This window comes from Rousettus aegyptiacus, unplaced genomic scaffold (assembly GCF_014176215.1).
Source record: "Rousettus aegyptiacus isolate mRouAeg1 unplaced genomic scaffold, mRouAeg1.p scaffold_m13_p_11, whole genome shotgun sequence".
Classification (NCBI taxonomy): domain Eukaryota; kingdom Metazoa; phylum Chordata; class Mammalia; order Chiroptera; family Pteropodidae; genus Rousettus; species Rousettus aegyptiacus.
Genome location: NW_023416286.1, coordinates 17923733 through 17995821, shown reverse-complemented (window position 1 = coordinate 17995821; position 72089 = coordinate 17923733). Strand labels below are relative to the sequence as shown.

The 72089-nt window shown below is 37.2% G+C and overlaps 1 protein-coding gene across 2 annotated transcripts; it reads left to right on the top strand.

Annotated features, from left to right (window-relative positions):
* Nucleotides 1-15604: 15604 nt before the first annotated feature.
* LOC118609352 lies at nt 15605-48563 on the top strand. Of its 2 annotated transcripts, none has more exons than XM_036228531.1 (2): nt 15605-15988; nt 46850-48563. In XM_036228531.1, the coding sequence occupies exon 2, from the start codon at nt 47037-47039 to the stop codon at nt 48105-48107; it is 1071 nt and encodes a 356-aa protein (XP_036084424.1). In that variant the 5' UTR covers nt 15605-15988; nt 46850-47036; the 3' UTR covers nt 48108-48563. The 2 variants fall into 2 exon arrangements, with proteins under 2 accessions (XP_036084424.1, XP_036084425.1); XM_036228532.1 differs by lacking the exon at nt 15605-15988 and adding an exon at nt 27886-28027.
* The last annotated feature ends 23526 nt before the right edge of the window (nt 48564-72089 follow it).

Genomic DNA, 72089 nt, shown 5'->3' with positions numbered 1-72089 from the left:
TTATGAATAAGTGTTTTCAACTTTTGGAGGTAGAAACCCAGAAGAGAGATTTCTGGGTGATTTCTTAATTTGTTGAGGAATCTCTATATTCTTCCCCATAGAGGCTGCACCAATTTACATTACCACCAGCAGTATATGAGGGTTTCCTTTTCTCCACATCCTCTCCAACACTTGTTATTTCCTGTCTTATCAATAGCAGCCATTTTAACAGGTGTGAGGTGATGTCTCATTGTGGTTTTGATTTGCATTTTCCTTATAGCTAGTGAGGTTGAGTATCTTTTCATGGGAAAAGTGTCCATTCAGGTCACCTGCCCATTTTTTGATCAGGTTGTTATTGTTGTTGGATTGTATGGTTTCATTGTGTATTTTGGATATTAGCATTTTATTAGAGATACTGTTTGCAAACAGATTCCCCTATTTGGTTGACTTTTTGTTTTGAAGATTTTTTTGTTTTGCTGTGCAGAGCTTTTTAGCCTTTTATTTCCTTTGCATTTGTGGTCAATTTCACAAAAGCTTCTCTGAGATCAAGGTCCATAAGTTTAGTGCCTATATTTTTCCTATGCTTCAGGTCTTATGTTCAATACTTTAATCTTTTAAACTTTGAGTTAATTTTTGTATATGGTGTCAGATAGAAGTCTAGTTTCATTCTTTTGCTCGTGGCTTTCCAGTTTTCCCAACACCATTTATTAAAGAGGCTTTCCTTTCTCCATTGTATATTTTTGGCTCCTTTGCTGAATTACTTGCCCATATAAGTGTGGGTTTATTTCTGAATCCCACTTGATCATGATTCATTATCTTTTTAATGTATTGTCATATCGAATGCTAGTATTTTGTTGAGGATTTTTGCATTTATGTTTATCAGAGATATTGGCCTGTAATTTTTTAATTTTGTGTTGTTCTTTGTTGTCTTTCCTTGGTTTTGGTATCGATGTAATATTAGCTTTGTAAAATAAGTTAGGAGGTATTGCCTTTTCTTCAATTTTTTGGAAGAGTGTTAGAAGGATAGGTATTAAGCCTTCTTTGAGTGTTTGGTAGAATTCACCAGTGAAACCATCTGGTCCTGGACTTTTGTTTTTTAGGTGATTTTTTGATAGCTATTTCAATGTCCTTACTGTTGATCAGCCTATTTAGGTTTTCCATTTCTTCCTGGTTCAGTCTAGGAAAGATATATTTCTAAGAATTTGCCCATTTCTCCCAGGTTCTTGTATAGTCCTTTGTACTTCTGTGGTACCTGTTATAACTTCTCCTCTTTCATCTCAGATTTTACTTACTTGAATCTTTTCTCTTTTATCCTTGGTGAGTTCAGCTAGAGATTTGTCAATTTTATTTATATTTTCAAAGAGCCAGTTCTTTTTTCATTAAATTTTTTATTGTCTTATTCTCTATTTTGTGTAATCTTCTCTAATATTTATTTCTTTTTCCTTCTATTGAGTGTGGGCTTCATTTTTTTCTTGTTTTACTAGTTCTTTAAGGTAAAGAAGTCTTAGATTGTTTGAGTTTTTTTTTGTTTGTTTCTTGTAATACTATAAACTTCCCTCTTAGTACTTCTTTTACTGTATCCCAAATATTTTAATATGTCATCTTATCATCCTCATTTGTCTCTGTGTGCCTTTTTATCTCTTCTTTTATTTCTCCTTTGACCCAATAGTCATTCAGTAGTCTCCACATATTTTTGGGGTTTTTTTTCCAGCTTTCGTTTTGCAGTCGATTTTCAGTTTCAAGCCATTGTGGTCAGAGGATATGCTTGGTATGATTTCAGTCTTCCTAAATTTATTGAGACTAGTTTCATCCCCCCAAATATAGTCTATCCTTGAGAATGTTCCTTGTGGACTTGAGAAAAATGTATACTCTGTTGTTTTTGGATGTAAAGCTCTGTAAATAGTGATTATGCTCAATTATGTATCAATTTGGTTTAATGTGTCATTTAAGGCTGATATTTTCTTATTGACTTTCTGTTTGGTTGATCTATAGGGAAAGATACCTTTAAGGTGATCAGCTTTCTTGCCCTATTAGATATTTGGATCAATTAAAAAAATTCTCTTTCATGCAAGGTGTTCTGGTGCTTTTTAGACATTTTCTATCATTACCTTATTATTTACTACTCTGAAATATCTGTTCAAATTATTGCCTCACCATAGGCCACCCTAGGAGAAACTGAGGTGTGGGTGGGGAATTGAGGCTCAGTACACCCCTGAAGGAGAACTGTTGTCTCCATGGCTACTGGTTGCCTCTAGAAAAAAAATCTAAAACTCCACTCCTGGATTTATGACATTTGCCAGTTGCCTGCATTTGCCTAGGCTACTGTCATGTATTCTGGTAAGATGATCTCTTCTGAACTCACAGACCTCTTTTTTCCATGTTTAATTTCTTGAACTTTGGAATTTTTCTACATGACAGCCATTTTTTCTTGCTGGAGATAGAGTGCACCATGTCTTACTGAGCCATGCTCCTCCATCCACTCTGGTCAAAGCCTACCTCTTCCTGATCAGCAGCATCATCCCTTCCTCCAGCAGCCTCCCCCGCCCCACTACCCTAAACCAGCTGTGACTGGCTTTGTACATGGCTATATATTTAAAACAATTTGTGTTCCTGTCTCTTTTCATCATGTGTATCCTTTCTTCTCTGCTGTATTACAAGTGTCCTGAGAAGAGGGGTTGGGTCTCCTATTTCCTGTAGGGCTTAGATTACTGGGAGCATAGTTGGCTGTTGGCTAGGCAGACTGGATCTCACTACTTCAAAGACAGATGGGAGAGCAGGAGTGTGGAGGACCCATGCCAGAACTACTGTAGACAAGAGCAATTGTCTGAGATAGGACAGTAGTCTGAGACACTGATTTGCTGTGTGACTTTAGACTAGGTTTTGGCTTCTTTGTTGTAAATGTGTGCAAGTACAGCACCTCAAATAAAAGAACAATGTCTTGAAAAAGTTTTAATATCTGAGATACATATATATATAATAGTTAATGCACACACTGTACAGACATACTTTGTTTTACTGAACTTTTCTTTATTTCACTTCACAGATGTTGCATTTTTTACAAATTAAAGGCAAGACCCTCCACCAATGAAAAGATAACCCTCAATATCTACGAGTTATGCCTCTGTGTGTGTGTGTGTGTGTGTGTGTGTGTGTATAAAAACACTGAGAAAAACAAAACTTGCTAGGATTTTATTATACTTATTTTATAGTGCTTTTTTTCTGTATTGGTGAAGATGCAGCTCAAGCCGAACCTCCAGGCCATTAGGACAGAATGAGGCTCTACATGCTGTTAGCACTCAAGAAAGGGTACAACCAGATTTAGCAGCCTTGGCAAGGGAATGCTCATCTATTGGGGTGGAGTGTTTCAAGTCATACCTAGTTTCCTGTTTGTTGACAGCAGAGTAAATTATCACCATCTTTATAGGCATTTAAAAGGCTAAAGGCAGAAATTCCACTTCTGGGTGTATACCCTCAAATAATTGAAAGTAGAGTCTCAAAGAGATATTTATACACTTGTGTTCATACCAGCATTATTTATAATAGCTAAGAGGTGAAAACAACCCACACGTCCATTGATGAGTGAATGAATAAGCAAAATGTGGTATATATACAATGGAATGTTATTCAGCTTATAACATGAATGAACCTTGAGGACATTATGCTGTGTGAAATAAGCCAGTCACAAGAGGACAAATACTTTATGATTCCTCTTATACAAGGTACATAGAGTAGCCAAAATCATAGAGACAGAAAGTGGTTGCCATTGCCAGGAGCTGGGGGAGGGGAGAATGAGAATTACTGTTCAATAGGTTGAGAATCTCAGGTTTGCAAGATAAAAAGAATTCTGGAGATTAGTTATACACAATGTAGATATACTTAACACTACTGAACTGTGCATTTAAAAATGGTTAAGATGGTAAATTTAATGTTATGTGTATGTTACCACAACTAAAAAAAAAAACACTCTAATTCCCAGGCTGTACCACAGACCAATTAAATTAGAATCTCTGGGGGTGAACCTCAAGTATCCATATTTTTAAAAACTCCTCAGATTAAACCAAGTTGGAGAAAGCATTGGACTCAAGGCAGGTAATCTAATTCTGAGATCACTGCTGTAATCCAAGGGTGCAATGAAAAGGAAAGGGGTCACAGAGAATAAAACAAATTGGATGGTTTGAAGAGAGAAATGTTGGTGTTCAGTGATTAGCTATAGGAAAGAAGACAAAAATGGAGTACAGAGGTTCCTAAATTCTTAGACTAAATTGTGAATTTGTGGAAAAACTAAATATTTATGGGGAGATGTTTGGAGAAATATTTGAGGGTGATAACTTATTTGATGATTTGGTAACATGCTTTGGTAGAGATTTCTTAGAGGCAGCTGAGAATTTTCACACTCAAAACAATTCACGTATTTCCCCCACAGAAGTCAGAGTTTCATTTTTACATTAAAAATTAATTTTATCTAAAAAAGACCAAAGGCAGAAAAATTGCCCAATGGATATTACATCTTTAGGAGTCACTAACATGCCCATTATTTCAGAGCTCCTTTTGGATTTGGAGAGCTTTATCCGAGGCAGCTCTTCCCTTGCTGTTCTCCTTTCTGCCTCTAAATGTTCTATGCAGCTCCTCTTTCTCAGGAATCCATTTAAGTGTGGTTGACCAGTTTCTCTTGCCTTTCTGGAAAGCTCATAGTAATCAAATTCACGTCCAGGCAATAAAAATTTCCCATAGCTGTTTTTCTGAAAGCATGCATTTTAAAAACAAACTGAAAGAAGGGAACAATTTTTAATACAAAAAAATGAACGAAACTCGAGTGATACTATTTCAAGAAGGAGAAATTTTTGTGTAAGAAATTTTGATATTCTCAGTTCTCCGGAAAGCACTTCTATAAACAGTCCTGGTTAGATGTTCTGACCTAGGCGAGTGAATGGGGGGATTCAGTGAATCACATACACCCAGAGAGGTGAAAGGGAAGTGGCAGGAGATTAACGAGTTACCTACATGATCTAGCCATATAGCTGATGGGGGGAAAAAATCAGTTGGACATTAAATAGATCATTTTCCTGTATCATGGAATCATATTTTCCAAGCAGAATAGTCACATCTCTGTGCTTTACCTGCAGTAGACTGAGGATTAAGGAAGGCCTCAGAAACTTTCCCCCTAAATAGACTTTGAGATGCTGTCATCCCAGTGCCTATATTGCATGTTATGATTTCAAGCTGTTGTCATGTATATTTTGGATACTTTAAGGAGGAAAGCCCAGGCTACTCCTGGAAATGAAAAGAAGAAAAGAAAGAAAATGAGTCAGACAAAACTCCTGGACGAGCATGCAGAATTGTTGAGCTTTTCTTTATCTTATTAGTTCAGTATCTAGCATGTATAGGTAGTGGATAGACATTTGCTGAATGAATGAAGATATTGTAAAAATAGCTCCTGTGTGATTAATTTTATGGTTGTAGTTTTGTTCTGCTGACTACATGTGGGTGGCATGCTAAAGAAAAATCCAGAGGACTTGGATTCCAGTCCTAGTTGCATCACTCATTAGTTCTACGACATTGGCCCAGACACTTGGACTTCTTTGAGCTTGTTTCCCACTTGTGAAGTGGCGACAGCGAAGCCGTTCTTTTAACTCCCATGGTTGTTGTTTGCATTAAATGAGATAAAAGGCATGAAAATGATTGAAAACTCTAAGGTGCTCTACAAATGTAGAGTACAATCATTTTGAAAGCACTTGGCCTAGAAGAGGATTGTGTGAATTAAATGTGTATTGATCAAGACATGCATCTCATTAGGTAAAAACTGAAAGTAAAACTCATATACTCGAGGATGTGAAAATAAACTCAGCAACCTGGGTAACACTAATTTCAAGAAGTAGTATATTAATGTCAAGTAAGAAAGTTGTAAAAAATAAATACAACCAAAACTAAGATGTGAAAAATGTTCAACACTGTTGCCTCTGACTTACCCCTGAAGTGCAACATTTTTACAATTCTCCTTAAGACATTTATATCAGGGATAAAACCCATCGGTCTTGGTGAACAAATAATAGGTTCCTGCCATGTGCCAGGCACTGTTAGGCGCCCGATATCAGAGTTATGTATCTACTGCCTTTCCTAGAACAATTACTGGTTTATTTGACCAATGACTACTAGTCTTTCCAGGTGTGTGTGTGTGTGTGTGTGTGTGTGTGTGTGTGTGTGTGTGTCTTATCACAACAGTTTTATTAGTTTGGCAAAGTGTTGTAGTCACACTTATTTATATGGCAAATACCTTCTTGATGTGTTAACAGTCTTAATGGGTATAGGGTCACCAGGAATTTTGTACATATTTTACTATTTCTAGTTCTAGTCTTAAGAATATTCTTGAATAGCCATTAAACATCAGTTTAACATTAGCTGCATGTATAAAATATTATTTACCATATCCCCTTTCAACATTAACAAGCCCTTTTTATATCATAGAAAGGTGAGCTGACCTCTTACCTGACTTTGGATAAAATGAATTATGTTTAAACATTTGGTAGTGGTTTATAAAATTTGACTTCTCTATAGGATATTAAAGGATTTGTTTAAATGTTGACTGTAAATTTGGTAAAAGTGACAAAGCATCTTGTACTTTTCGATTATATTTCCCCCCAAAATATAACTAAAGCTTTATCTACAATAATGAGAATTAGAAAGGGCAAATGACTACCTCTTTTTTAAACTAACGTGCCCTTGCACTGTAATTTTCTTTATAACATTTTACAAGTACCATAATCTTAAGCAAAGGGAGTGATAAAACTCAATACATTGCCAGAAAGAGTGAATAAACATACTAATAGTTATACTCATATGTTATATACATCTGCTGCTTATGTACTTAAAAAAACTAAATAGGAAAATCTTACTCATCTTGGTAGAAAAACAGGGTAAAGATTACAATTTGGGGACTTCGTGATATTTTGTCTGTGTGCAGTTTGTCAAAAGGCAATTTTTCTAAAGCTGGAAAAGGATATGGTTTGGCTGACTAAACTGTGAAGTGATACAAGTGATACGTAACGATAAAAATGCTTAGGGGAATTTTTGGGGCACTCAAGTCATGTGTACAGTACTATGTGGGTGTAAAAAGCAGACTTTTCTCTATGTCTCTCTTTTTGCACAGTTTTCAAAATTATGAAAGTTGCTGACATTTTATTACTACATGCTGGACCATTAAATCACAATTTACGTGGTCACTTGTAAATATGCAAGTGGTGGACTGAAAACTTCTTTGTGCATACTTTGACATGCTTCTTTCTCACGTGCCTCTCCTTTTTTTCAATCGTGTTGGGTACTTTTGTTTTGGAATCCAGGGCTCTCTAAGAGAGATTTGGGTGAGAACTCCGGAACTGACTTATTTTCATAAGTGCTCCCTGAAGGGAGATTTGAAGGATAATTTAGAAAAGCTAGTCTCCCAATCCTCAAACAAAAATACTATTTCTGACCTGCTTGCCACAATGCCTGAAATTCTGACCTGAAGGGATTTCTTCTCCCCAACACTGGGTTTTGGGAGTCCCTAAGATATTTTAGTGGGACAATTTATTTAAATTCATTTTCAGTATAATGGGTAAAATGGGGCTGCTGATACTTACTGATAACTGATCAGTAATTGGTAAAATAATACTTACTGATACTTAAAATGAGGTGTCTGATACTTACCAAAGGGGGTTTTTATGGAAATCAAATGAGACAATGCAAGTCAAATGTCTAACGTAATGCTCAGTAGGGACCGTTGTAGTTATTATTATTCTTTTTGTTAGGAGGAAGAGGAAGAATAGGCCACTAATATAGTGGGGGATTTTTTTTCCTTTCTAGCTACGCACTGGGAGATTACCGATATGCTAAAGGGAAGTCTTTGTTGTTCATTGCCTAAGAGGGCTTCTTGGAAGGGGCAGCAAGAGAAACCCCAAATGAGACTTAGAAAGGGGATGTGTTCATTTGCTTTAACTTTTCAAGCACTAAGTCATCTGCTGATTTGTTTTCATAATATATGGGTGAAGTTGGCAGGGTAGGTAGCCCTTTCCTACAGGAGAGGAAATGGGAGTTCAGATAGGTAAAGAAACCCACCTTCTGTCACACAAGTTAGTGGAACAGGGACTAAGACCCACATTTCAGACTCTGAGCTCAGCACCCTCTCTATTATGTGACTTTCTCAGAATCAAATGACCTTCACAGATTTGTGTTCAGACCTTGGGTCACTATTGATGAGCCTGTTATTAGCCTCCTGCAAAATAGAAGGAATAAGAGATATTATAGACTCATGATCCAAAAGTCTAGTTTTATGTGGAGATGTTTGAACATATAACACCTGAATCAAGTGAGTTTTCACTTCCTGGCCATGGATGAAGGTTTCACCCCAAACCTGAACCAGGCAGTATCACTGGCTCCGGAGGTGGGATTCCAGTCCAGGCTGCGTTCTAACACCACCTCTGTACTGCACTTCAGAGTCCAGTGTCTACACTGAAAGGAACGAAAAGGAGATGCCAGTAATGTTGAGAAATATCAGGAAAGTGTGGTGCCTTTTTACCATCTTCCCTCTTCCCCCTCTCTTTTTCATTTTATAGATTCAAAAACAATTCCGGAAAATCAGAGAGAGGTCCTATAGATATTAAGCTTTTGTGTTATGATTTTAACTACAAAGCCCTCAAGGGCATTTGATTTCTTAATTTTTTTTTCGTAGCTGCAAAATTTAATTTTAGGTAGAAAAGCGTCAACTTAGAGTCAATGTAATTCTTAAATCATCAGCATGAAAAATTTAATAACATGAAAGCTAATTAATTCTCTGTGAAAGTCAAAATAGCACACAGATCTTTGTCCAGAAATAAGGATTTGGGACATTACTTTATGCATAGAGAATTCTCTAGCAAGCAAATTTGGATTCATGTTACTCATCATAAGGTAATGTGGAATATTTATAGTTTTTTTTAATTATTAATTTAGCTCTATTTTTTTTTTTAAATAAAGAAGAGTGAAGATGGTTTAGGTAAGAACATAGATATACTAAGACCGAAACAGATGAACTCAAGACAAAAACTAGAAAGGAGAAAGGAAGAAGGAGAGATTGATACAACAGCAGTAAGAACTCCTGGCTGAAGAAAGCCTGACTCTGAATATAAGTACTTGAACTTTCTTGTGGCCTGGAGAAAGATGGTGCCAGAATGCATTGGATAGCTCTCATTGTTTTGTCTAGTATTAGAATGCCTATTTCATTTGTTCATTCATTTATTCACTCATTTAATCGTTAATTCACCCATTTCAATGAAATTTATTTGATCTATCTTATATAACCTTGGTGCTGTGCCAAGACTTAGACATATAACAATGAACACAATCCAGAAATCTTTACCTTCATGGAGCTTATAGTTTCTTTGGGAAGGCATGTAGGCAAATTATTACAGAGTGCTAAGGTCTACAAGATGTGCAGAGAAGTATGAGAACATCCAGAAGGTACATCTAACTTGGAGTGGAGGTTAGGGAGGTTCCTGCTACCCAGTAAAACATATTAAACAACCCTACCTTCACATTAACGGAAATAGCTTGTTATAGAATTTTGAGACTACTTTTCAAAAAGAGAGTCTGATTTATTTACACATGACTTTAAAACTAATTAAGTACTAATTAATGAATTAATTAAAACAAAGTTGGCAAGCACTTTCTGTGTGCCAAGCAGTCTAGTAGTTCTTATTTGGTGATTTAGGATTGAAACAGGATCTGCATTATAGGTTTTTTTCCGTGGTATGTGATTTCTATCTTGGTTCTGGGTCCCTTTGCTCTCTCTCCAGATACCTTTCATATGAGAGCTTGGCATAGTCATAAAACTCCACAGGTGTTGGTTTACCCCAGTCTTGAATGATAAAATAGGATAAATAATCCAAATATTAATACTCCCAAGACTCTTTATAGAACGAACTGAAGTTTTTAATGAATTTTGAAATGTAGGTGGGATGATTCAAAGCTGAAATGCTTTGTTTTGAAAAATATTATTATGTGGTGCATGTAAAATATTTCTGTTGAACCATCAAAAGAGTTTTGGGTCTTATAGTCTAGAGAGTTCCTCTAAGGTGGATGTGGGGGATAGTGTAGTTAAGAACGTAGAATAACGACGAGCTCTATTTTGCCACTCTCTAGTCACATGAACTTGGATAGGTTACTCAATCAATCTGTTCCTCCCTTTCTTTATCTGTAACATGGGGATGATAGTTATCTTACAGGTTGTTATGAGGTTGATATGAAGACAACTAAAGTACTCAATTTAGTACCTGGCACATAGCAAAGACTCAGTAGATGTTAACTGTTCTTAATATTAGGGTAGAAAATGTAGGATTTTAATAGTTAAGAAAAAGTATTTTAATTTGCTATAATATTTGAATTAGAATCTACAAAAAGACATGTTTTTTAAGGGGAAGTAGGACCAACTAGGACACATGGCCACAACTTTTTAATCTAAAGATCCCATGAGGTTAATATGAATGAAGAAGAATAGTTATGTAGCTAACATCTACCCAGTTGTTGTAATTCTCATCATGTCAGAGAAGATGGAGAAGCCCAGCATTCTGCAGAGAAGTTATTTTCAAGAGGGAGGACTTCCTGAGGTACAGAGAAGCAGTGTGCATGGGGGTTAAAAGCACAGACTCCAGAGCCACTCTGAATCCCATCTACATTTGATAGCTGTGTGACCTTGGGCAAGTTTCCTAACCTCCTGTATTGTTACAATTTCTCATCAGTAAAAAGAGGATAATAAGAGGACCCACTGCACTGGGTTATTGGATTAAAGGAAACAATCAAAGTAAAGTATCCAGAACAGTGATGGCCCATTGGCTCTCAGTAAAACAGCTGTTATTTATCTTACTAGGATGTAAGTTCCTTCACAGGAGGTATCTTTTTCCTGTTGTTTTATTTTTCACTCATATATCTCCAGTACTTGTAAAGTGCCTTACATGACAGTTTCTCAATAAATACTTGTCGAATGGAAAGATATGTGAAAACTCTGTTAGTCAAATGAGAGGTTGAAAAATCTGGGCTAAAATATTGAAAATTATTGAAACTAAGTAACAAGTACAAGCAAGTCTATTAGATAATTCTATTTTTGTGTATGACAGAAGTTTTATAATAAAAGTTAAAAAGACTACATTAATGTAACCATTAGCAATAACCAAGCAATAAAAAGTCTTTGTATCTATTTTTGTTACAGCTTAAGAAAGTAGAAAACATTTTATATTAACTAAACACTATACTGCTAGAAACTAGTGAAACTATGGTCCCCTGAAGACATTTGTTTCTTTTTGAAGGACTCAGATAGCAGGCAAGACGTTCAATAAAAATGAACAAAGCTGATCTGCTGACCTTAACTATTCTTCCTTAGCATCACCCTATCATCATATACCCAAAGGACTGGATGAAATCTTGGAGATAGTTTTGTTCACCACCTTCAGTGGTTACTCAGGTAGCCATCAGCATCATACATCCCCTGTCAGCACTTTAGCTGCTACCCTTCTTCCTTCCAGGCAAGAAGTCATGACTCCCACATCTAACTGCTCAGCAAACTCTTGGACCCTGAAACAGTCATCCCTCCAGACCCTGCCTTATTGTCTTCCCTTTGAACCTCTCTGCCCAGCTCACTTTGTAACCCTCTCGGCTCTCCTCTCACCTCTGCCTTCTCATCTTGCTCCATTCAGTAGCTGTAACCTGACCATGGAATGTACGCTTCAGTCCTGACATGGCTCTTTGTGGAATGCAGCATCTGTGAGCTGTGCTTGGCTTTTGGTAGGTTCTCTGTAAGGCACATTGCAGCCTTCTTGCACTTAGGAACACTAGACAGCACTATGTTTGGGGGTGCTTTTTTTAAACAGCCAAATTACCAATAAATAGCATAAAAATGCAAAAAACGTGGCACTAAAATGTCCATGAAAAAGTCCTTGCTTATACTTTAAGGGCTAAGCAAGAAGGCAGAGTATTGCCTTGTTTGACCCCAGCTGGGAACGTGTGCATCTGATGAGTCAAAATTTTCGCAGTTCTTCATGTTTGCAAATGACCACAGAAGTGCTATGAATATTGTTTTGGGGGTTACAAGTAAATTTAGCAAGCAGGGGAATTTGTGGTTATGGAATCTGTGAATAATGAGGATTGACTGTATATTCATTAAGCTTGCACAGTATATCATGTTTAATAAAACAAAACATGCAATTTACTACATGTGTGTTGCAAAATATTATATATAGCTATGTAAAATCGTGTTTCCTAATTCCATATCTTTGATTCACAAGATCTGAAATGAGACAATTAGGTTATAAGGTAAGTTACAAAAATTTAAATGTATTATCTCTTAAGCTTTAAACTGCTAGACTACAGATGTTGTTTATATATTTATATACTTTTTGTATACATCATATAATATCATATTTTATCATCTGTATAGCTCACAATCTAAAAATGTCCTTTATCGCAGTGGAAAAAGTTGAACTAAGACAAATTTCAGTGATTTCCTGAAATGTCATGTTTATTTTTAAAGAATATATTAACATCTAAACACTGTAAATCTAACCTAAAATTTTTGTTTTTACTTTCTTTTTCACTTTGATGAAGACGACCAGCAGGAGATATCTATTGTTATTATAATACCATAAAAATCATTTCCGAATTTATGTCTTTAATCTCTTCATAAAGCAAATAATTTTCACATTTAAAATATTATGAAAGCAAAGTTGCCTTAGCTTTTAAATGTAAAATTAACCATTCCAAGAGCAATGATCATATGGAATACATTATTAGGAGCTTTCACTGAGGAGCAAAGGGGAGTCTTATCTTTCTGGATTAACAAAATAATGGAGATTTCAGAATAGGAAGGCAACCTTTACTCTGCAGCTGGAAGTTTCCAGATGTATTTCTGCTGTTCCAGTCTTCGGATTCCGACTCTTGTAACTCAGTGCCATGGGATGCTTATATCATTGCCACCTCATCTTCATTGGCGCAGCAGAATGATGGAGTTGGGGAGATGCCTGGCCATTTTCAATGCATGTTGATCACAAGAAGAATCCACTGGTGCTTTATGCAGTGGTAGAAAAAGTTATCCAGGAAGATGAACTAGAGCAGTACGTAGTCTTTTCCTCAGGGATCAAAATACTCCTGAATGCCACACCAGACAACAAATAAAGGATTGAGTGTCCATCCTGACACCAAGGAAGAGTAGGGAGAGATGTCATAAAACATGCTGCAACCAGGCCAGATGTGTGGTGGGTAGACTTACTTCAGGTGCAGACTGCTTTTACTTGTTGACTTTAGCCTACTCTGGGAGTGTGTGAGAGAGTGTGGTCTAGTGGATACAATTGGAACTCTCTCATGAAATACAGTATTCTGCGTGAACATGCACAGTATTTACCAATGAAGAATGAGGAAGTGATTTGTGAAATAGTGAAATCAAGGTGTGTGGTTCTTAAAGTGTACGTAGTTACCACAGAATAAAGTAACACAGGGACTGCTGGGGCGAGGAGAAAAGCATGGAAACAAGACCAGGACTGGATCTGAGAGCCCGATGTGGAGTCATTTGACACAGTTGCAGTTATTAATGAGAGCACACGATTTCTCAGTTGGGTGCTGGGCATGAAAACGGCTGGCAGCTGGACCACAGTTCCCTCGGTGATACATCTTCTCTCAGCCCCAGTGTGTGGTCAGGCTCACTCTCACAAATTCCACGGAAAATAGGCTTTCTTTTTCATATTCAAAAATTCCTTCCAAACAAGTGTTTCCTTTTAACATTCCCCAAACAGATTGACTTTTTGAGCTTCATATTGCTTCCAACTCTGTCAATGTCAGAGGCCTCAAATTAACTCCAACATTTCGTTGCTGTTTTCCCTTGAGTCCTGATGGTATTGAACTCTCTTTGGTTCAATCTCTTTAGGTTCATTAGAAAGCCCATTAGACCCACATTTCCACTCTTGTGCCCCATTTGTCTTGTCCAGGAAGTGCCTATGATTAGCACGGGGGTCCTGATAGTCATCTCTCTCACTTTCTTCAATCCGTTGGTTATGAAACACTTATATCCAGTTAAAATAAGAAAGGAGTTGTGTGGAAAGAAGGGGGGAAATTGAATATTACTGGAGCCTTGAGGAATAAAGGCCACAAGGTGAAAACCATTGTATATTAAGTAGCTCAGCCTGATAGAAGCCAAAGGAAACAGCCCCAAACTGTTACAGAAAATTCTTTTGAACTGCTTTCAGCCCATTTCCTTCTGCTTCTGTTGGTGATACTTGGACAGACATGTGCCTCTACACACATGCTCACACATGCCCTGCCTAACTTCTGCCTTGGTTTTATCCCTGGACAGCAAGTTCTAGGCCTCTGAGGATTCATGCCTGATGTCCAATTGCATGTCGTTCTTATCAGCTAATAAAGAGACGAACTGGAGAAGGCCTTCCCTGATCACACAAGACAAGGCAGTGCCCATTCTTCCACCTTCCCTCTTGTCACACTCATTTTATTTTATTTCTCTGTCTAGTACTTACTACTCTCCTGAGCATTCATTAGTTATTTTGTTAATTATCTGTCTCCCCCAACTAGAATTTAATTCTATGTAAAAAGAGACTTTGTCTTATTCCATGTGATTTCTAGGGCCTGAAACTGTCTTTGGCACATACTACACCCCCAGGAAATATCTGCTTACCTACTAACTATGAAATGATGAGGAAATAACTGCATCATTGTGTTGTGAGTGTATGTACGGCACTAGCAAAGAGACTGGCATATAGCATGTGTTTGCAGTGACCCTCTTCTCTCCCTACACTCACTGTAAAATGCATGCTCAGTCACAGGCTAAGGGGTAAGAAGATCACTGTATTATCGACTTAACTTTTAACTGACTTCTTACTTAGCTCTGTTTCTGATTTAGTTTGGCCTTTAGGGTGGGACAGGAGGGTGCAGTGAAAACAAAAACACCAGACTACTTTAAGCTGTAATCTTGGGTTGCAGTCTTGGTTTCAGCTTTGACTCACTGTGTGAGATGTGGGCAACCTGCTTAACCTCTCGGATTCTGTTTCTTCATTTATAGAATGAAGAGGTTGGATAGATGATGCTCAAGATGCTTTGTAAATGTCACCTCTTTACCTCTCTTTAAATGTGTGCACAGACCACTCTCTTCATATGGGAGCAAACATATTTGCAAAGTGTCCTGCAAACCCTTAGAGAAATGTTGCTGAAACACTCAAAATGTAGTATCACTATGAATATGCACCACTCTTTTTATTTCGCGGAAGATTTTGGAACATATGCTTCTTTGCCAGGCGTTTTGGGAATCTTTGTACTTGAAATGAGTTTAATAAATTATCCTTTACATTTACATAGCATTTTTCATTTGAGGATATCAAGATTTGTCTATAAATTCTCATCAAGTACTATTGTTTTTGAAGAAGTGAAAGGATGACCTACTTGAAATGTAAGAATCATCTATATTTTAGATTCTGTCAGTGCTATACATTAGAAGTCCAGAGTTACAAAATATATTTGTATCATTATAAACACATTGTATCATTATAAGGATCCTATCATAAGCACCTGCTTATTACATGAGTTAAGAATATCACTTGCCTAAATGTTACTCCACAAGAGACTGAGTCTCCTGCGTGTGTTTTTTGAGACAATTCACTCTTCAGCTGACTGCAATTCGTGCCTTACTCCTTAGTTCTCTGAAAGTGCTCTTGCTTTATTGTGGGTGCTGCCATCTAAAATCCAAACCTATGATTACTTGTTACTCTTTATCTCATTTGATGGATCCGCAGCCGATTTTTTTGTGCCTTCTTACTCTGGATCATACATCTATGCTTTGTACATGCTCTCCACTGCCTGGAATGCCCCCAACCTCATCTGCTTGGCAAACTCATGCTCATTTTTGAAGATGTATCTCAATCAACTTATCTTCTTTGAAGCCTTTCTCTCCCTATTCTGGGAAGAACCAGCTTCTCTCTTCTTTGTACTAATGTTATGCCAATATACAACAAAGGTAAGTTATTTATTATATATCACATTTTTTTTTGCATATCTATCACCTACTGAGAATTTATTGTTGATAAGAATTTTGTCTTTCTAAATTTTTATATTCTTAGACATTGTCTAGTGCTCTCAATAAATGTCGAATGAATGAAAATATGGGATTTAATTTCTGGCCCCAACACCAAAGTTATAAAAAGCTTTTGACCTATGCATATGAAAGGCTCTTTGAAATGGCTTCCTGGGTAGTAATGGGATTGGAAGGTAAGTTCAGAGGATTCCATGAATCCTATGAAGGAAATTTGTGTAAATATGGTATGAATCAAGCTGTGTTTTGGTTTAAATTAATTCATCCAATTAAGAGATGTTAATTAGGTCAACCTGCCAGCAAGGGGTTTAGAACTGGTATTACAGTGACTGGTTTCTTCTTTATCATAAAATGTTTAGCTTGCATAGTCTCTAGACACACTAATGAATTGAAATTTGTACAGCAGCCCATGGATTGATTGAATTGCCAAAACTTCAAATACATTAAAAATATGGCTCATAACTTTTTGCTACCTTATAATTTTTTATTGAAAAAATGATTTAATAGCAAAATTAAAAAAGACAGTAGAGAAATAATATCACTGATAAGTCTGTCATCTTAAGCAAGAGACATTTTAATTGTACACATACATTATCCTTTCATGCATACATATTTTTATGTAGTTGCAATCATGGCATATTTTTCATTTTTTTATGGATTTTCTATATGTGATATCTATCTCTATCTCTATCTATCTATCTATCTATCTATCTATCTATCTATCAATCAATGTTTACCAAAATATATTTTACAGAATGCTAGTTTCTTGGGACTTTAACTGATGTTGTTGGGAGAAATTAACACATCTCTGAGGTCAGATAAGTTTGAGAGATTGTAAAAGTAAGCATATTCCTTTACTATAGGATTTCTCAAAGCCTATAATATTATATTTTAAGAAAAAGATGAGACTATGACATACTTTCTTTAAATTAATTTTAACATGAAACTTTTATAAAAATAAACAATGAAGTATTTGTTCCACAGGTGTTAGATAGAACATACTTTGGAAATCACTAATGGGTAGTATTCTGTGGTGTTGAGATAATACTAACCTATTCCTCTAATGTTGAACAATGGTATCCAGTTACATTTGGCACAAACCCAAGATCCTTCACATGACTTATGAGTCTGTATGATCTGGTCCCTCTTGGCTTATCTTCCACTATTTTTCAACCACTCTGGTTCTTGAACTTACTAAGCAATTTCTCATTTGCAGGTGGGGCTTCTGCATGTGATTTGTTTTGGCTTTTACAGATAAAAACACATGTATCATATTTCTTTTCATTGAGTTAGTTCCTAATTTACTACCCATCTTCAGGAAATATAATTAGTAACTTAAAGAAACATAGTACTATTGGTTTCATCTTCAGCCAGCACTATGTTGTGTAGTATTTCCCTGTCTTTTTAGTAACTGCCAATCATATTTTACTATTATGGATGTTAACCTAGGCTAACATGATAGATCATAATGCCAAATATCAGTGACTTTCAGACCAGTTATTCTATTCCCTTGGTTGATAAGACTGATTGAATGACAGTCAGCTTTCTCCTTTCAGGGATTTTCAGAATATGTTTTACTTTGTTACACATCGTAGCTCATGAGTGACAATTTTGTTTAGTGTGACAAGGAAGTGGCAATGTGCCCTCTTCCACACTCTTGAAGGCTGATGGTGCTCTAAAGGAAGTGAAGGATGACAGTTGACCTAGTTAAAGCATCCTCTCAAGAATGCAAAATGAGACCAGGGTATATACATGCTTCTCTGTGTTTTACTCCTACTCAGGAATTTTATCAGTAAATAGGATGAAATCATAGGACTATTTATCAAAAGTGTTTAAGTGACCCAAAATTATAAAAGTGGTTTTGGTCCAATCCATTGATTATATGTATATTTATTATGGTGACATTGGTTAACGAAATTCAGTAAGTCTTAAGTGTGTAATTCAATAGTAAATCATATATATTTTGCATCGTATGTTCACTGCAATAGTTAGTGAACATACACTAGTTCTAACAATAGAACTAACAAGTTAGATTTTTTTCTGTCACCCAGTAGAGAGATTGCTGGATAATATGGTAGATTAAGTCTTAGTTTTTAAAGGAAACTCCATACTGTTTTCCATAGTGGCTGTACCAATTTTCAGTCCCACCAGCAGTGTATGAGGGTTCTTTTTTCTCCACATCCTCTCCAACATTTGTTATTACTTGTCCTATTGATTATAGCTATTCTAACAGGTGTGAGATGGTATCTCATTGTGGTTTTGATTTGCATTTCCCTAATAGCTAGTGATGTTGAACATCTTTCCATATATTTGTTGTCTACTTGTATGTCCTCTAGGGAGAAGTGTCTTTTCTGGCCCATTTTTCGATCAGATCATTTTGTTGTTGTTGTTGTCACTGAGTTGTGTGAGTTCTTTGTATATTTTGGATATTAGGGCCTTATCAGAGGCGTCGCTTGCAAATATGTTTTCCCATTGGAATGGTTGTCTCTTTACCTTGTTGATGGTTTCTTTTGCTGAGCAGAAGCTTTTTAGTTTGATGTAGTCCTATTCATTTATTTTAGATTTTACTTCCCTTGCCCGGAAGGTCAAATTCATAAAATTCTCTTTAAGTCCAAGGTCTTTGAGTTTAGTTCCTATGTTTTCTTCTATGCATTTTATTGTTTCAGGTCTTATACTCAGGCCCTTAATCCATTTTGAGTTAATTTTGGTGTGTGGTAATAGACAACAGTCTAGTTTCATTCTTTTGCAGGCAGCTTTCCAGTTTTGCCAGCACCATCTATTAAAGAGGCTTTCCTTTCTCCACTGTATGTTTTTGGATTATTTTTGTGAAAAATTATTTGCTTGTATAAATATGAATTTACTCTCGATTCTGTTCTATTGGTCTGTGTGTCTGCTTTTTCTGCCAATACCATGCCATTTTGATTATTGTCACTTTGTAGTATTCTTTGAAGTCAAGCAGAATGATGCCTCCAGCCTTGTTCTTTTTTCTCAGGATGGCTTTGGCAATTCAGGGTCTTTTTTGCTTCCATACAAATCTGATGATTTTTTTTATCTATTTCTTTAAAAAATGCCAATGGAATTTTATTGGGGATTGTATTAAATCTGTATAATGTTTAAGGTAATAAGGTCATTTTAGCTATGTTGATTTTTCCAATCCAAGAACATGGAATATCTTTCCATTTCTTTGTATCTTCTTTGATTTCTTTTAATAGGGTCTTGTAGTTTTCAGGTCCTTCACATATTTATTTATTTATTAGGTCCTTCACATATTTCATTAGATTTATTCCTAGGTATTTTATTCTTTTTGTTGTAGTTGCAAAAGGAATTATTTTCCACCTCTTTTTTTGACAGTTTATTAGTAAAGTATAGGAACGCTATGGATTTTTGAACATTGATTTTGTGTCCAGAAATTTTACCGTATTTGCTTATTGTTTCTGGTAGTGTTCTTGTGGAGATGTTAGGGCTTTCTATACAGAGAATCATGTCATCTGCAAATAGTGACAGTTTGACTTCTTCATTTCCTATTTGGATACCTTTTATATCTTTTTCTTGCCTGATTGCATTCGCTAAGAACTCCAATGTTATATTAAATAACACCGGAGATATTGGACAGCCTTGTCTTGTTCCAGATCTTAGAGGAAAAGTTTTTAGTTTTTTACCATTCAGTATAATGTTGGCAGAGGGTTTGTTTATGGCCTTTCTTATGTTAGGGTACTTTCCTTCTACATCAATTGTGTTAAGTGTTTCGATCATAAATGGATGCTGTATCTTGTTGAAGGCTTTTTCTGCATCTATTGATATAATCATATGATTCTTATATTTTAATTTGTTTATATGGTATATCACATTATTGAGTTGCATATATTGAGCCATCACTGTGTCCCTAGAATGAGCCCATTTGATCGTGGTATATAATCTGTTTAATACGTTGCTGTATTCAGTTTGCTAGTAGTATCTCATTTAAGATTTTTAGCTCTGTGTTCATAAGAGATAGTGGTCTGTAGTTTCTTTTTTTGTGTGTTATCTTTACCAGGTTTTGGTATAAGGGTAATATTGGCCTCACAAAACAAGTTAGGAAGCACTGCTTCCTCTTAGATTTTTTGGAAGAGTTTGAGGAGAATAGGTATTAAATCTTTTTTGAATGTTTGATAGAATTCACTAGTGAAGCCATATTGTCCTGGACTTTTACTTTTTTGATAGTGTTTTGATGACTGTTTCCATTTCCATACTGTTGATTGGTCTCTTTAGATTTTCCAGTTCTTCTTGATTCAGTCTAGGAAGGACGTGGATTTCTAAGCACAACCCACTGATTTTATTGATAAGCAATGGGAGACCCTGAATTGGGGTCACTGCATACTTCAAGAGGCGCCGTCTGCGTATATGTGTGAATGGAATACCATGGAATTGTTCAACATGGCAGTCCTGTTCAGAGAAGTTGAGAGACTTGCCCAAGGCCTTCATGGTCTCAGGCTGCTTCTCATATATGTTTGCTGATAGAATCAATAATTAAACATTTTTGACTGGCTTGAGAGATGGTAAAATTAATGTAAAGAAAAAAGTACAAAGCATTCAATTTAGGTTTTGAAATCAAAAACATCATTTGAGGGTGTTTAAATTAGAAAAGTCTTGGTGAGAAGTCAGTTAACCACAGTGCTGTTAAGTAACCCAAAGGTCATAGCTGTGAAATGGTCTAGTTGGAATCCTAGGCTGAAGTAATAGATATAGAACTTCCTTCCTTCATCCCTCCCTCCCTTCTTTCCTTTTTTCCTTCCACATTTATTGAGTACCCTGGCAATGTCCTAGACTCTTGGAATTCAAAAACGAAAAATTTATGATTTCTTTTAGGAGACTTGCTCTTAAGGGGAGCAAACACGAATACAAATAAATTACTGTATAGTATGACAGTTGTAGCAATAGAAGTATGTAGAGAGCATAGATAGAGCAATTAAATTTAATTAATACTGGCTTCAAGGACCCTCTATGTGCTCGAGACATACCTGTGTCTTGTGGAAACTAAGCACGTAATTACATGTGTTTAAGTCTTTTGATGGGAAAGCACAGCTACCATGAGAGTGAGAGTCAGGAGAAGAGAAAGCCTTCCCTAAAGAAATGATGTTTGAACTAAGACTGAATTAAGTTACAAGTTAATCAAGCATGAAGAGCAGAAGAGCAGTCCAGACAAATGTCACAGATGAGCTGGGTATTGTCAGATTTTCCTTGAAATTTAATATCTTTCACAATAGGTAATGTTTTTTTTTTTTTTTTGCACAAATTGAGTATGATTATACTTCAAGTTGCTCTCATATTTGTTGGAAAGAGAAATAACTCAAGAAACACACAGTCAGCAAACATAGAAAGTCATGTTTGTTTTGGCAATGTTGGCCTTACTTACAGTCAGAATACTGGTCTTGTCTGTTGTTTGACTTAAAGGGTTAGAGGTGAACCTCCACTCACATAGACACTTATTTCATAGGGTATAATTTCTCTCAAGAGCTTCACATAAAATTTACCTATTCTAAGAGGATATATCTTATAATACATTACTGAGAGTGAGTGCAGTAGATTGCTTTTTGAAGAAAGGGAAAGGAAAGAATGGTCAGGAACTTGGGATGGAGAAAATAGAAATTAAAGGAGAACGAAGACATTTAATGGTGTGGTGAGTCCACAGAAACAGAAGGTCTTGGAGGTGGATGGCAATGTCTTCTAGACTCAAATTGTCTAGAGCTGACCTTGAGGACTGAGTTAAAAAAAATATTGAAAACAAACGATTTTCAGAAATGTTCTGAATATAGGAATGGTCTGTGAGGAAGAATGAAAGATCTACCTTGCAAAACCCACTCAGCGAGACTTCTTTGTCTAGTCCACCCCCCTCACATTAATTACTTTTTCTTCTGTTATATAGCGGATATTACATAATGTATTATATGTGCATTTGCATCTCCTTGTCTTCTATCCTTCTCTGAATTACTTGTTAACATTTATCCTCTCAGGATTTTCAGCATCTAGCTCAGTACCTGAGATCTGGATGAATTAAAGAATAATTTTGAGGGAATGGAAAAGGGAGGAATGATTTAGATAGAGTTTAGACAAAATATAAAAATGTTATGGAAAACGGAGAAAGAAGGGTCAAGTAAGAAGAGTTATGATAGCATCTAAAAGGGGCTTGACTCAGGTTGGGGCATCTGAGGAAGTTCCCTGAGGAAGTGATATTGAATTGAGATCTGAAAGATGAATAGATATTAACTACTTGAGGAGGCAGCCAAGGCGAGGCTTATGGGTGGTAACAGAGATGACTTAACATATAACTAGATAAATAGATAACAGATGAATAGAAGGTGAAACCAATAGAACTTCATTATTTCATTTGACACTTGTCTTATTTCAGATATCCCTTTAGTTCTGGAGAAGTGTTGGTGAATGAGAGAGATTCCAACATTTAGAGGGCTTACATCATTATAGAGGAGGGAGATAGGTACACAATCATGCAAATGGATTATTTCTTGATGGCTTCAGAGAGGGAAATGAAAAGATGTCTTCCAGGTTTTAGGTTGGGCAACTGGATGGTTGCTGGTGCCATTCACCAACATGGGAAATGTCCAGGAAGAGTATGAGTTTGGTTTTGCAAATGCTTTTGAAGTGCCTTTGAGATTAACAAGTAGATCTCAAGTAGTCAGTTGTATATGTGGGTTTGAGTTTCAACATTGTCTGGGCCTGAGATATACATTCTGTAGTCAGTGATGCATAGATAATAATTAAAGCCACAGGCATGGTTAGAACAGCTCTTATGCTTGTAGAAGCCATGAACTGTACAACTTGAGGGGTGAGCCATTTACACAGATTTTGGTGTAAATAGCGTCTTCTGGAACTATGCAAAGTGGTAACCATGAATGTGGAAAGGTGACCTCGAGAAAGAATATAGAGTGAGAAGAAAAGTGAGCTTTTAGGACAAAATTTTGAATAGCTTCAACATTTGAAGGCCAGGCATAGAGGAAAGAACTATTAAGTAAGAGTGCAGAGAAGCAGCAGAGAGCAGTGAGGAACACCAGGAGACAGATGTCAATGAAGCCAAAGGGAAGAGAGGGCTTCGAGGGAAAGAGTGGTCAGTCACCAGAGTCAACTGCTGCTGAAAAATCTAGTAGGATGAGGTCTGGATTTATGGTCATCTCAGGTATTGGTAGCCTTAATAAAAGCTGTTTTGGTGGAGCATCAAGGCCAGATTGGAAGGAGTTCAGGAGTGAGTGGGAGGTGAGCAAAATGTAGACAACTGACATGTCTTACGATGTGACATTTGAAAAATATCCTCACCTAACAATGCAGGATGAGCCCCAAGTTGGGGTGATTCAGCTCAGAGGGAGGTGATACTTTGCAATAACCCTAATTTGGAGGTGTTGGGCTTAGTAGTGGTGAGGTTTCTGAGCAGTAGGTTTTTCTTCTTCCTCTTTCTCTGCCATTTTATTTTCTGGAATATGACATTAATTAGAATAGCAGTATCTGAGGTGACAAGAGTTTTTTTGGAAAAGGGGCTGGAATTTCTAATACACACACATCGAGTTGATTCTAATGTTCTATTCAAACAGCACTAATAAATTTGGAAAACATGGTGCACAGAACTTTTGGAAAATCCTTCACTGATGTAAGGAACATATTCCTCAATTTTTTTTTTGTAAATATGCCCTATTATTCTTGCTCAGTATATCCATTGCCCTTTAAGATGTATTAATCTTCTGATCACTTGCAGCTTTTAGCTCTCAGCTTCTTTAATAGAAATGCATGTGGGAACTAGTATTCCCTTAGTGAGAATTAGTTCAGGGAAAGAGTCTAGAGAGCTTAGTGACTTTAGAACATACTAACTGAGACTGGAAAGTCCCCTGCTTGCCCTTGTCCTTATGGTTTCTGTGTATTACCTCTGCCCTGCAGGAGTGTCATCTAAGACCTCCTCTCTGAATCTGTAGCATGGAACTGCCTGCCAGAATCCTTTTTAGAGAGAGCCCCAAGAACTGGAATTTATGCAAGTTCAGAAAAGGGTCTTTTAAGTCTATTTTCAGAGACATTTCCTAAGAAATTTAAAAAAATGTCTTTGCTCTTCATGCATGCTTGAGATAGACCATTGTCAAAATTCGGTATGTTGCAATATAATTCACTGGAAGGAAAATATGCTAGCAACAGTATTTCCAAGCAAGAAGCCTGGCACTAATTATTGCCTTCTCCTTAATGCCTCCATTTGCCAGGTCTAACATGTTTTAACCTTATACAGAATAATTGTGACACCGAATGTTACTCTCATTAACACAAAACTTGTGAATTCAGGAATTCACCACTAAGTATATCTAAGCAATGTTAAAAACGTGAACATATATTTGCTCTTTTAATATAATTCTGTGCACACAAAGAATTGATAACCTGAAAAAAGGAAGGATATATATATAATAGCAATTATATATATATACACACATATATAATAGTAATTATATATATACATACATATATATAATAGTAATACAAAACAAAAAATTCAAGGTAAAAGGGATATTGTTTTCTTGTTCAAAAAGAGAATAAGAGTCAACAGAATCTTCAGTTTCATACATAGGTTCACTGGAGGCAGTTCTCCCCAGCTAGCCCTCCCTCAGTTTGTAAAGAATTAGTGTTTGGAAAAGCCATAGGGGTGGGACCCCTTCTGACTCTTTGGGAGCAACTGAGAAGCTAATGAAAAAGAGAAAGCTCTTGTCTTGAGGAATCCTATTGACAGTATGCCTAATAGAATAAAGGTCAACATATGTTTATTTTTCAGTCTCTGAATATTTCCATCTATTATGGACTATGTGTTCCTATTTGCATTCTTTATTTTTAGAATGGAAATCTCTCAAGAGTAAAGTATTATTCTTTCAAGGAAAACATTGCAACAGCCCTCAGGATGGACTCTTATTTTTGTTTTCTCACTATTGCTTTTACCATTTGCTTCTCTTGTATTCTCTCTTTGAATGGTCAAATGTCAAGCTTTGTAGGAGTTTCTGCACAGGAAGCTTTAGTATACTAAATTAGTGACAGTCAGGCTATCAGTCAGCTGAAACTGGAACAACTATTACAGGTTGCTGCTGTCGAAATACTTTGGGGATGACATCTCAATGAGACCTCCAAGCAGTGCCTCAGTCATCTGAAATCTTTTTTCAAGTACCGATGTTGTCATTAAGGAATTCACTGACCTGCATGTTTAGAACTATTAAGAGATTTTAAGCAATATTGCACACATAGAGTTGAGAAGTTGAAGAAGCAAAGAAGGAAGGCCCATTCAATATTTTAAAAATTCTTTTTTTCTGAATGTAAGAACAATACTTGCTTATTGTAGACAACTTGGAAGAGATCCATTTAATATTAAGAGAAAAGAATTCCTTTTGTGGAGACTGTTTTTTATGGTCTGCATGTGTTCTTGGGGCCTTGACTTAATGCCGATATAGGACAACCGTATCCCACGCCACTGCCCTCTCTACTCTGCACCTCTGCTCCAGTTTTCTTTCCTTTCACAACATGATAAAGCAAAACCACATGTTATTTGTGTGGTCAAGTTAAAGGCAAGACTACCTCACCAAAATAAAAGAACTGCAAGTGAAATGTAATAAACCAGTCTTATGGTTTTCTTTTCTTTTAAGCTGTTCATAGCAAGTTTGAAGTAACCAGTGTGAGCCAGTGGTCATATCTCTAGTCATCTGTGTTCTCTGTGGACTGATTGCCCCCAAGGCTGGCTTTCAATCCACTGGAGAAAATTTATCCCAAACAATAATATTTTTGACTTTCCAAGTTCCTTTTCAACTACACCTTGATTTATTGATGTTGAATATGTTTATTCAGTGTGTTTACATTGGTGTTAGAGCTGTCTGTGTGAATAAACTTGACCAGGTTATGAATTATACATTATTCATTCTCCATATTTTCTCTTAACAATCATTTTCTTTTTCTAAATCCAGCTTATAATATGCAGGTGTACCCAACATCGCTTGTCTTCAGACATGTTTAAATCTCTTCTGTCTTACACACACACACACACACACACACACACACATCTGTTTACATGCACCAACTAAAAAGAACTCTTTGGCTAATGTCTTTTATGTCTCCTTCTTGGATTGTGACAGAATGAAAAATTTTAATATAAGAACACTTCAAGTTTTTAAAACCTGTCTCCCTTCTTGCAGGATCCTGCTTTTCTGGGCCTGGGGGAAGAGAGATGAACAATCCCAGGGGCACTGGAGTCAAGGGCAAGAAGAGAATTAGGGATTAAATACTTGGGAGAGAGGTTTGGGAGACATTTTAGTATGTGAAGGCAATAGAGGGACAAGGAAGAAGGTGATATTAAGAAGTGTAGATGGGATATATTTATGCCCTTCATGCTGTTTGCATTATTTTGAAAGTATTTTTGGTTGCATGAGTTGTGATTCAACCACAAGGATGGAGGTCTAATAAGCCTTATAGAGATATATGGTACATCTATCCTTCTATTCATATTAACCACATTGCATAATGTAAATGCATATTACGGTGACTGTGGGAATGAGTGGGGTGGAGGGCTCACATGCACCATGCCTTGAACTTTGATCCTCTAGGTCTGTGTTTACTACCGCAGACCCTGGAGCCATACCTCTATGTTTTCTTCCATGCTCTGGCTTGTACCACCTGCAGAGTTCCATAGAGTCGAGCTTGTGCCATGAGAATAATACTGAAGAACATTTGCCAACACTTTAAGCTCTGTGCTGTGAATAACACCTGGCCACTATGTGAATGGAGGGGAGCTCACATGTTCTCAGTGGCCCAAAGCCAATGCAGTTTCCCTGACACAGAGGCTGGAATTGAGCCTTTGAAAGGCTCTGATTATATGATCCAAGTGGGCACCATTTTTGCCTTCCCGGAGTTCATAGTTAGCTTCTAAACTGTGACCCGAGGTGTCCCCCACCCAAAGAGCGGGCACCTCCGTCATTCCTGTTGATCCTTAGGTCACTCTTTGCCATCATCATCAAGATTCCAGAGGCTCTGTCCTCGGGTGGCAGCCTCTCCCATCTTCATCTTCATCTCCTCCCTCTCCTCCACGTCCATTGATGCAGTATGCTTGATTAGCTGTTAAAAAAGAAGAAGTTATAAGATTTTCTATGGTTTCTTACAATATCTAGATGATTGAGATATATGGCTCATAAATATGTAACATATAATATTTATATATATTCATACATACTCCAAATATTTTTGTGTGTGAAGTAGAAAAGTGTTTCATATATTTTTTATATATTTACATATACATATGTTGATACATAATATTTTGTATGTCAATATATTTCAATACATATTTGTATATGTTATTATACTTATAAATATATTTTTAAAATGCTTTCTTCTCTATTTTCCATCTTCTTTTTTCATACTGTCTGAAGATTTCTTGAATTTTAACTTTTAACCCTTTTAATGAGTTTTTCATTCCTGCTATCACATTTTTAATTTCTAAGACTTTCTTTTGTTCTCTGACTACTTTAAAAAAAATCAAGCAACATTCTTCCTTATCTTTCTGAGGTTATCACTGATAGATTTTTTTTGGTGTGTGTGTGCGTGCGAAGCTTTTCTTTCTTGCAGTCTGTTTCCTCCAAGGTACTATTTTCTTTTTGTTTATTTTGTATTTGTTTTTCATAATATAAGTTCTCCTCCAATGTCTGTTAATTGCCTGCTCATATGCAAATATAGGGCATCAGAAGCAGATTCGAAACTGTGTGTGTGTGTGTGTGTGTGTGTGTGTGTGTGTATGTGTGTGTGAGTGATACACTTGAGGATGATCTGGCTGGGCTGTCCACAGGGTGAATTTCTGATGTTAATAACTTTAGGTTTTTCTCTTGGGCTGCTTGGATTTCCCAGAGAAAGCTCTTTCAGCCTCCTGTCAGAGGGGCTGAGTCTGGCTGTTAGTGTCATGGGAGCTGAGCGAGAAACGATCCTGTGAGTCTCAACATCTTCCTGTTTTGACTTCATCTTCCTGTTTTCAGTTTGGTGCACCCGCCCTCAGTGGTGCTGTGTCACAATCCAGAGATCTGTTTTTCCCTCTCTAGGGAAAAGCCTTTGTCATCTGAGGGGAAGGTGTGGGATCTGAAGACCTTTAAGCAAATCTGTTTTAGCCTGTCCTTCTCTATTTTCAAAGATGCCCAAATCTTTTGTGGGTTCTGAGGTATAAATTGGGTTGCTTCTGGGCTTTCCCCCAATGCCAGGTTAGGATTCAGTTTTCCTTGTACTGTGATGTCAGTTAACATATTTTCCTCAGCTTTCTAGTTTCCAATTTTTTTGCTGTTGTCACCTCTCCCATCTTCACATTTATCTTTAAGGGCTTATGCCTGAAAGAAAGTCTCTTTAGTGTTATTTTAGTAGGGTTTTGGGATAAAGTAAACTTTTTAGTATAAGTCCAGTCCGTCATTTTCAACAGAAAACTTTTTACAGAGATTTTATTTGTGTCCCCCTCCCCTGTTTTTGCTAGTCTGATGCCATGCTGTGCCTTTTTAAGACTGGGGCCTGGACGTTGGGCCAAGCTCATGCAAATGTTTTCACCTCAGTGTGAATTATTTTTAACTTGGTTCTCACTTTAATCCCTCAAACTAATACATTCTAGTTGAGTTGCTCCACTTATTTTTCAGACATGACCCTGGAAGTCTGAATTCTGTGGACACAGCTTAGATTCAAACTAGAACTGCTTTCCCTCATCGTAGCCTCCTCTCTTACTAGAGGAGTTTAAACTGATCATGGTGTTACACCGTTGGTTCATAATGGAAGTATGTTTTCCCCTTAGTTATGGGTCACTGCACAGGTACTGCGTATTCTGGGGCTCATTAGTAGGAATCTGGCTGGAGATATTCTGATTTTCTAGAACGTTTTTTCAAAAGATACATTGTTATGACAAGAGATTCATGCTAAATACTGTGTTATATGCTAAAGCTGTAGTTATTTTCTGAATTGTATCTTCAAAGTATTCATGCTGACATGAATATATATATATATATATATATATATATATATATATATAGCCTCGAATGCTTGAATGGCTGGTATAATATAGTATTCGGAAAACATAATATTAAATCTAGAGAGATCTATATAAAAATTTAAGACTATCAACTCTGGTGCTTATAGCCTGCAGAAATCTTGGTCTTTTGTATGACATAAAGCTGCCAAAAAGATATCCAGAGATGTTTTATCTTAGTGTTTTCACATGTACATCAAAAGAATATGAATGCTTCCAAGACGTTGTCTGTTTTGTTGAATTTAACAGCTTTGCATCCCGAGTCAGCAAGCTGTAGTTGAGTTGTGCTGATATGCATGCTGACACATAAGTTAAACCAGAAGTTAAGACTCTAGCACTCAGATACATCCCATCACAGACATTTCTCATCTAAATTCAGAGCCAAGGTGGCCCCTGCAGGCCTTCCCTAAGCTTCCCTTCTGGCTATGATGCAAGACTAGTCATTTTACAATCTTAGGTTAATAGCACTGTCCATGTAGTTGAGACATGACACTTGATAAATTTCCAAAGCCTAAGGCTGTAATCTGTATCATTATCGCTGGAGTAGTAACAGGTGATGTCGTTGTGGTGGGCAAGCTTTTTGTCTGCCTGTGGGTACCATTCCTTCCCAATTCTTGGGCCTTGAGGTTCTGATGGGGCTGCTTCCAACCTCTGAACTCAGAGGTGGGCACACAACCCAGGCCTGGACCATTGAAGTAGTCCATCCTCCTAACTGCTGTGATAGCTCAGGAGTGGACACCTGGCTCAGCTCTGGAGTTTGCTCACGCTGTGTGGGATGAGGTGCAGTCTTCTTGACGGCTCATTAGCTATAAAGACAGTATAAGTCTAAAGCTGCCAGGGGCTCTCTTTGCTATTCCTGGAGAGGGACAATCTGAGAAAGGATTCAAAACAGAGGAGTCATGGCTCAGTGATGGAGGAAAAATGATAGGTTCCCGATGATATTATTTATACCCTAGTAACCAGGAAAGCCCTTAAACTTTCTAATTAGGGGATTTCAATACATTCTGCTTTTAAAAGTGCTGCAATTGAAAGGGCCTTGACTAACATGGTTACATTGGTCTCCAAAAACTGTAATTTTTCTGCCAGCCTATGTTCATTGGTTAGATTTCAGATGGTAATCAAGTTGAATTATTCGACAGTCCTGTCTGTATTGATATGTTTAAGTTGATAGTGAACACCAATAATAATAAACTAACATTCTAGCTGCAAATGATTCACTCAGACAAATTGTTTACATCCCAGATCTTAGAGTCCTTGCCCATAAAGTGATGGTGAAATTACCCAGTTCATAGAAACACTGTGGTAAATACTTCGCATAAAACCTTTAGGGTTCCTGAATATACTTAATTGTTGTAGCAAAAATGAATTTACTGTCATTATAAGATGCCTGTTGACCTCTCAATCGATCACAATGCAGTAAGAATTTTCTCAAACCTTATCTAATTCTAAAATAAATTATCTAAATAGATTTTTCAGCTCAAAATCTGAGAAAAATCTATATAGTTTTATCTTTTGTGTGCTCAATTTACAGCTGTGACTTTTTCATAAAATGCTGGTGGCTAGTATTCTAGAGTTTTGGTGTGGCAATTCTTAAAATATTTAAAGAAAATGGTATATTACAATAATGTCAATAATTAATGATGACACAATACATTATTAGTGAAAGTCATTAGCATCTTCAAAGAGTAAGCATACAACAAATAAATATATTTCAGATATTGACTTGTCGAATTCTCTTCCAACCTCTCTTTTCCTGTATGCTAGAACTCTTCTTTGTCTACCTTACATTGGCCCTCTCGTCTGCCCTATTTTTTAATAACTTTATTTAATTCACATATTCATAAAAGTATACAATTTGGTGGTTTCCACCCCATTATTATTACACAGAAAATAAACTGTATTATGTTTATTTCCTTCATTGCACTTACCAAAATTTGTGATTACTATTTGTTTATTTATTATTTATGCAACATGATCCCAATCTTATGAGAAAAAATGTGTGCATTAGAAAGACAGAAACCAAAGAAGTATAAGATTACGATTGTTTACTTTCTTCCTTCATTTTTTTTTGTGTTTTCTAAAGTTTCTACACTGAACATGAAGTTTTTTTTTATTATCAGAAAGTGGAGGTCACTTTAAAAATAGCTTTCGGTGCAACTGTTTGGGTGAATATTAGCAACATAATATTTATCTAAAAAGAAGTTTCAAAAGAGAACAATGCGATATGCTTATTATAGTATCAAAGACAACCAAATTAAAATATAATTTTTGAACAAGTATAAGTATAATAAAAGTACCAAAACAAAAGCAAGGGAATGCTGAACATGGGATTTAGAATGATAATTATTTCAGGTGAGTGAAGCCGGGGGGATGTGCCATATAATTAGAGAGAGGTTGTTGTTAAGAATCTAGCTTTTATTTGTTTTGTAGGTACTTACATTTTTATTAAAATAATGAAGGGTAGGAGGAGGAGGGAGAGAGAAAGAAAGTAAGAGAAAGAGAGAGAAGGAGAAAAGAAAAATGAGTGAATAGATAGATAGATGCAGGCCATATTTTTTTTAAAAAAAACAGGCTTTAGTCTTATTCAAATTGCCTATCTTGCAGATTTAGAGCACTTTGAAAGTAGATCTTGTCACTAGGAAGTGCTGAGGTCATGAGGGCCAGAATTATAGGTTTAAGCTCTGCCCACCCCAACCGTATCTTTTCTCTGAGAGGAGCTAAAATGGGAGTATGAGCTGGTGCAGGACAGAGCTTATACTCGGTTGGGAGGCACCTGTGTGGCAGGCCAGCCCGTGCCTGTGCTGTTGAGTGGTGCCCATTCTGAATGGTTGGGACCCTGTTCTAGATGCTCAGTTTTCAACATTTCTTCTGGTCTGGACAAAGCTAATCCATTGACAGGCCAATCAACCATATTCACATGCAGCAGCATGAGTACAATCAACTTATACTTGGGCTGATAATTACAAAGAGAGAGACAAAGGAGATAATTGTAAGTTCAAAGAGATAGTACCCTTTTTTTGTGGTCAGTTAGGTCTGTATGTGAACTAAAGAATTTTAAGTCAGAAAGTGGCTCCACATTTCATCGTGCTCCCTATGTCTGCTCAGCTCTATTTTCACTGTATTTCCTGATGCGAGAGGTGTCATCACCCTCTTGTCTCTGCTACTCATTTTAGACTCATACTTTAGATGAAAAATATCTCTGGAGAGAGGAAGTAGAAAGGTGACAAAAATGCCCTTTAATAAATTTTTCCAAATATAGAACCAGGTGTCTGGAGTGGTCCTCAGAGAGCTCCCCACTCAGTGGCCCTCACTACAGATAAAGATAGAGGGGCTCGGAGCTCTGCCAGCAGTGGCTGGTCACTGCCAGGGCCTAGGTCCCCTGCCTCCCCTCCCAATGTGCTTTCCACCATACCACACGGTTTATAGCATGTATGCATATAGAGAAATATGGTTTGTAAACTTCCCGATTATGATTTATTTCATGAGCTTTACACTGCCTAATTTCAAAAATAATCTCAAACAGTTTACAAAATTATAACACCCTAAAAAAATAGAGAAAAAACAATAAAGAGGTTGGAAAGCACTTGGAGGTAAGAACCTGGCTTCTGTGATGAAGCCTGTGTAGATGGAGCTAGCATATGGGTACCCTAATATCCAAGGCAATTAAAAGTTTGGGAGTGTGTGTGTCAAAGAATGGTGAAAGCATGCACAAACACAAGTTATGTAACAGAAATATTACTGAAAAGTTGTCTGAATTGATCAGAGGGATCACTTTGTAAACTGTGTTTATGTCTGACCACGGTACTGTATACCTAAAACTAATATAAAATGGTGTTGAATGTCTATAGTAATTGAAAAATAAAAATTAAAAAAAAAGTTGTCTGAATGTCAAAACAAATCCTGTCTTCTATTGGATATATATCCAGGGTGTGCATACCTGAGAGAAGTCCTAATGAATTTCTTGAACGTTTTGCAGTCCTAGGAGCAAAAGCGCTGGGGCACCTTGACAGTAAAGTCCTTGTTGTATATGGGGGAGCTTGTAGGGTGGAAAGATGTAAAGCCTTCCTCCTTTTTCAGGCCAAGATTAGTGGAACCATCTCCATACCTCCCTCTTCTGTTACTGACACTGTGAACCTGGAAGAGAAGGACAGAAAGAGAAAGAGCACATATTGGAATTTATTAGATAAAACTATAACATGTGCTGGCAAGTGGTGGGAACTGAAATGTTGGGTTATAAAGAATCGTATTGAAGTGTTATCTGCTGTTGTACTGAACTTCGCCTGTTTTCTGTCTTCTCTTGTGAGCCAAGCTGGTATGAAGACAATAGGTCTGCACTTGACCTGGTTTGTTCTCTGGTAGCAGTGGCGTCTTTTACTCTGAATTCTGGGAATCACTGTGTCTCTTCCCCTGCTTAGTAATGTGAACTATTTTAGTAAAAATTTTTGACCTATGGTGTTTATAGATGACATTAACTCCTTGGTTTAGTTTTCTGAGACAATCTTTACATCTTAACTGGGATTTTCGTGGGGTTTGATTCCAAAGGGGAAAGTGATATGGGAATTTCAGGCTATTTCCGGATCATGGAGAAAGTAGTTTGAGGGTAAAGGACTTTCAAGCCACGCAAAGTAGTTCTGGGCTTCTACTTTGCAGGAAGCATTCTTTGGGGAGGGGTACCAATGGTGCATGCTTTTGCATAAGGTGGTCTTTTTACTCAGATGACAGGAATTCCTTTTACTCTCTGTTCTTCGATGGCCATAATTTTAGGTTAATGAAATCTTTTTGTACATTTCCAGAAATCTCAAAGGTGTGGATTCAGCCAGGATGTCAGCTTTCTTATAGGCTAAAAATGAGCTGAGATTGGGAGACGGCCCTGAATAATATCGTTATTTCTGTTAACAACAGATCGTCAGCCTCTCTCTGTTTTTCTGGACCCACTGTTCACATCTGTATCAGTCCTGGATTCACATCTTATTATGAATTGGCCACTCTGTTTGGGCATCCACTGAGTCCTACCCAGTAATTGTGTCTGAGGTGTGCTCCCTTAAGAGTCTTTGGACTTGCAGAAATTATATTTGCAGCCAGAGAATTTATAATTTGCTACATATGTCCAGTATTTTTTAGCAGCTTTCCTTCTTTCTTTTGCATTTTCCCACACCCACTCCCACTTACTGTTGGCTGCCCTCCCAGTACCTTCTCACCACCAGGGACTTATATTAATAGGCAGATTTCTGTAGGCTCTGAGAGAGAGCTCCCAGTTGCATTATTAGCCTCTTGTTTTCTTTTAGTTATTATTTTTTATTTTACTGTTCCTTTACACTTGTAGATTAATCATTAACTAGAAATCAAGGATACAATCACTGGGCCAGGAAGAAGAATCTACATTCCTTGACTACTGTAGGATGGGGAAGGAACAGAGAAACATGGGAGTGGCGAAGGTTGCAGTCTGTGGCTTCTACAGAGAGCCAATGTGGAATAAGGGCCAAGGTGAGCAGCTCAGTGATAAAGAGCATGGTATTTGGGAGTTGCACAGACCTTAACTGGAATGCTGACTCAGCCACTGATGGGCTATATGGTCTTGTGGAAGTTATCTGACATCTCCAAGCTTCAGTTACCTTTATCTCATCTGTAAAAAAATGAACTTGCAGGGTTGTTATGATAATCAAATGGGATGATGGAGATGAAAGTACGTAGTGGCGCATATAAGACACTTCATAAATATTATTTTCTCTTTCCTTTCATTATGAGGGAATGAGGGGAAAAAAGCCAAAGACACGAAAATCCCCATGTTCTATTAATAACAGCTCCCATTTTTCTTTTCCCTAATATTTTCATAATGTTTTAAACCATGTGGGTAATTGTTTCAACATTTAATTTTTCCACTGAATTATTTAATTACATTTAAGACAGGCATATATTTATTTTAAGTATGTCAGTGGAACCATTAATTTATTCTAATGGATTTATAGCATGGCCAGATATTTTTTCACCATTAACTTTGTGGTGATAGAAAACTATGCAGCCTGCCATAGATTTATCTTGCTTCAAACATTTTAATCAAAATGAATTCCTGAGAAGTCTAGATAAGGGTCCCCCCAGAGGAAAGGAGTAAGATTTTCTCCCAAAACTATATTTAAGCCTTATAGTTTATCAGTCTGGTTGACTCCCATTTTACCCTCAAGTGTTAGCAGAGGAAGTTTGGTGGGCATTTTATGCTGGAGCGGGGGTCAAGGGGGAGCATAGTTGTGGAAGAGAAGTAATGAGATTAAAGATTTCTTTCTTTAAAGAGAACAGTCATTCTGTACATCTGGAGAGTGGTGCAGTCATTCGTTTGGTTCCCAGATGGTTCTGCAGCTCACACGTCTGTGAAGACCCTCTGCCCACGTGTCGTGATTACCTTCAAAGGGATTTCCTTTTGAGCGAGGTAATAACGTTCAGTCCCACAGCCTTCCCTGATTAATGCCTCAAGACTGGCAGGCAAGTCCTGACTGGTGGACAAGTACTGAATTCCCCATTTAGTACTCAGGTTTTAAACATTCAGAATGACAGTACATAAAACATATGCCTTTCATCACCTTGATTTTCCATCAGCCCATGGTTTGAAAGTTTAGGTTAACCTTTCAGTTATAAACAGGGTTTGAAATGAAAAATATGAAAGCTTCCTAACAGTTCTTTCTGCAATTAGTTCCTTACCAATGTATTAAAAATGTAATTTCTTTATTGGTGGGGGCGGGGTATTGAGGAGTGAGGCTTGGTGCTGAACAATAGTTGCAAAAGGGGATTCTAAGTGCAGGTAGTTGAAGATTGAAAATACCATAGCAATTAGTATTTTCCACCTAATGGTTTAAAACTGAAAACAAAAACAAACAAACAAAAGCAAACAGAAAAACCTCCAACTGCTGAAAGATATTACAAAATAAGGACAGGCTGATAGATCTTGCATTAAAAAAAAAAATCTCATTCTGGGAAATGCTTCACCCTTCCCATTCTCATCCATAATAAAACAAAGGAATAACTTTTTAAATTTGCATGCACAGTGAAACAAATTTCTCCTCGAAAAATTTATAAAAGCTACTAAATAAACACATGGAGAGCTATAAGAACCCCAATCTGAGCTATTACACACACAATTTAGATCTACCTATTATAAATCATTCCCCAGAAGAAATAGTGAAAGCTATGTTTTGAGCTTGGAATGAGCCTGTTTATGTTAGGATGAGATAGAGATGACAGTAACAGGTTATTAAACAATACCTCTCTCCCTTTCTATGGATTTTACCTAAGAATAGTTTAATGCTTAAAATTTGAGGTGGTAAATTGAATCCTCTTTTTCAACTACTGCATTAACTTTTTTGGTAATTATTAATGGTTTGTGACAATATTTATTTAAATATATGACTTCAGTTTGTCATATTCTTTAATCTAACTATATGTCTTATGCACAAGATATTTATTTTGTGGACGTGTGACTTAATGAAAATTAGGGTGAATATGATTTTATTTGTAAAAATTTGCTTTTCTCCCAGTAACTTTGAGTTATACTTCTATATATTTTATTCAATTTTGACTAGGGTGGGATGATGTGGACAGAAAAACAGGCCTTCTGAGTTCTTGAAGATCAGTGTTGCCACATTATATGAGGGTCTTCTTCCCACTCAGCCTAGGAGGGACTCTACCAGCAAAGGCAAAGGATACCTTTGTCAATCCTAGAATACCTTTCTATGGCTCTGCCATAAGACTACATCTGAAAGTAAGACAAAGGTGCTCTAACTTTGTCCACTCAGTGTGTCCTGTTCAGATGTCTGGCTTCCCCAGACTCCCAGGGCAAACTCCCTGGGGAACTATGGTGAAACTGCAGGCTGAGAGATAAAACTGTACCCCAAATAGACTTTTCAGATCATATATGTCCACAAATCTGAGAGCTTAGGAAAAAAAAATAAAATAAAAGGCAAGCATTCAGGCAGTTTTCATCAAGCTAAAGATTCTGATGTATTCCAAGTCAACTTGAGCTATCAAAGTGATTGGGCCACTAAAATTTATGTTTTCATAGGAGTTTTTTTGAAGAGCAGAAATTCAAAAACAGTGCTGAGGGCAGTCTAGTAAGTCTAATGATTCTCTCACTAATTTATAAAACTCTGCAAGCAGTCAGTATAAGCCTGTTAAACAAAGTGCTTTTTAAAATTATATGTGGCTTTTAAAAATCACAATTTTCTTGGTGTGGGAGGGAGGATCAAAATGTTCTTCCACTTTGCTTTAGTGGGAGAGGAGAGGAGAGAAGAAATGTTGACCAAGATGCCTAAGAATGGAAGAAAAAGGGGAGGGACAGCTAAGAACATAGAAGCGTAACTTCCTTGAAGAAAGGGAAACCTAATCAGAGATGGAAAAATTAAGAGTTGTCCCCCTGGAGAGAATATATATTTCCAAAAATAGAACTTTATTTATATGTAAACAGAAAATATATATTTCCACCCATTTCCAAGAGTGATTTGAGATGAATTGTTTTTATTCAGGCTAGTTTTGGAGTAGGGCAGGACATAGATGACCAGCATGGGTCACAGCCTGAGGCTGTTCTCTTCTGCTTTTAGACCAGATGATTATGCTAAATACTGAGTCCAGGCTGGAGGTGGAGCTGGGGCAGTGCTGGGGAGGAGAAGGAGATAGTACCACCTGCTGGTGCTAAAAGTGCTGGCTAGCCTCATAGAGTTGGTGTGTGTGTGTGTGGGGGGGGTGGGGGCAGTATAAGATAGGATGGCTGGTGGTAACCAACTTCCTCCTTCTCTTCCACCACACATTCTCTTGGGACTTTAGGCTGCCATTTTTGATAGTGATTCACTTTTGTTCTTCCTTCCTGTGGAACATCTCAATGCTCTGTTTATTGTTGTTTTCTCTGGTTAAAATTTTGGTTCCATCGGATAAGATTGGCCTTAATGTTCATTTGCATAAGATTTGCCTTCTATGCTTATGTGTGTGTATTTGGAGGGGCACATAAACATATCGTTGCATTTGTATCGGTAAAGGTACTCCTAGTGACTTGCTCTGTGTTCTACAACCCTTAGAGAATATGCTGACTGTTTCTTTGCTTAAATCTAATACAAAGATAAAATAGGTCCTCTGTGGATTTAGACGAGGTATAGGGTCAAACAGATGTTGTTTTCTTTGATAACCTGCCACCAACCTCTCATTAAGAGGTGGAATGAAGTCATAACAGTTTTCCTTACATTACTAAGAAGGGCAGATGTAACAAATCTGCTAGTATTAGTTTTTATATACTATCTTTCATTCACTAGAGATTTTTTGAAGATCTCATACCTTAGTCCAAAGGAATAACTCTTATAGTAGAAAAATTAGGATAAATGGAGAGGCTTTCAGCGTCCTTCAAATCATTTTTGAAGGATGTAGTTGGCCCTCAAAAACTGGTTTAATTTTTTTTTTGAAAAAATAGTTGTCATGTTGAATTTGAGTTGTCTGTGAAACATTCAGATGAATATGTGATGAATAATTAGTAGTACAGTTTGGAATTTAGGAGATAGGTGAGGGCCAGATGTGTGAAATTTGGGAGTCATTGTTTTGGGGGTGGTATTTGAAGTTGTGAACATATGTGAAATCACTGATAGAGAAATGAGAAGCTGCCTAAGACAAACTAGGACAGAAGTGTGAGCTGCACTAATGTGTGGGCTATACTCTTAGTCAGCAGTCCCCAACCACTTTGGTACCAGGGTCCTGTTCTCCTATGAGAATCCAATGCCTGATGATCTGAGATGGAGCTGAGGTGGTGATGCTGACACTGGGGAGAGGCCACAAATACAGATGAAGCTTTGCTCACTCACTCACCCGCCATTCACCTCCTGCTGTGTGGCCCGGTTCCTAATAGGCTATGGACTGGTATAGGTCTGAATCCTGGGAATGGGGGACCCCTGCTCTTAGTGACCTTGTGACCTAGTTAGACTGATGGCACATCAGAAATAATGGCATAATACTGCAAGTTTAAGGACCAAGTTTAGTGGAAAGTTAGGCAGCCATTTAAATGTTGCTGAAAATAAATATATTAGGCTGTCCTTTCATGTAAAGATGGAAGTTAATAGAACCCGAATACCAAAAATTTACTAACTACAAAGAACTGTGTTCCATGCAAACAGAGAAAAATCACAGATGAATTAGATCAGTTCTTACTCTCAAGAAGTGAGGGAGACGTGCAAATCACTTGATTGAAATATATGGATGAATGAAATAGGGGCTGTAATAGCTGATTGCAGAGGGAACTTAACAGAAATAACAATTAATTTCAAAGTGATGTCTGAAGGGAGTTTCACAGAAGAAGAGGAAGGATGACTAAGAGTTCAATAGGCAGAGGAGAAAACGTGATGACTCTTCTCATGCCCAGGCAGGAGGCACAAAAGAACTGAACTGTGTCGAACTTATTGGTCAAACACTGAATATGAAGGACATATCTGTTCACTCTCCATGTGAAGTTCTCTAACCTGTACATCCTAGACCTTACATAAGAAGAAAACAAGAGCCTTCAAAATACAAAACTGTTTTTCTAACCGGAGCTTAATAGTGCCTTCCAGCAAGAACCTCCCAGTGATACAGCAATAGCAATGTACACTTTATAGTTCCTTACACAGGGGAGAGAGAACTCCAGAACAAACAGTGCATCTCACATAGTATTCCCATTGAAATATAGTACTGGGATTGGGGGACCCCAGTCTGAGTACTGGCTTTGCACTACAAACATTTTAGTGATCATTTTTTGTTTTTGCTTTTGTTTCGTTTTTACCTTTCCAAGTGTTTGTTGCCATCTTTAAAATTATACCATTGGACCAAATCAATATTTCAGTTTACTTGGGGGTATGGTAGAGGAAGATAAAGTGGGCTTACTATATCCCGATTTTGGATTTTGTGAATTATTAATGTAGTCTAAGATTTCCTTCATCTTCTTTTTTAGAGCAGGCATGTCATATTACTGCATTCTAGTAAGTTTTCGGTTAATTAGAATGCCCAGATTATTTAAATTAAACTGTTATTCGTAGTCTACAATTTTGCAGTTAACTTTTTGGAACCTTAAAGGCCTTCAAAATAACCCAATTAAATTTAATCTTGTTTGTTTTGCTTAGCATTTCACTAGTTGTGATTTATTTAAACATTGATTCTATACTTTAACATATTAGGTATCTTCCTAATTTTCAGGTCATCTGTAGGTTTGATAAATATACTCATTAAATTTTTATATGAATCATTAACTTAAAATATTAACTAGAACAGATTTAAGGACATAATCCTATAGTTGGAGACTTCCAGGTCGATAACAAATGATTAATTAATAGTCTGGTTATGCTTATTCATAACTAGCTGTACATCTATCCTTCAATGATATGCTTACAAAAATTACAATTCCTGCTTGGCCCTAAAATTTCAGGGAACTCACTGGTTTGGGACAATTTTAATTTGTACTACCTGAAAGTCCAAAACACATCTAGATGTGAACTTCTCCCCGAGGAGGAACTAAGACTCCCAAGGGGCCCTGGACCACTTCTCTACTCCCAGGAGAGGTTCTATCAAGTGAAGCTGCTTGGTCAGGGATGGATCCTAAAATTGATATATATATATCAATTTTCAAGGGTGTGTGTGTGTGTGTGTGTGTGTGTGTGTGTGTGTATACATACATATATGTGTGTGTGTGTGTGTGTGTATATATATATATATATAGACATATCTATAGATATATATACCCTTGAAAAGCTAAGATATCTGGTTCTGTTCTATGTTCTTAGAGCAAAACGGGCTTTAAGGCAAATTAGAAAGAAGGTCAAAATTACTTTATTCCAGTCTGGTGTGACTTTCTATGCTCCTGTGACACATGTTCTTGCTACTAGAGGTTGGTTTGGTTTTCTTGTTTTCTCGCAGCTTCCCCTCCTCTGTCGCTCACTAGCTGGGCCACACCCTCTTCTCTGAGCTTCCCCCTTCCGATCAAGATTGTCACTCTTTGGTGACCATTACGTGCTGCTAGGTAATGGAATGGAGATAAATGCTTGCATCAGTGCAACATGTACACACACACAAACATCAGTGATGAGCCAGGGAAACTTTGGTCTCTCAGTTACACACAACCTCTGAGAGCTACTTTTCTGACTAGTGTCTCTACCACCACCTTCCTTGGCCCACTTTACAGTTGTAAATTGTCAGGAGCCATTTTGAGACATGTTGGGAGCCATTATGAGGCACTGAAGAAGTCACATAGCTAAAAGCCATAAAATGGCTGCTGAGTTTGCTTAAACAATGGTTCTAGGAAACAAGATGTTGAGTTACCCTGGTAAGCTTCGTAAAGTCACCCTTTTAAGGTAATAGAATGTTTTACAACCATGGAAACAAGGATGTGTGTGATCTTATGTAAATGTCAAGCATTGTTTTAGTATGTATGTTGTGCTTTGCTATGGTATTCAAAAAACATATAAAAGGCTATGCTAAATAAACTTGAGGCTGCTGCAGCTCCGACTGCACGCCCTCCTGAAAGATCTTTTCTGTCTCCTTCTTTTCTTAGGCTTCACCCCTGCCTCTTTTAGGTGCTGTTCGATCTCAGCCAGCTGAGTCTGGCAAGTGGTGCCTGAATAGGGACCTGAAAGCTTGGGATGGAATGGAACGTTGAGGTGAATGTTGAGGTGAAGACCGCCACCGCAGGAGAAAGGGGATCCCAAGTAAACTGTAAAGACGAATGTGGTGGAATGGTTTGGGAGTTTGTAAATACAAAGAAATAACAGGAAAGTCGACTTAACAACAAAAAAAAAATGGGACATGGAAACAGCCGCATGCTTTTTGTACATATGCTTAAGAATATGCTCCGAGCATGAGGAGCTAAGGTAGGGCATCAACAATTGTGCCATTTCTTAGAATTTATAGAGAAAGTTTGTCCCTGGTTCCCTGGCAAGGGAACAGTGAATTTAGAAACATGGAAAAAGGTAGGAGAAAAACTACAAGATTAGTATGATGTCCACGGACCTGGCAAAGTGCCTGTAGATACATTTAGCTTGTGAACTTTAATTAGAGACAGTCTAGATCCTAGGCATGAGAGGGAAAAAGCAAATGAAGACAGGCAACCGGGAAAGAAAATGAAACTAAGCCTTCCACGCCACTGACATATCCTAAGCCTTTCTTTGAGTTTTTATTTTCTAGACACGGAAAGGAATCATTGGATCCGGGGGATACAGAACAACTAGAAGAAGAAGCTGCGCCGTATCGTAATGAAGGAGGTTATATTCCCCTCGTGGCGGTCATTAGCTCTGATTATAAAACTAAAGACCTAGAAAAAGTTGTTCAGGGATTGCAAGGTGCAGTGCAACAATTAATTCTGCAACTGGGAAATCAGGAAAAAAATGCTTAAAATACCTAGTAGAGACCCCTATGGGACAGATCCTCCGCCTCCGTTTGAGGAACCACAACTGGTCATTACTGTTGATAAGCAGTCTCGGGGGCCTAAATTTCTTTCACCTTTACAAGTTACGTTACATCAGGCAATAAAAAGAGGTGATGATACACAGGGGTTTCATTTGACGTGTCCTGTAACAGAACAACAGGCTCAAGATGTGCAAGGTCAACCAGTTTGCTTGAGAGAGCATAATCCTATTCCCTTTAAATCTATAAAGGAGTTGAAATTGGCATGTGCACAGTATGGCCCTACTGCCCTTTACACTCAGGCTATCCTAAAAACATTATCTTTAAAAGCCCTAATTAGAAGAATTTGGCTCTAGCTTGTCTCACCTCTGGGGATTTTTTAGTATGGAAATCAGAGTATTATGATCAACGTGAGAAAACAGCAGAGTTAAATAGAAATCAGAATCCCCCAATATGAGCTACATTTGAGATGTTAGCGGGAGAAGACCAATATTCTGCAAATGATCAGTAATTGGAATATGAGGGAGGAGCATATGTACAAATAAGTGCTGCTGCAAAAAGGGCTTGGTATAAATTGCCCGCTACTGGAAGGCAAACTGAAGATTTATCTAAGATAAGGCTGGGACCTGACGAGCCATTTCAGGAATTTGTAGCATGGCTTATGGGAGCAGCTTGAAGATTGATAGGGGATGCGGAGGCAGGTATGCTTTTAGTAAAGCAGCTGGCTTATGAGAACACTAATTCTGTGTGTCAGGCTGCTCTCAGGCCATATAGGAAGAAAGGAAATATTGTGGACTATATCCGGTTGTGTTATATTGGGCCAGCATATACACAGGGTCTAGCCATGGCCACAGCATTGCAGGGAAAAACAGTTAAAGAAGTGCTATTTCAACAGGCTAGAAAAAGTTGAGGTAGATCTCTTGGCAGACCTGCCTCTTGCTTTCAACATCAGCAACCTGGACATTTTGCTCGAAATTGTCCTCAAAGCTAGTCCCTGCAGAAACCTTTGCCTCGCTCACCAGGACTATGTCCTCGAAGCAGAAAGGGTAATCATTGGGCTCGAGACTGTAAGTCTGCAAGAAACATGTTATGGGGCGCTTCAGACTTTCATCCCCCAGCAAGGAAATCCATTCAGGACCTCCACAGAGCAACCTCAGGTAGTGCAGGGTCAGTTCCTCCACCTATGCAGTACTAACTCCTGAGATGGGTATGCAAGCCCTTCCTACTGGAATTTATGGGCCTTTACCTAAGGGGACAGTTGGATTGCTATTAGGGAGAAGGAGTACTACCATGAAAGGAATCTTAGTGCAGCCAGGAGTTATTGATGAGGACTATCCAGGGGACATAAAAATAATGACTCCCTCACCTGCAGGAATCTCAGTTGTACAATCAGGCCGACGCATAGCGCAGCTGCTACTCCGGCCTCACGTACGCACGAGCAATGCCTCGAAAAGGAATCAGAGAGGAAATGCAGGATCCCGGTCATCAGATGCTTCCTGCGTGCAGGCCATAGGAGCTAAGCGCCCAGAAATTACTCTAACTATTCAATGGAAAGAATGTTCCAGGATCGCTAGGTACGGGGGCTGCTACGTCAGTCTTCGCTGTTGAACAGTGGCCTGTGGCATGGCCCAAACAGCCCGCTATGACGCAATTACAAGGACCAGGCCAGAGCCAAAGCCCAGAACAAAGTAGCAATATGCTACCTAGGAAGGATGCAGAAGGTCATAACGGGACATCTCAACCATAGATTGCTCCACGTCTGCCAGTTAATCTGTGGGGAAGGGATGTTGTGAAAGAAACGGGAGTGTTATTTGTACAGTCCGACTGAGTCTGTTACTCGGCACAAACGTCTGGCCAGGGGCTTTTGCCCGATCAAGGATTCGGCACTAGGGGCCCAGGAATTCAAGAGCCTTCGAGGCCTAGTCAAAGACCTGAGAGGGCGGGCTTAGGGTATGTTTAACGGACGTCACAGGACAACCTGTTTTCCACGCAGATCCAATCACGTGGAAAAGTGGGGATCCTGTGTGGGTGGAGCAGTCGCCTCTTGCTGCAGAAAGAAAATTACAGCTGCTGAGCAGTTAGTACAGGGACAGCTTGACAGCGGATATAGTATTCCTTCTAACTCGCCCCTGGAATCTCCCATTTCTCTTCTCAAAAGGAGGTCAGGTAAATGGAGATTATCGCAGGATCCTAGGAAACTTCATGATGGGAGCGTTGTAAGCGGGATTGCCCATGCCATCGGCTACACCCAGAGCTACATAGGAAATTATTCTCGATTTAACAATTGCTCTTATACTACTCCATCAGCTCCCGAAGACAGCAAGAGATTTGCTTTTGGTGTACCATCAACTAGTTTTAAAGAACCTATGAGGAGATATCAGTGGACAGTATCACCTCAAGGGATGGCTAACAGCCCTACTCTGTGTCAAAAATTTGTAGCTCAATCAGTGAGTAAAACTAGGCAAGCTTACCCATCCATCCCATTATATGGATGACATTCTTTTGGCAGAAAAAGAGGAAGGACTACTACTAGCGGCGTGTGCTCACCTTCAAAAAGCTCCTAAGAAGCAAGGATTCATTATCGCCCCGGAAAAGGTGCCGACGGAGCCTCCTCATTCTTTTTGAGGATGCAGATTATACCGCAAGACTATATTGCATCAGAAAATTCAGTTGAGAAAGGACCAGTTATTAATTTGGAATGATTTTCAGAAACCCTTGGGTGTTGTTAATTGGCTTAGACCGCACCTAAAAATTTCCATGGGCAAATTAAAACCTCTGTTTGACATTCTCAAGGGGGACCTGCTCCTACATCTAAAAGAGAATTAACAGAAAATGGTCAGCTCGCCTTACAGAAGGTAGAGCAGGCTATAGAGCAACAACAGGTGCATTATGTAGACTACTGCCAGGGATGAGCTGCCTATATCCTAGCTACCGTGCACACACTCACTGCGGTGTTGTGGCAAGGTGATCCACTGCTTTGGTTGCATTTGCCTGTGTCACCAGCTAGGGTGTTAACTCCTTATTATGAATCTGTTGCTTGCTTAGTACAACTGGCTTGGGAAGAATCTCACAAATATTTTGGAGCAGAGCCTTCTCTAATTGGCGTTCCCTTTACTAAACAACAAATAGACTGGTTATTTCAGCATGATGATGCTTGGGCTATTGCCTTTTCCCTCTACCCTGGAGTTATAGACAATGGTTTTCCAAGAGACAGATTGTTACAATTTGTAAATAACCATGCTTTAGTTTTTCCCAGGATAATGAGGCAAACTCCTATAAAGGATACTCAGGTAATTTTTACTGATGGGTCTTCTAATGGCACTGCTGCTTATGTGATTCAAGGTCAGCCACATGTATTGTATCCACCTCCTGCCTCAGCTCAAATTGTAGAGCTGAGAGCAGCGGCTGTCGTATTTACACTTATGGCCCATTGTTCTTTTAACCTGTACACAGATAGACATTATATTGCCAGAGCTTTACAGGTATTAGAAACAGTAGCTTATAATCAAGTATAAGAATTGCATGCACAAGTCCATCCCTGTTATGTGGGTCACATTCGGGCCCATTCCAGACTCCCAGGACCTTTAACAGAGGGAAATGCTCTTGCTGATCGAGCTACTCAGGTAGTTGGTTTTACTCAGTTGGAGCTTGCCCAGCGGTCTCAAAATAGTCAAAGTTTATGATGGCAGTTCAATATTTCCAGAGAGGCTGCTTGCCAAATTGTTAGACAGTGCTCTACATGCCTAGAACATCAAACTGTGCCCCATTATGGCATCAACTCGTGAGGCTTGAAGCCTAACCAATTATGGCAAATGGATGTTACACATATTCCAGAATTTGGAAAGCTAAGTTATGTGCATGTAACAGTTGACACATATTCCGGGTTTATTGTAGCTACAGCTCAAACTGGCGAGGCTACTAAATGTGTTATTTCTCACTGCCTCAGATGCTTTGCTATGATAGGCCAACCCTCTGTGATCAAGACTGATAATGGCTCAGGATATACTAGTCAAGCATTCCAGCATTTCTGTTCACAACTCTCTATCATGCATAAAACGGGTATTCTGTATAATCCTCAAGGTCAAGGAATTGTAGAGCGAGCCCATGGTGCTCTCAAAAATCAGCCAAATAAAATAAAAAAGGGGGAGCTGTACCCTACCTTCCCACAAAACAGTTTAAATCATGCTCTTTTTATCTTGAATTTTTTAACTGTGGATGCTCAAGGATTTTCTGTGGCAGAGCATTTTTGGCATCCAAAAACTCAGACTACATATGCGCAGGTGAGATGGAAGGATCTCCTCACAGGCACATGGAATGGTGCCAACCCGGTATTAATATGGGGACGAGGGCATGTTTGTGTTTTTCCACAGGATGCTGAAAATGCCAGGTGGTTGCCAGGAAGATTGGTCCGGTTCACGGGGTCTCTCCCCCTCCAGAGATTACTCCTGATGAGGGTGATGATGTTGAGCCTTCTGGTTAAAGGAGAATTGTATTGGGCCTACTTACCTGATCCATCCACCCACTCTACATCCTCCTATATGGGAAGGTCCAGAAATTATGGTAAAGGTGAATGACACGCGATTACTAGACCAACCAGCAATGGGCAGAGGAGATAAAAGAGAAGAAAGAAGATTCAACTACACAGGGTCGGAGATTGGTCTGCCTATCTGCTTTTCAAAAAGTAGGTCAGCTACTGGATGCCTGATGGTGTGCAATGCCACTTTACTTAGAGATGATTGGGAGGGGAGGCCTCTGTTTTTCAGATTTAATTACCCAAGAGGAAAACAAGTGGACTTGCCTCCACCTTCTCCCCAGTCTTTTCCTCCTTGTGGGGAGGAGGGACTCTCTAGTGGATCCATTCATCGGAGAAGATGCTATGTCCCTGCTCCCACCAGGTATAATGTGTCTGGAACAGATTGGTACATCTTAGACTGGTCTGGGGGAGAACGGGGACATATAGGAGGACATGGACCGCGTACCAGTTGGACAGTGGGACTATGGTGGACAGACACAGAATTTCTTCAAACTTATGTTTGGAAGTTGGGTACAGCCATGGGAGAACTGCGCCCTGCGGGATGGATCCCTTGGATAGTGGACACAAAAATAACTGCATGTGTAGCCCCACCACATGTATTGATGATTAGTGGAATTAATGTAACTATGAGAGGTGGAAATTTCTATGTTACATGTTATGATTGCATATTAACTAACTGTATTTCTTTTGTTCCGGAAGGAACTACTATAATGGTCTTTCGTCAACCCTCTTTTGTAATGTTACCTGTTAACGTGTCGGGGCCCTGGTATGCAGATCGAGGTTTACAGGTATTAGAAGAAAAGAGTAGGCAGAAAAGAGTGATAGGATTGATTATTGCTGGAATTACTGCTCTCGTGTCGCTTATAGCTACTGCCGCTACTGCTGCTATCGCTTTATCTCAAACTGTTCAAATTGTTCATTATGTTAATAATTTGTCTAAAAATGTTACAGTGGCTTTGGGGACCCAGGAAAATATTGATAACAAGTTAGAACAGAAGCTTGATGCTTTATACAGTTTAGTTATGTATTTAGGAGATGAAATTCAAGGTCTGAAAGTGAGATTTCATTTAGAATGCCATGCAGCATATCAGTAGATTTGTGTTACTTCAAAAATTTATAATGAAAGTCAACATGGATCGTGTGCACTCTCATCTCCAAGGTGTCTGGCATGATGCTAACACATCCTTAGGTTTAATACAGCTGCATAAAGAAATTCAGGGGCTACAGGATGCGGGACCCCTTCAGTTTGATGCAGCTGAAGAGGCTTCAAAATTTTTACAACATATGAAAAGCTTTCTACCATCCTGGTCTCCTTTGGGTCATTTGCTTATTTCAGTTTTTAGCCTTGGGCCTTTGTATAACTATAGGTCTATGTCTGCTTCCTCCTTTGATGAAATACTTCTTCAATTCCATACTGAAGATTTGGGCAGAAATGCATGGTCTCAGGCTCCAGGCTCAGGTTTGAGCCAGTTATATGTTGCATCTCCCATTTGCAGAGGCTGGTAGTCAAAGATGGGTAAGAATCCTTCAGTGCTGGGATCAACCTAAGACAGGGCATGATTGCAAGACTTTCATGTGCCGATGACAGGTAAGGCCCAGACCCGTGAAGGGTCCCCTAAGACAGGCACAGTCTATCTGCACCATAGCTGGGAAAGCTTTGGCATTTTAAAAAATAAAAAAGGGGGAGATGTCGGGAGCCATTTTGAGACATGTTGGGAGCCATTATGAGGCACTGAAGAAGTCACATAGCTAAAAGCCATAAAATGGCTGCTGAGTTTGCTTAAACAATGGTTCTAGGAAACAAGATGTTGAGTTACCCTGGTAAGCTTCGTAAAGTCACCCTTTTAAGGTAATAGAATGTTTTACAACCATGGAAACAAGGATGTGTGTGATCTTATGTAAATGTCAAGCATTGTTTTAATATGTATGTTGTACTTTGCTATGGTATTCAAAAAACATATAAAAGGCTATGCTAAATAAACTCGAGGGTGCTGCAGCTCCGACTGCACGCCCTCCTGAAAGATCTTTTCTGTCTCCTTCTTTTCTTAGGCTTCACCCTCCCTCTTTTAGGTGCTGTTCGATCTCAGCCGGCTGGCTCCGGCAGTAAATGAAGAAGAAGCAGGGCTGGATACATGAGTGTGTGACATATGAGAGTTGCACAGGGTCTCATATTCAGGAGAGCCCTGCACTGTTTTAATGCTCTGCTGTTGGCATCTTTAAATTTTTAATTCTTTTTGAGCAAGTGGCCCTGCATTTTTACTTTGTACTAGGCACCACAAATTATGTATCAGTCCTGAGAAAGGGGTTAGTATTCTGTTGCATGACGTACCTATCCCCTATAGCTTGAGAATCTGTTTTACATGACAGTGACTTCTAGAATAGTCTATTTTATATTTATTTTTTAGCTGGATACTTTCCAATAAACTATCTTTTAAAACTATTAATGAGTGTTTTCTAAGAAAACTATTTCACCCAGCCATTCATCTAATGGAACTATTTATTTTACTATGCTGAGATCCCAGTGGTTTCCTATTCTGATTTTATTTAATTTCAATGTCTATATTTTCTCTAAATTAAAAAAATTCCAACCAGAAAAAGTTTATGTATCAAACAAGAAGAGATGCAACAAATACTTGAGATTCAATAAAGATTTAATTAATATGTACCTACTATGTCCCGAATTCTTGATGTTGGGGTTAGAGCAGAGAACATGACAGCATTCCTGATCTTGTATAGCCTACATTCTAGTGAGTAGAGACAGACAATAAGCTAATGAATAATGAACAATAAGTAAATGAATAAATAATAAACTAGTAAACACATAAGTGAATGAGATAATTTCAGATATAGGTAGGTGACAAGCAGAGGTTAAATAGGGTCATATGATAGAGAGTGACTGGAGATGGCTTTAGTTTGGTGGTCTGAACAGGCTTCTATGAGAAGGTGACTTCTGAGTTGAGAACTAAAGGATTCACTATGTAAATTTAAAGTTTTGGGACGGCTTTAAAATGTTAGCTGTAGCTCGAACATTGTTCAGTTTCAGTGAACCATGAAATCCATTTAATATACATTCAGTGAGGAATGGCAGTAGTTCTTAATGAAAACAGACATGTCTCCAGTAGACATCAATCCTGAACTCAGGGGATAAAGTCTCGGACTGGTTTTACTTCAAAGAATTTCCATGTTTGGTGGCAAGTTCTACTTTAGTTCACTTTGTTGTCAAGGTGAACTAAAGCTGGTCTCGTTTATGTGTCCTGTTTGTATGGAGCAGTTTACTATGAGTCTTTTCTAGTTTTAGAAACTAGAAAAGTAGAAACTATGGAACCTAGCTCTCCATTAACTGAAGAAGTCAGGACAGAAGCAAGAAAGGATAAATAAAATAAACCACAGAAAAACAGGCATCACGAACTGCAGCTATATATGCCCAAAGGCCAAAAGGGATGCTAGAGTCTCTAGGACCAGATGTGATCAGTCTCTATGTACACTGATTTTTCCTATACTGTTTTAAGCTAACCTCCCATCTTTTCCATTTCTGAACCCCATTCTTTTGGTTTCTTTGGATTCTTTTGAGAAGATAATGTCAGAATAAACATTTTTCTAAAGAAGATATTCAGATGGCCAACATATACAGGCAAAGGTGCTCAATATCATTAATCATCAGGGAAATGTAAATCAAAACCACAATGAGATGTCACTTTGCATCTGTTAGAATTGCTATCATCAAAAAGGCAAGAGGTAACAAGTATTGGTGAGGATGTGGAGCAAAGGGAACCCTTGTGCACTGTTGGTGGAAATGTAAATTGGTATAGCCACAATGGAAAACAGTATGCAGGTTCCTCAAAAAACTAAAAATAGAACTACCATATAATTCAGCAATTCCACTTCTGAGTATATAGATGGAAGAAACTATACTATCTCAAAAAATATCTGCATCCCCATGGGCATGACAATATTATTTACAATGGCAAAGACATAGAAAAAACCTGTGTCCATCAACAGATAAATGGACAAAGAAGATTACACACACACACACACACACACATACATATACACACTAGAAATGGAAATATATACAACGTGGCTATTTCACTACAAAAAGAAAGAAACCTTGCCATCTAGGACAACTTGGATGAATCTTGAGTACTTTATGCTAAGTGAAATAAGTCAGACAGAGAAGGACAAACTGTATGATCTCATTTATATGTGAATATATTTTAAAAAACTTCATAGAAAAAGAGATCAGTTTTGTGTTTCAGAGACAAGGTGTAGGGGTGGGAGAATTAAATGAAGGTGGTTAAAATGTACAAAATTCTAGATATAAGATGAATAAGTACTGGGGATGTAATGTACAATGTGATGACTATAGGTAACACCGCCACATGGCATAATTGACAGGTGCTAAGAATAGTTCCTAAAAGTTCTCCTCCCAAGGGAAAACAAATTTTGTATTTATATGAGGAGAAGGGTGCTAACTAAACTTATTGTGATAATCCTTTTAATAACATGTGTATGTTAAGTCATTATGTAGTACACCTTAAACATATTCAGAGCTATATGTCAATTATATCTCAATAAAATTGGAAAAAAATGATAATGTCAGAAAACAGAGTTTTACATGCCTATTGAAGGATCAAAGTGTGGGAAGCATGGAACACCTTTTTTTTTTACCACTTAATTGATAATTATTTATGCTCTTTTGTGATTACTTAATTACATACCAAAGTTAACTCCTCATTTTACCCCAGTATTCCTCCTCAGACCTCACCATTTCTATTTCTCCTTCTGTCAAATCCTGTTGGCCAGTCATTTGTCAATTTAAAACAACTTTTACTTTCCTGTTTTTAAAATTTTCCAGTACAATAATTATACTCTATCTGTTGGAAATATCTGGAGTGGTTTCTATTTTCTTGATTGTATGATACTTGTTAATGAGTTTTTTTTGATCTATCGATTTAAGACTTACTTTTTAAAAATAATATTTTTATTTTCAATTAAAGTTGGCATACAATATTATATTAGTTTCAGGTGTACAACGTAGTGATTAGACATCTATCTAAATCCCGAAGTGGTCACCCCAACAAATTGAGTACCCCTCTAATACCCTATACATAATTTTTCCGTATCGACTGCATTCCTTGTGCTATACTTTATATATCCATGATGATTTTGTAACTACCAATTTGTACTTCTTAACCCCTTCTCCCTTGTTCACTAACTACTGCTCCCATCTAGTAACCCTCAAAATGTTCTCTATGAGTTTTTTGTTGTTGTTATTCTTTAGAGTCCACATGTACATGAAATCATATAGCATTTGTCTTTCTCTATCTGACTTACTCCACTAGGCACAATACCCTCTAGGTCCATCATGAAATATCTTTTCTCATCCTTTTACTTTTAGTCAGTGTGTGTCTTTTAATCTGAAATGAGTTTCCTGTAGGCAGCCTTTGTAAGGGTCTTGTTTTTTTTTTGTTTGTTTTTTGTTTTTGTTTTTTTACCATTCAGATACTTTATCTTTTGATTGGAGCATTTCGTTCTTTTTATTTGAAGTACTTGTTGATAGATATGTTGTTATTGCCATTCTTTATTCACATTTTTGATACATTATTTTTTTCTTTGTAAAAAAATCCCTCCAACATTTCTGGTAATACTGGTTTGGTGGTGATGAACTCCATTAGCTTTTTCTTGTCTGGGAAGCTCTTTATTCATCTTTCGATTCTAAATGATAGCTTTGCTGAGTAAAGTAATCTTGGTTATTGGTCCTTGCTCTTCATCACTTTTCTTGCCTATCTCCTTTGATCTACAAAGTTTCTGTTGAGAAATCAGCTGACAGTCTTATGAGAGCTCCTTTATAGGTAATTAACTGCTTTTCTCTTGTTGCTTTTAAGATTCTTTCTTTATCTTACCTCTGGCATTTTAATTATGATGTGTCTTGGCATGGGCCTCTTTGGATTTGTCTTGTTTGGAACTTTCTGAGCTTCTTGGGACTGTAAGTATATTTCCTTCACCAGCTTAGGGAAGTTTTCAATCATTACTTCTTCAACTAGGTTTTCAATTCCTTGTTTTTTCTTTCCTCCTTCTGGTACCTCTATGATGCAAATGTTTCTATGCCTGATATTGTCCCAGAGGTTCCTTAAACTATTTTAATTTTTTTGGATCCTTTTTTCTTGCTGTTGTTCTGATTGAGTGTCCTCCACTACCCCATGCTCTATATTGCTGATTCGATCCTCTGCTTCATCCACTCTGTTGATTCCCTCTAATGTACTCTTCAGCTCAGATATTGTATTCTTCATTTCTGACTAGTTCCCTATTATTTTTTTCTATCTTTTTGTTAAAATTATCACTGAATTCATCCACTCTTCTCCTGAGTTCATTGAGCATCCTTATGAACCAGTGTTTTGAACTCTGTACCTGGTAGAATTGCTTGTCTCCATTTTGTTGAATTCCTTCTCTGGAGTTTTGTTCTGTGCTTTCATGTGGGACATGCTTCTTTGTCTCCCCATTTTGGCTGCCTCCCTGTGTCTGTATCTGTGTATTAGATAGGGATGCTGAGTCTCTTGGGCTTAGTAGAGTGGCTTTATGTAGTAGGTGTCCTGTGAGGTCCAGTGGCACAGTCCTGGGAGAGGTCCTGCTGCAGGCAAAATTCAGCTGCAGCCTGTAAATCTCCAGGGCCACCTGATAAGAGTCACCTAGCAATCCACAGATAGCTGCCACCTGTGCTGGGCTTATAGGTGGTTGAGAGGCCGGGCCAGAAACTGAGGCCGGCTAACATTAGTGCGGGGTTTGGGGCTGCTTAGCAAGAGGTTCAGGGCATGCCAAGGCCAGATACTGATTCTTTGGGTTTTGTGAACCTTTGAGAGATTTTAGGGAAGTATGAAGCAAGAGCCAAGATAGGCCATTTGTATGGAACAAACCACTGTAGGCCTATATTATCCAGGTTTATGGAGACTCGGCTATGGCAGCCACCTGTGTCCACACGATAGGAGGGGGGAGGGCTCAACAAAGGAACAATGGATACTGCCAGTACTTCTGTCTGGGAGAAGCCACACCTGCAGCCCTTGCGCTGAAGCCCAACAACTCCGTGTCTTCTCGTATGTCCCTGGCACTCCTCAAGCAGCTGCCACAGCACTCGAGCTCAGAATAAGTGAGTCTGTCAGCGAATAAGTCCGGGCGTGGGCCCTTTAAGAGGAATGTCCATGACTACCGCAGACCTCCTTTTTACTCAGCCACAATATTCACTGGTTTTTATATCCAGAAGTTGTGAGGTCTTCTCTTTTAGGCACTGGAACCTTGGGCTGGGGAGCCCAGTGGGGGGCCCAGACCCTTTGCTCTTGGGAGGGGAGGGGACTCTGCAGCAAGATAACCCCCTTTATTCTCCACTGCTATATGCAGCGTGGGACTAGGCCATTTTGTGTCTCCACTTCTCTTATTGGTCTCAAGGTGAGCTTCTGTTCAGCCAGATCTCAGGTGACTCCCCGTGATGGTTCTCTGTAGTTTCATTATAATTTTGGTGTGTTCTCAAGAGGAGGTATGCATAGCTTCTGCCTTCCATGCCACCTTGACCAATCCTCAATTTAAGATGTACTTTTAAGACTTTCTATAAGTGGAAGCTTAAGCCATGTACACAACATCCATTTATCCTTTCTCTTCCAATTTCTATAATTATTATTTTAAAAATTTCAGCGTTTTTTTGTGTGCCCATCAACCTCAAACCCATGCAATAAACTTTAGAGACTATCTCTTGACTCCTCACTATTAGTTAGATAAGGATATTTATATTCTTACCCTTCCTTCTACCTCTTTTATGTTATCCTACCTTTCATCTTCTGATCATTGAACTTTTATTTTTATATTATTAAGGTTGTTAGTATTTCCTATAACTTGACCAGATCTTTTTTGTTCTATATAAATATTTAAGTCTTAATTAGTAGATCAATTACAAATGTTTAAAGCTATTTATCATTTATGAAAATAATATGTTGCCACTTTGTAGCCAATAATTATATTTCCATAATCTAAGATTATGTTTCATTTTCTTTACATCTATTGCAAGCTCTTCACTTCCAACATATACTATTCTCACTGCACAGGTCAAAAGGATAAATGGATATTCTTTTCTTATGATTTATAAACTATTTAAAATTATACAGTGGTTTAGTATTTTAGTTTGCTTTGTATTGGACTATGATATTTTTAAAATAGTTTTCCCCCCATGGTTTCTAAATGCTAATTCATTATTGAGATAGGAAATTGTTTTCCTTTTATTAGCATGTCACTAATATCATGCTTCTTTGTCATTCTGTTCATTGCTTAGAATCTATAAAATTTTTCATGGAGACAGTTTTGATAGAATATACTGACATCCTGTTCCAGTTGGGTCAGTTCCTTTCTTAGCATGACACAATAACTGCCATCCTAGAATTTATTTTTTTTGGAATCTTCATTGAGTTCCATGCATTTTATTGAATTCTGCTCTTTGTGTTTAGCTTTGATTTTCCTGGAGTTAATCATCGAGTAACTTTTCTTATGAAAATTGCATAGGAGGTAACTATTCTATATATTTCCTGTATGTTTTATCTAGGCATTTATATTTTTCCATTACTTCTGTTAAATGTTGGATGCTTTTCCTTCTAGGTATCTCTGGTAAAAATAAGGATTCCTGGGAGCTCTCCCTATGAAGGGGAAGCATGTTGACTGGCAGGCTTTACTCTAGAGTGACCTCGTATAGAACAACCCTTATAACAAAGAGTGGGCAGTACATTCCAGAATGAGGGGAGCTTTTATCTGCAGTGTCACTATCTCTCAAGAGGTCCTAATTCTTTCCAGGAACTTAACTTTCTAGGAAGGTGACTAGATACCCTCACTCTCTCTCTGGCAGAGAGAGTGAGGGTACCTGGGACAGACTTTCAGTAAACCCTTAGCTTTGCTTTCCCATTTCACCACTATCCCTTGCCATACTTGTCAGCTTTGAGCATGGAGGGCTGGTTATCTTTCTTCTGTGATGTTTTTTCTCCATCTTTCTCCCAGCTTCACTCATTATCATTGTTCATTTGTTGTCTTGTCTTCTCTACTCCTTACTCACTTCTCATACAATGTTTCATGATATTTATGATTTCTCTGATAATTTCCTACCTGATCTTATCCACTTCTACTGGTTAATTTTATCTTCTGATTTCTTTCATTGCTTTTTGTCTTCCTTTATTTTTCCTATAACTTGACCAGACCTTTTCAGGTGAGAACATTTGCCAATGCCCTAATGGGATTCTAGGCCTGGATATTGCCTTAAATGTGACTTGGTTCAAACCTCCTTTGTAGAGATGAGGGCACAGAGGACTCAGGAGACAAAATTGTTCATGTCACATAGCTAAGTCAGTGACAGGGCCAGCTCTCCTGTGAGGTCTTGCCTGTGCATCCTCCCTTAGACTGTAGGCTTCCTTCTGTGCCTGGAAGAGCTCATGTGAAAATTTGTCACCTTAAGCGAAAGATCTGTTTATGATGAAAAATGTATGTTAGCATAACTATTCCAATAGGCAAGTACTTAAACTATGTTGGATAGACATAGCAAACTTTTGCGTGGAAAATAATGATTTGGGGATCAGAGATAAAAAAAGGAGGCAGTATCTGCCTTTATTTGGTGGCCATCTTACCATAGTAGTTTTCTTCTTGCTTGCCTGGATTCAACAGCAAGGTAAGCTCTAGTGAGACTTATGAAGCATTTATAAATTGTTGCAAAACTCCAGCCCTCCAAGCTGCTGAATTTTTTTCTGTTTAGTTTTTTTGTGGCTTTTCACAGAATTATAAAAAATTAGAAGTTAGATTTTGCTTTTGAAACAAGAAATAGTTGTATTCATTAGTTCACACATTTGAGAAACAGTGTAGAGAACATGACTGAGATACTCTGCACCTAACTGTTAAGAATATTAACTGAATTAAATGGAGATATGCACCTGCTTTATAAGTGCTAGAATATGAACTCTCTTTCACCAATACTGCATATTCAAGGGTGGAAACAGGAGTATAAAAGAGTCGTGTGTTTAATGAACAGGAGATTTTCATTCTGAAGAAATAAGATAGAGAAGATCGGGAGTTTTATTTATGTTGTTTTAGATGGGGGAACCTCACCAGCTAAAGTCATATATGTCTCAGAGGCTTACAAGAACGATCTTTAAGTTGTATGACACTTTAATTATCTTGCTCTGGTATCAAAAGAATGATCAGTGGTGAGAACAGTCATTTTTCATAGTAACTTGGACCGTAGGTTTCTCCTTTCCCACCAGTCCATAGTGATACACAATATTAGAGGTAGCTTTTTATCAGTTAAAAAAATAAAGAAAGAAAAGTAAAGAATAATCTCCCAAATTTATTTCTTCAAAAACAGGTTTCTACTTTGGTCTTTCTGCTTATTAGGACAAAGATGATGAATGGCAGTTTTCAGATGTATTTCTAAAAAAGATGAATTTCTGAGAAAGAGCTGTGTTTGATTGACCCTCTCATTTGCAAGACAGTTGATTAAGTGGGAAGTAGAGAGATGTGGACTACAGAAGGACCAATGTGAGCACTTACTTTTCTTGTCCTTGTGTTGCATGTATTTGTGCTTGTGTTTTTAATCTAGGATGTTAAGTGTGCTTAACCTAGAAATTAATCTGTGAAATTTCAAAATGAAACCTTCAACAATATGTAAGGATAAACTTTCATCCTTCAAATGAATTTTCTTATTTATAAATTTTAAGTTTTCTCTATTGGCATTATAGCTGACTGTTCTACCTAAAATTGAGATCTAACTTTTTTACCTCCCTGATTCTTGTCCTGCTGTGGTCGGCCTCCACACTCTTAAGCAATAGTTATGTGAGCATTTTGTGCTTCACCTTCTCTCTCTTCGGCCTTATTTCCTGTCCCTCTCCTCTTCATGCTTGACATTTTATACTCTAGTGATCCATTCAATACTCTGTTCTGCCCCACACTTCATAACAATCCTTCTCTCTGAAATACCCTTCCTGTTTTTTGTTCTTTGTTTTGTTTTGTTTTGTTTTTGACTTGGCTGACTCTAACTGAATAAACCATATTCTCTACAGAAAGTCTTCTCTTAAACTAGGTGGAACTACAAGCCCCTTCTCTAGATTCTGTGGCTTCTGGCTTACTACTGAATATATTGAAATTTTTGTTCAGGTGTAACTTGACATTTTCATCTATAAACATATTATAAGAGAAGACTATGCCTTATTCATTTTTGCATATGAGGAGTACAGTGCCAAGCACATAATATGTGCTTAGTAAGTCTTTGCCAGCAACTTCTGAATATTATATTCAATTCAACTTATACTTCAGTTACTTCCTATTTAGTAGTAAGATTGAACTGAAAAACCACAAGAAAGTTTCATAATGACAAATGGTAAATAACAGTTATGAAAGGAAGTGAGTAACAGATTGTTAATTTTCTCTCGGTGGTAGAGTCACAGTATTTTTAACAAATTTAGATAAATCTACTGCCTGTGTAAAGTGTATGTGTACACTTTAAAAAGGCAGTAAGGATCACAGATAATACTTAGAATTAAGGGCGATGAGATTTGTGAAAGGACTTTAGATGTCTTCCAGGTCAATCATTTGTGGTGCAATAATCATTTTCATAATATTTTTTGATAAATAGTCATGTAATTTCCACCTAAAAACCTCCTGTAATGGCCCCTCTTTATCTTACTAGGCAGCTCATTCCATTTTTGGACCATTTTAATTTTTAGGAAGCTCTTGGTACTAATTCAAATCTATCTTTCTATACCCTCTATCTGCCGGTTCTTCCTCTTCTTCAACAGGAAAATAAAATAAATCCAGTCTCTCTTCTTCCTTAAACTATGTAGATGCTGGTGAATCTTCCAGTGTCCCATAAGACTTCTCTCTCCAGGTGAAGTTTCCTTAAGTCTGGCAATTGCTCTTTACATTTTTGGGTTTCTCTTTCCCTCACAATGTCAGTTACTACACGCTGCTGTGCTTCAGTGTGTCCAGAAGTGAGCATGCTAATCCAAGTTTCTTTATCGGTAAAAATTTGAGCAGGACTCTGGCAGACATTAAACTGAACACTGTACTTTGGTTTCTGAAGCCTTAGATTATATTAGGTTTTTTGGTAACCATGATACTTTGCTGGCACATTTGAAACTTTCAATCAACAAAATCTTCTAGAATTGTCTCCCTCATATTGTTGTTAAAACTTTCTGTGATCTGGTTATGTCTTCTGAATGACACTACACAAGAAACTTTCATATCAACATATATTGACCAACTACTAATGATATGTGTAGATCAAAACTAAGATGAGACAGTGCCCATGTCTGAAGGTCTAGAAAGGATTTTCTTACAGTTTTTCTTTTGTTTACTTATTTTTCTTTAGGCATGGAGACAATGAGAATATAAAGTCATCAAACCACGTAAAAGCTAAAATTTCCAGAATTTATCTATTCAAATCAACATTGCTCTTTAAATCAGTGATCTCGCAAGATTACATATTTAGTCCAAAGATGCCTTTTTGAGTTATTAGGACAATAAAATATTTTCTAAGTGCTTACTATGAACTTAGTAGTCATATATTTCATTAAATTTCTACCTTTGAGTTATTTGTAAAGCCAGTGAATGAATCATACAGGAAAATCATCCTATTTTCAGTACATTTTTTTTCCTTTTATCTCAAAGCTCTTGTTTAGTGGACTTGGCCCTATATGACCTTTATCTATCTTTGAAAATCAAATATATCTTCAACCATGGAAGTTTTACCCCTTGAGGAAATTGGCAAATGTCCCTTTGCAGGTTTATGGACCATGCTGACTGCTGGGATGGCCAAAAAGCTTTATCGAGGCCTTTCCTGCACCCTTTCTACTTAAAAACAGGACTCCTAGAAATTCTGTCTGGAGACCCCAGCTTCTGCCAAAAAAAGAAAAGATGTTTTCTGCCCTATTCTAAGACCAATGATCACATAAAGCACTCTGTGGAGAACCCAGATGAAACAGTTCTCCATCCAGTTGGTAAGGAATGTAATTAAACCAAGCTGCTGTGCTGAGCAGGCCTGCAGCAAGGTAACAGTTCCAGCAGTTGCAGTAGATTCAGACTCAGGTGAAAGCTGGTGTTAGACAGGTAGGTGTGTGTATTTCATAAACACAAAGTGCTCTTTATTAGATTCAGAAAGACATTTCACAGCCCTTGTGAGTACGGTCTGATGTAACATTAAAAAGCAAGATTTTTAAAAAGCACACATTAAGTGTTTTTGTTAGTATGGCTGCCAGTGGGTTGTTCATAGATCTTAGTTAAACAAGATTAAGGGCCTACCTAACTGGATCTAGGAATTGCAGTGACATGAACACAACTTTTGTTTGGCTAAATGTAGCCTTTGCTCTTAGCCAATTGTTTTAGCCTTTGTTAGCATCATCAAGTTCAGAAAGCATACAACTTCTCTTAACACTAAAAATCACTAGGAGTCCTATAACCTACAGTTGTCACTCAGGGCAATTTCTTTGTGCATGTCTAATTTTTGATGAAATTCTAGAATACTACAGAATATATTCAGTGTTTGAAAAATGAAGCAACACCCATTTTGTATCAAATGGCAGATGGAACAAATTAGGTATAACTTACTGTCTTATGACATTACATAAAATTTGGTTAAAAAAATATGTTCAATCCTCCTCAGATTATTAGGAAACAAACAAAAGAAGAAGAAGTAATGTCAAGCTGCCTGGCTGAAATAAGAAATGTATTTCATCTAGTAAATAATAATAATTTTGCTGCTGGTGATAGTAATGAAACCATGGATTTCTTTAGCTTGGAAAATTAACCATAGACAAGTAGTACTTAAGAACTTAGTCTGAGTAAAATAATTTAAAAAACCAGTGCAGCAAGAATTTTAATGATTTGGAAAAGAGTAATAGTAATACCTTGTATATACACAACACTGTGAGGATAAACAGCTTGGATCATGGGTGACAGCAGGTAACCTTAAATGGCCAGGCAGGTTAAACTGCACCTCTGTGCTCACCATTTCAGAAGAAGCTCAGTCTAGCTGCTCTGCAGCAGAGACTCATTGAGAATTCAGGTGGCCCCATGTGACTCTAATGACACCCTTTCCTCCTCTATCACATCATCATATATGATCATTGTTGCCCCTCCAACCAGCCACCATCTTGGATTGGAGGATGGGGAGAGAGGGGAGATTTTACCTAAATAGATTAAGCAGTTAGTTAAAGAGACTGCTGTAACTGTTGCATAAAATTTGCTGGATCGTAAAAACATTTTTTCCCTCAGGCTTGCTTTAGGGCATAGGGGCTTATGAGGATCATCATATGGGTTATGGAGAGAAAGCAAAAATTTCTATATTTTATCAAAGTAAAGATGCTGTTGATTAGTAGAAGAAATATTCTTTTATGAATTACTGAGAAAGATAAAAGCTACTATGTCAGTCAAAGTTCAACTAGAGAAGTAGAACTAGCAGGAGCTATATATTAAGAGATTTATTGCAAGGAATTGGTTTACATAATTGTGGAGGTTAGCTAGGCATGTCTAAGATACTTAGAACAGGTTGTTAGGTAGAGCAGGCTACCACTCTTGGCATGAGCTGAAGCTGCTGTCCATAGGCAAAAATTTTTTTTCAGCAGGAAAGCCTCAGCTTTGTTTTTAAGGCCTTTCAACACCAGAATGAATCAGCCCCACCCAGATTATATAGGATAATTTCTTTTACTTAAAGTCAACTGATTATGTACTTTAATCACACCTATAAAATACCTTAATAGTAACATGTAGATTAGTATTTGATTGAATAGCTGCATTTTGTAGCCTGGTCCAATCCACACATAAAACTGACCATTGTAGCTATCAATTAAATTATGGCACACTATGGTAAGACACATCTCAATTTTAGAGATGCTAAAATGTGAAGAAAAGTACATTTAGACCCTGTGAAATACCGTTTTCTGGGTGTAGTCTGAGTAAATTTAGAACCTATTACATAACTTCATTTAGTAATTCTAGAGATTAGTAGTGATTTTGACTACTCATTTGCAGACAGAAAGTCTGAAATACAAAGCAAGGGAAGTCATTTTTTGAGGATCATTCAGACATGGTTAAGATTAGAGTCCAGGTTTCCTCCTCATTGTTCTCTGAGTCTAGATCTGTGCATTTTATTTGAATTACATGCAAAGCAGATTGGTGAAATATGAACTGTGATTTCCAAACTGGTCTCCCTGATCACTTGAGTATTCCAAAGGGTGTAAAAATGACTTCGAAAAGCCTAATGAATAGTGTACATTTAATCTGAGGAAAAGCTTTATGAGATAAATAAGACGTTAATTTGCTTTGCTTTTTGGCCAGTATTCTAACTAGTCTTTTGGGATACTTTGTTGTCATATGCTGATTGAAGCTCTGATTACTAATTAAGTGAGTCATTTATCTGCCTGCTCTCTAAGCCACTGTCTACCTTCCCTTGTTCTGCTTTGTATCAAAGGGAACTACATTTCCCAGGTTTAATGGCAACTGACTTCTCAGCAGGTTTAGCTAATATTAGGCATCAGAGGAGGATAAGAGGGTGGGAGAAGGGAAGAAATCAGAAATGTCTTCCTTCTGTTCTGCCTTGGGCTATGGCCTCTTAAATGGCTGTGTTTCCTCAGTGGCTCTGACTCCCACTGGGCACTCCTTTCCTCCCTGGCCCCATCCCACCAGGCAGCCTCCACTGTGGTTCTGGTTCCAGCTGGATGAACCCAGTGTTGGACTCTATCGGCTACATCTCTCATTGTTTCTTCAACCTCAGTAATGACAATGGCTTCCTGCTCTTGCTATGTTCTGGTCACCTTGCTGTTCCCTTGGTACTTTCAGTTTTAATATCACTTGTGCAATAAAGTCCTTATATTGAATTCTGTCTATTTGGAATACCTAGAGTAGATTGTTTTCCTCACTGGAAATTAACTGATACATAATGTTTTTAAAAATTATAGTGGGAAAATTAATTGGTTATTACCTGAGAGATACACATTTGGGTAGGTAGCATCATTCAAAAGATGGCTTCCAAGAGAAAAATGTGGAAAAGAAGAAAGGGTCCTTGGTAGTAGAAGGGTTGGGAAGCCCTGAGCAGTGGCAGTATACAAGATAGGGCTGAAGGCAACCTTAGGAGTCACTATTTCCATATGAGGGAAACAAGTCCCAGAGAAATAGGGATATCTATCCATAGTCACTATGTGAGTTAATAATTGAATAACCAGGACTATAACTCAGTTAATTCCAGATACGTTTTGCAAAGATGAACCCAAAGAGTTCCACAACAAAATATATCATGACTAAAATGCCAAAGGTTAAAGACAAAGAGAGAATCTGAAAAGCAACAAGAGAAAAGCAATTAGTTACCTACAAGGGAGCTCTCATAAGACTTCCAGCTGATTTCTCAACAGAGACTTTGTAGCCCAGAAGGAATTGGCAAGAAATATTTAAAATGATGAAAAGCAAGGGCCTACAACCAAGATTACTTTACTTAGCAAAGCTATCATTTAGAATCGAAAGACAGATAAAGAGCTTCCCAAACAAACAAAAAAAAAGCTAAAGAAGTTCATTGCTACTAAGCCACTATTACAGGAAATGTTGCAGGGACATTTTTTAAGAAGAAAAAAATATGTATTAAAAATATGAATAAAGAATGGCAATAACTATATATCTATCAACAAAGATTTCAAATAAAAAAGAATTAAATGCTCCAATAAAAAAATAGGGTGTCTGGGTAAGAAAACAAGACCCTTACACATGCTGCTTATAAGAGACTCACTTCAGATCAAAATACACACATGGACTGAAAGTAAAGGGACATAAGAAGACATTTCATAAAAATGGAAATAAAAAATCTTGAGTAACAATATGTATACCAGAAATATAGACTTTACAACAAAGGCTATCACAAGAGACAAAGAAGGACCCAGTAATCCAACTTTTGGGTATTAATCCAAAGAAACCTAAAATACTACTTTGAAAGGACATGAGCATTTATATGTATTTACAATAGTCAAGATATGGAGGCAACCTGTGCACCCATCAAATGATGAATGGATAAAAAAGAGGTGGTATATATATATGCAATAGACTATTACTCAACCATAAATATAAGCAAATAAATAAATAAAAGAATGAAATCTTGCCATCTGTAACAACATGGATGGAGTTAGACAGAGAAAGACAAAAGCCATATGATTTCACTTACATGTGGAATTAAGGAATAAAATAAACAAAACAGAAACAAGTTGATAGATAGAGAGAAAAACTGATGGTTGCCAGATGGGAGGAGTTTGGGGGTGGGTGAAAAGGGGGAAGGGATTAAGAAGTAAAAATTGGTAGTTACAAAATAGTCATGGGGATATAAAGTATAAGGTAGGGAATATAGTTAATAATATTATAATAACTATGTATGGTGTCAGATGAGTACTAGATTTATCAGGGTGACCCCTTCAGAAGTTATATAAATGTCTAATCACTATGTTGTACACCTGAAACTGATATAATATTTTATGTCAACTATAAGTGAAAAATAAAAAATATATAAAGTATAAGATATGTAAAATAGATTTAAACCACACACACACATGCACACACACAGAATTGGAAAGATGTTTGCAATCAGAGAGATCCAGGTTAGAATTCTGGCTTTACTTCGCATATGCTCTATGACTTTGGGAAAGTCACTTATTATCTCTGTATCTCAGTTTTCTCATCTCTAAAACAGAGAAATTCCACAGGTTTTGAAACTGAAAGCAGTCAACTTAAAAGTGCCTGGTAGAGCACTTGGTCAGAGTATTAGGTAGTTAGATAGACATAAGAGATGAGAGAATAAAAGAATGAAAGTCCCTCCAAAAACCTCCCTAGAATCTTAATTGTATAGTTATATATCACCTCTGCATCCCAAGGAACAAAGAAACGAAGGGCCGTAAACAAGTAGCTGGTTTAATCTGGCTGTAAGTGCGTGTGCGGTGAGACTTACATTGACCTTTTCACCATAGCCTCATTATTCCATTGTTATAATATCACGCCTATGCCCAGATGTTCATGAATTTAATTTTAACAGACTGTATTCTGGGTAACTGCAAGGGCAGTAGGCAGAGAGTTATACAATAGCCAAATGTCAATCAAAATGACCTCATGTACCAATCATTTAGCACCACCCTTATAACCTCATATCATGGCCCTAATATAATACAGAACTCTCTTTTTCTGCTCTTACAGCCCTCTTTACTGTAACCCACCTTTCCCTTGGAGCATACTTTAATCATACCTTTTGTTTCTAAGCTGCTACAGCCTTCTTTAGCATAGCCCATTTCTCCCTTAAATTGCACTCTAATCTTAATTTTTAAAAATCTCATTGATCTGTGATTCTTTACTGCATCAGTGAAAGAACTGAGGACCCTTTCAGTGCTACTGTGGCAATGACAGATTTTAGAACATCCCCATGGTACCAAGAGTAGTTACTAAATATATTACTTTTCCTTTCTCTTATCCATGATTTTTCTATAACACTATCCAGGACAATCAAAATTTCCAAGATTTTTTTTAAAAACTTTCTTAAAATTGCTCTTTTCTTTTTACTGACTTGCAACAAAACAAAACAGAGGAGCTGACAAAATGCTTCAATAATATAACTAAATGCTTTAAAAAAATACTTGCAATTGTGCTCTCAATACCCTTCTCTATGCTATCTTTAGTTGCTATTTTTGCCTTATGATGCGTGGTGAGAATTATGTCTATATGAAGTTATATATGCTGTGGACCTGCTCTATAATTCTTGGCAATCAATGATTATGTAGGCCTGCTTCTCTTCATTTTCTGATTGTTTATAGACCAAAAATAGATGCTGTTAACCCAAAAGTGATTCTTTTAGAAGCCTGCTCCTGTGGGCCCAAGTTTTGGGAGCCCCAAATTTTTGGCTCTACTGAAAGCTGAGCTGCATGAAAAGATATCAGCCTTATGGTCACAAGTGCTACAGCCTCAGTACAATTATATACTATTGTAAGAACATAAACAGTTATTTACTCTTTAACCTTTTCCTTCTCTTTTGATATGCTATTGGATTGGAAATAATCTGAAAGAGAAAGGTTGCTTTTGCTTTCAGAAAGCTGATGCCTAGAGAACAGGGAGCCACCTCTTCTTGCAACATTCCCACACCACTCACCAATCCCATGTTTCAGAGACTGTGTTGCACTAATTTTTTATTAACTGTCTTAGAATATTGTTGTGACTCATACATTGCACCTTGATATTCTTGGCTACATATGGAGAGCTTCTTCATTTTGAAGTAGGTTTGGATTTAGAAGGTTATTGTTTTTTGTTTTTGTTGTTGTTTTGCAATTTTGTTTCAGGCGGGTTCCATGATGCGTAACCATGATACAAAGCACGCAGAGAGCTGACTTCAAGCTTTAGGATGGGGCAAAGATATGGAAACAGACTTTTCCCTGGTCAATGCTATAGGTTTGCTCTTATTGAATTAATGAATGAAATAGGCTGTGGAGGATAGGTTCTGGAGCTCATATTTGCCTAGCCAAGGCCACCAGAAAATCTGGTGAATACAGTTATGTTTAGAGGGCTAATCATCTGGCTTTAAATTCTGTGCTGATGGCATTTCAACTCTCCATTTTAAAGTGCTCTTTATTTTTTTTTTGCTCACAAAGTACCAGAAACAGGGGCCTCAGGAATGCAGTTCTATGTATGATCTGGGGTGATTGGACACCTCTATTTATGGCAAATGGCTTTGACTTCTGTGGGATTGGGTCATATTGTTACAGCTGCATGACTAAAAAGAACAAGAATGATTATATTTTGACTAGAATTCTTCCTACACTTTTAAGGAATAGGGAAACTTTAGTTTCTCTTGTTCTTTCAATCTGTTCTTACTTTTCCTCATTTCACCTCTATTCCACTTCTCCCAATCCCTTTTTTGGAGACTGTGTTGCAGTAATATTTTATTAATTATCATGGAATATTGTGCACCACTCATCTATTGCATATTGATATTCTTGGCTACATATGGAGAACTTCTTCACTTTGAAGTGAGTTTGGATTTAGAAGGTTATTGTTTTTCTTGTGGTTTCCTTTCAGGCAATTCCATTGTATGTGACAATGATGCAAAGCAGGCAGAGAGTTGCCTTAAGTCTTTAGGATGGGCAAAAATTATGGAAACAGATTCTTCTTTAGTTAATGCTATAGGTGTGCCTGACTTCAGTGTCATCCCAGTGACACAGATGATAGTTGACAACAAAGGGAAAGAGTAAACAAGAGAGAATAAAGGACTAGCATCTGATTAAGAACAAAAAGAGAAACACTCAGTGTCTGTAATAATTAGATGCCAAGAACATGTCTAAGCATCTCAACTTTCCATCATAGTTATTATTTTTATTTAAACAATTAGTCATTGTAGGTCAGTGTACCTTATACTCAGCAGTGGGCAGGAGAAGTAATATTTATCCATGTTTATAATTTACCAAACACTGTGCTGGGCACTTTATTTGCATTATCTTATTTAAGCTTTGCAAGAACACTCTGAGATAAGAATGTATGCTAGTCTATAAGAGATATAGATCAAGGTTAGCACACACACAGAGACACATACATGAAGGCACACATACATGCCTACACTCCTGCTGGAATTTTTCAATTTAAGTAACTAGAATGCCTGTAAAATAGCTCCAGTTCTCAGTCTATAAAGCTACTGAGGAGTTTGGTTCTGGCATGGCAAAGTAAACCCAGTACAACTCATTTCTCCCACTGATTACAAGTACTGGACAACATATAAATAAAACTATTTGAGGACTCTGCAAATTAAAACAAAGCAGGCAGATTGTTGAGGAGGGGCAAAGCTTAGACAAATGACCGCATGGTGGTGAGATTTCAATTTCTTTCTCTTTTTTTTCTTGCAGGTTTGCTCCAAGGGTGGGTGGGTGCCCATTATAGAACAGCGAGGGAGTGATGGCAGTATTGGAAGATAAATTCTTAATGGAAACCTAGTCATTCTGGCAAGAGGAACCAGGAAAAGGAGCCCTGGGGGGCAGGAGAGTGCAGAGAGAATACCAGAGTGGAGACAACTGGAAAAGGGATCCCTAGTTCTGCATATGAATCTGTACAAATCTCAGACTCATTCTTGCCATACAAATGGGAATGACAGGCTTAATCAGCACAGCAAGGCAAGAGCTTTGATAACTAAAGTAACTGAAATTTGAACTAGTGCCCACAAGATAGAACTTGCAATCTGAGCCTAAACAATTAATTGCCACTAAAACAAGAACATCAACATTCTTCAGAGGATTATAATAGGACTTAGTGTCTACAAAGTATAAAATTTACAATGCCCTAATACATTTCAAAAATTTTGTGATATATTAAAAAATGAAGAAAATGTATTTACATCTTTATTCCAACAGAAAAGATAATCAATGTATGCCAAACTCAATATGACCCAGATGTTGGAATCATTAGACGCAATCTTTAATGCAGCTATTATAATTACGTACCACGAAGTAAGGAAAACACACTTGAAATGCATGGAAAGATAGAGGATCTTGGAAAAAATGGAAGAGAACCATGTGGATATTTTAAAATTGAAAAGAATAAAATGGAAAATTTAGAACTAAAAATTTCAATATCTAAAAACTGGATGAACTCAATATCATAATGGAAACAATAAGGAAAAGAGTCGGTGAAATTGAGGATTGATTAATAGAAGTTATCTAGTCTGAAGAACAGAGAAAAAATTTGGAAAAAACACATAATGTCAGAAACATGTAGGACAATATCAGTATGTGGGATTGGAGTTCCAGAAGGCAAGGATAAAGAAATTGGGGCAGAAAAAAGATATTTGAAGAAATAATGGCAAAATACTCCACAAATTCTGTGGAAAACATAATTTACAGATTAAATGAGCTCAGCGAACCCCAAATGGTAAAAATTAAAGAAATTGTTCTAAAAAGTCATCAAAAGCAAATTTTTAAAAACCAATGATAACTAAAAAATTTTTAGAAGAAGCTAGAGAAATCTAGCACACTACAAAACAGGGGAATACTTATTTAAATGACTGTAGATTTCTTATCAGAAGCCATGGAAAGTCAGATAAGACAGAATAAAGAGCTGAAAGAAAATAACTATTAATCTAGAATTCAACATCCAGTGAAAATATCTTTTAGAATTAAAAACAAAATAAAGACATTTTCAGGTGAAGAAAATTTGGGAGAAATTTATTCCCAGATGAACATTACGAGAGATGCTAAAATTAGTGCTTCAAGCTAAGAAAAATGATACCAGCGCTCGGCTCTTCAGGAGTGAAGGAAGAGCAACAGGAATGGTAAATTTCTTTCCTTTGATTTATGTATGACTGCAGAAAATAAAAATTATAACAGTTATGAAGGGATATATAAAAGAGAGATCAGAGAACTACTATATATATAATACATATGACAGTTATATTTTAAAGGTCAGTTAAGGTAGTAAAGGGGCATATGTGATTGCAAGACATCTACATTTTACGTAAGTAGTGGCATATTAACTCTATGTAGGAAGTGAAGCTCAGGAATGTATAATCACTAGAAAAATAAGAATAAAAAATACAACAAAAACTCCAAAACTAACAAATAAAACAAAGAGATAAAAATACTCAAAATTGGAATGGCTATTTTAATATCAGATAAATAGACTTCAAGACAAAGAATATTTCTAGAGATAAATATGGTGACATATTATAATGATAAAAAGATCATTTCATTAGGAAGACTTTTCAGTGTTATGTTTAGATGCACGAATAGGAGAGGCTCAAGATAATGCGCAGTAAAGATTAACTAAATAAATAATAAGCAGAAATAGAAATTTCATGGTTGTGATAGATTTTAAAAATATCTCAGAATTTGATAATGCATATACAAAAAAACAGTAAAAATATAATTTTAACAATAATATTAACCTTCTTGATTTAATTTACTGTTATAAAACACTATATCCAACAACTACAGAATACACATTCCTTTCAAGGGCATAGAACTTTCACCAAGATGAAGCAACGATGGCCCAAAACTGGGTGATGGGCCATGAAATGGGTCTCAGGAACTTAAAAGGAGCAAAATCTTACAAAGTATATTTCTTGAACACAACAGCATTAACTAAAGAAATCAATAACAAGACACTTCAAGTATCTTGTATTGAAGAGCATACTTCTAAATATAGGTCAAAGACAAAGTGAAAAGAGAAATTAGAAAATATTTTAACTGAGTGATGATACAAATACACACATTTTGTGAGGTAGAGATAACAGAGTAAAAACTCTGGCTTTAAATGCTTATGTTAGAAAAGAAGAAAGATTTAAAATCAGTAACGTAAGGTCCCATCTCAAGTAACTAAAAGAAGAAGAGCAAAGCAAACTCTTAGTAGAAGGAGGTGAATAATAAAGATAAGAGCATAGATAAATAAATAAGTAAACAAACAAACAAACAAATAAATAAATAATAGACAGGCAATAGAGAAAATCAACAAAGCCAAAACCTGGCTTTTTTAAAAGGTGAAAAAACACACAAATCTCTAGCTGGACTGGCAAGGAAAAAAGAGAGACAAAACAAATCACCAATATTAGAAATAAAAGAGTTCCAACCACAGATTCTATAGGGAATAAAAGGGATAATAAGAGAATACTATGACCAACTTTATGCCATGAAATTTGACAACTTAAATAAAATAGATGAATTTCTTGAAAAATACAACTTATCAAAATCAATGCAAGAGAAATAAAAAATTCTGATTGGTGCTATATGTATTAAAGAAATTGATTTTGTTAAAAAAAATCTCCAAAATAAGGTACAGAGGCCTTTTATAAGATTTATAACTTGACATTTTATGGCATGATATTACAGTGAATGATTTTTATTTATTTATTGACTTAAAAATTTTAAAATTTATTTTAAAAGTTTCTTTTTTACAGGTTTATTGAGATATAATTGGTATTCACTATTGTGTCAGTTTAAGGCATGCAATGTAATGATTTGATATACGTATATAATATATGATAGATATATATTATATATAATAGTATATATAGTGAATGATTACAAAGTTAACACATCTATCACATTACAGATTTTTTTGTGTGTGTGTATATTGTGAGAAATTTAAAAGCCTACTACTGTCTTAGCAACTTTCAAATATACAATACATTATTGTTAACTATAGTCATCATGTCATACCTTACATCCCAGAACTTACTCATCTTATAACTGGAAGTTTATACCATTTGATCGTCTTCTCCCATTTTACTTATCCCCATCCTTTACCTTTGACAACCACCAATCCATTTTGTTTCTATGAGTTCATTTTTTAAAGATTCCACATATAAAGTTAGACCGTACAATATTTATCTTTCTCTGTTTTTTTCCACTTAGCATAATACCCTCAAGATTCATCCATATTTTGTCACAAATGGCAGGATTTCCTTCTTTATTATGGCTGAATATGTGGGAAAAAATACACATTACATTTTCTTTATCCATTCATCTGTCAGTGTATACCTAGGTTATTTCCATGCGCAGTTATCTCTTTGAGACAGTGATTTTATTCTCTTCAATTATATACCCAGATATAAAATTGCTGGATTATGTGATAGTTCTATTTTTTAATTTCTCTAGGAACCTCCATAGCGGTTGTACTAATATATATTTCCACCAACAGTAAACAAGTGTTCATTTTTCTCTACATTCTTGCCAGCACTTATCTCTTGTCTTTTTGATGACAGCCATTCTAACAAGTGTGAGGTGGTATCTCATTGTGGTTTTGATTTATATTTCCATGGTAATTAGTGATATAGAACATCTTTTCACGTACTTGTTGGTTATTTGAATATATTCTTTGGAAAAATGTATATTCAGGCCCTTTGCCTACTTAAAAATCAGATTATTCTTTTTTCTTTTATTTTTTTATTTTGCTATTGAGTCCTGAGTTATATATATATATATTTATTTAACCCCTTATCAGATACGTAGATTGCAAATATTTTTTTTACCATATCATAGGGTACCCTTTTATTTTGTTGATTGTTTCTTTTGTTGCAAAGAGCTTTT

What these genes read in the sequence shown, in the direction of transcription:
- LOC118609352 (XM_036228531.1), top strand. Translation starts at nt 47,037, where the DNA reads ATGGTAAAGGTGAATGACACGCGATTACTAGACCAACCAGCAATGGGC.